The sequence below is a fragment of the Pomacea canaliculata genome, linkage group LG5 (genome assembly GCF_003073045.1).
Source record: "Pomacea canaliculata isolate SZHN2017 linkage group LG5, ASM307304v1, whole genome shotgun sequence".
In the NCBI taxonomy this organism is placed as follows: Eukaryota; Metazoa; Mollusca; class Gastropoda; order Architaenioglossa; family Ampullariidae; genus Pomacea; species Pomacea canaliculata.
In genome coordinates, this window is record NC_037594.1 from 14,076,760 (window position 1) to 14,148,848 (window position 72,089).

General features: G+C 36.4%; 1 protein-coding gene and 5 long non-coding RNA genes across 17 annotated transcripts; 5 read left to right on the forward strand and 1 right to left on the reverse strand.

The window, feature by feature from the left end:
• The first annotated feature begins 909 nt into the window (after window positions 1-909).
• On the forward strand, window positions 910-19,762 carry LOC112564966. 11 transcript variants are annotated; one of them, XR_003099315.1, is made up of 23 exons: window positions 2,481-2,524; window positions 2,626-2,831; window positions 2,969-3,056; window positions 3,643-3,824; window positions 4,367-4,379; window positions 4,816-4,949; window positions 5,417-6,629; window positions 6,760-6,847; window positions 7,144-7,279; window positions 7,672-8,367; window positions 9,086-9,173; window positions 9,446-9,581; window positions 9,968-10,065; window positions 10,658-10,828; window positions 11,892-11,976; window positions 12,549-12,684; window positions 13,169-14,560; window positions 15,004-15,091; window positions 15,593-15,713; window positions 16,076-17,226; window positions 18,334-18,412; window positions 18,696-18,834; window positions 19,683-19,762. It is a non-coding gene; the product is annotated as an uncharacterized LOC112564966 (long non-coding RNA). The 11 variants fall into 11 exon arrangements; XR_003099312.1 differs by having other exon boundaries at window positions 3,689-3,824; XR_003099313.1 differs by lacking the exons at window positions 2,481-2,524; window positions 2,626-2,831 and adding an exon at window positions 910-940 and having other exon boundaries at window positions 3,689-3,824.
• A 9,244-nt stretch (window positions 19,763-29,006) lies between these two features.
• LOC112565403 lies at window positions 29,007-31,315 on the forward strand. Its single transcript, XR_003099399.1, has 4 exons — window positions 29,007-29,088; window positions 29,874-29,952; window positions 30,632-30,770; window positions 31,200-31,315. It is a non-coding gene; the product is annotated as an uncharacterized LOC112565403 (long non-coding RNA).
• Window positions 31,316-35,487: 4,172 nt separating this feature from the next.
• On the forward strand, window positions 35,488-37,066 carry LOC112564618. Its single transcript, XR_003099250.1, has 4 exons — window positions 35,488-35,835; window positions 36,015-36,101; window positions 36,542-36,667; window positions 36,981-37,066. It is a non-coding gene; the product is annotated as an uncharacterized LOC112564618 (long non-coding RNA).
• Window positions 37,067-38,021: 955 nt separating this feature from the next.
• Window positions 38,022-50,768, reverse strand: LOC112565252. 2 transcript variants are annotated; one of them, XM_025240616.1, is made up of 5 exons: window positions 50,713-50,768; window positions 39,583-39,754; window positions 39,171-39,330; window positions 38,738-38,772; window positions 38,022-38,124 (listed from the first exon to the last, which is right to left on the reverse strand). In XM_025240616.1, the coding sequence occupies exons 1-4, from the start codon at window positions 50,713-50,715 to the stop codon at window positions 38,739-38,741; spliced, it is 369 nt and encodes a 122-aa protein (XP_025096401.1). In that variant the 5' UTR covers window positions 50,716-50,768; the 3' UTR covers window positions 38,022-38,124; window position 38,738. The 2 variants fall into 2 exon arrangements, with proteins under 2 accessions (XP_025096401.1, XP_025096400.1); XM_025240615.1 differs by lacking the exon at window positions 50,713-50,768 and adding an exon at window positions 40,131-40,233 and having other exon boundaries at window positions 38,023-38,124.
• On the forward strand, window positions 42,500-44,234 carry LOC112565253. Its single transcript, XR_003099375.1, has 3 exons — window positions 42,500-42,624; window positions 43,417-43,549; window positions 44,077-44,234. It is a non-coding gene; the product is annotated as an uncharacterized LOC112565253 (long non-coding RNA).
• On the forward strand, window positions 46,868-49,825 carry LOC112565254. The gene is made up of 4 exons (XR_003099376.1): window positions 46,868-46,965; window positions 47,818-47,942; window positions 48,802-48,928; window positions 49,655-49,825. It is a non-coding gene; the product is annotated as an uncharacterized LOC112565254 (long non-coding RNA).
• Window positions 50,769-72,089: the final 21,321 nt, after the last annotated feature.

Genomic DNA, 72,089 nt, shown 5'->3' on the forward strand with positions numbered 1-72,089 from the left:
CTCACTCACTCACTCACTCACTCACTCACTCACTCACTCACTCACTCACTCACTCACTCACTCACTCACTCACTCACTCACTCACTCACTCACTCACTCACTCACTCACTCACTCACTCACTGAACTATTATTGTATGATAGCATGTTTGAAGGAGCAGATATGCATGTGATGGTCTTGTTGCTGTGTTATTGTGCATCCATCTAAAGCTGCAGTAATGGTGGGATTTGCTGTTTCTTGTAACCCCTCTCCTTTCTGTCTTCCTTTTAGATGGCTTCTCCTTTGAAATTATTTAAGATGAAAGGTTCGACGTGCTAAGGGAAAGGTCTAAAGATCGCAGGAAGAGTAAGAACTCTTTAGCATGAATGGAAATGATGACATCTTCATGTTGTTCTAGTGCAGGAAAAGCAGGAATCCGAACACTGATTAGAATCGTGATACTTAAATTTGCTCTTTTGTAAATTTTCTTGATGCTCACATCCAGCCTTATGCCACCTTCAATTAGCAGAGAAAAAAACTTCACATGGTCACCTTAGCTCATCATGCGTAAGCGCCCTAATAAATTACACTTAGGCACTCTAAAATTAACTTTATAAATATGTATTAAAATATATTTAAAAATAAATATTCATATTTGAAATATTTCTTCCAAATATTAAAACACAAAAGCTGTGATTTAAAATTTAAAAAAATGAAATTATTTCTATTTCAGCATATACTTCCATCCAAATATAGATAAGGCGCCTTATCATTTTTCCTCAAACTGTTTTTTAAGTCATTCTGTAGCAATGTTTGTTGCGACCACCAACAAAAAATAGACATAAAAAGTGAGTAACACCCAGTAAGGATGTGTCTGACAGTCACGTTTCCCTATAAAAGGCAAGACACTAGTAGTCTGGTCTGCAGGTTTTGCAAGACCCCAGTCCGCTCATAAATCAGAGGTAAGGAGATAGTCTACAGAAACTTTTTCTCTTGTACTGATGTGATTTTGTTTTCTGCTGATTATACATCACCATAGACAAAAAACAAAATAAAAGACGGGCCAAGGGTGTTTACAACTTGGGATCAAACTGCGGAATCTTTGATAAAGGCAGTAGATACATAAAACCATCATTATCGTTTACAATTATTATTTATTCCTCCTTTAACTCTTACTGGTCCAAGTTAGGTTCATTTCGTCCCAGTTAAATGACAGGTCCCTCTTGGAAGAGAAACTTTCATTTCTAAAGCCGGAGAAGCTGCGATAGAGATCCCACTGATGCTCCTGCTGCGAGAGTCAAAGGTCTCCTACACTGTGTTCTTACCTGGTCTAGTCTTCCTGTTAATTTGTTCACATTTACTTATTGGTGGTACCAATGCGATTCTTTATTACTTTCATCATAACCTTGCTGAGTAGACTTAGCGTCCTGCAGTTCTCTCTATTTAGAAAGTACCGCTCTTTAAACCTCTGGACTTGGGAGGACATCATCGTGCACTATTTATGTTATCTTCCATGTCCCTGCCATTGATGCAACCCTACACGTCCAATCATTTCTTGAAGAAACCTTTTATCATGTTGAAGACTGAAAAAGAACTAATGTGCCTACATGATCCAGCTCAGCAACAGCTAATCCGTTTGCTAGTGTTGTCATAGCTACAGTGTCTGCTTGACACCCTCGTTAAAGGTTCTAGAGTACCAGAATAAAATAAGTGTATATATATATAAACTCTAAATTCACATTTTTCAAACATTATTAATAGAACAATCAGAGAGCTCCTCCATAAGTAAAAAAAAATACTCTTTACATCATATAGTCTGAAGATGAAGGTGTATACATCGTGTCCCTGGCGGTCCTCCTGGCTGTGGCAGCTACTTCTGACGTCATTTTGCTTTATAAGGAACCAAGAACTGAGCAAACACTCGCTTGTATCACTCGCCAAGAACCGAGAAGAGCGCAATTCAATGTACAATGTTCTTACCTGTTAAATTCTTAACAGAAAACTTAATAACAATTGACACCATACGTTCACACGGGCCATTACACGGGTGCCAGACACAGGCTACTGTGGTAAGCAGCTCTACAGGATGACATAGTCTTCTTTTTTTGTGCTGAAGAGATTTTTCGTGGTTCGCTTCTTAGCTTCACTTCGCTAATTGTCACACTCTTATTCGCAGGTTTATTCCACGGGTGATGAGATCTTATTTAAGTGGTCTAAGGGAAGCTTTGTCACACACTTTAATAAATGCTTTATTCATATAGTTGTTAAAAGAGGGGGAAAAAGTAAAGATAACAAAGTAAAAGTAAATGGTTACAAAATGTAGAAAATTGTGCTCACGTTGTCGTACACTTTTAAAATTTAGTTTCAGTTTCTTCCCTTCTTATCTATATTTTTCTGTAGACTTAACTAAAAATAGGATATGCCAAAATATAAAAAAAAATTGTCAGTCACGACATTTTCAACGTATCAGATAATAAAATGCAAAGATTGCCAGTGTGTGGACGACTTCCAGTTGACAACATCCGTCATCTTCTACAGAGGGGAAGGTAAAAGAAATTCGAAGAAGTAGGTAGGTCACTATCGTGCACCTTTTGTGCCATGTCCAAGTCACTAATAATAACAATATTTTTATATCTCCTTTCTCCAGCACCATCCCGGTTTAGGGCTATTACATACAGAAAGAAAAGCGAACAAACCATTTCAGGGCGAACATCACATCCACCTTCATGACAAAAGAAACATGCAGGGACATCACTCTAAACGTAAAATCAAGTCTTGAAGATCCCCTTTAGTCTGTTGGAGACTGAAGAACAACTATTGCCGCAGCTCCCTCCATCTCTACAAAAGCATTTGGTAGTGTTACATTGTCTTCTTGATATCACTGTTAAAATGTTCAGAATACGAAATTAATTTCCAACTCCAAATTCTCAAATTAAGACATAATTTACATAAGAGACCACTCCCACTAGTGACAGTTTTTTACATAACAGACTCTGAGGATGAAGGTGTACATCGTGGTCCTGCTGGTCCTCGTGGCTGTGGTCGCTGCAGCTGACGTCGACAAGCGACAGTTACTACGTGAGTGTCAGGTGTTGGTCACTAGAGTTTGTTACGATAGATGTTCACACCTGTCTCTGCCTGTCTCTGTCTTTTGATTCTGCTTTTAATAATATAGAAGCATCTTTTCAAATGTAGCTCAGAAATTTATGACATAAGCCGAGAAGGCACACTTTTATTCCACTCATTTCTTAAAATGGTTGAATATTTATGTCAAGTAAGGTGGACATAGATGTTGGTAAGTTTTGAAAAGTTATAATAAAGAAGAACGCTTAGTAAGTAAATTTATGACTAACTTGCTTAAATGACCCTCACGTGATATATTACTGCTATATCGTGTTGATTGTGCTATAACGATAGGAATAAAGACCAATTGTTAGAAAATGATGCATGAAAAGGTTTGAAAACAATTTCCACCGCTTTTTCTTATGGACTGTCAATAAAGTGTTGAGAGTAACCACATTTATAATATTAGTTATTTTTTATAACTAAAAGGATAATTAAAGGACAAGAATACGACACATGTCTACTGCTTCATTAAGTGAATTATTTATTTCCTGTTATAGTATACCCACTATACCGTATTTCTTTTCTTGAAACTGTAAAGGAAAATCTGTAAACTTAATGGAGGCATTGTTCATTGTGGACGATAGCTGAGATCCATGACCTGGTGAACAGGCTGAACTTGGTGCTTGCATCTCACTCTGCTGTAACCTTCAGTGTCTGTAAGGCTGAGTGTCACAGAATTGCTGGCACTGTGCCCCTCTTGTGTAATGAAGCTTGTGAAATGTGAGTGCATGTCATTAGAGCTCTTGATAACACAAACATCAAGCATGTACATACAATAGATTAAACATGCAGATAGAAATGCATTAGCTTCCAGACGTTTTTTTTTTTGTAAAAACTATTTACAATTTCATATATATATATATTTGATCTTTCTCTTTTCTCTTTTCTCTTTTCTCTTTTCTCTTTTCTCTTTTCTCTTTTCTCTTTTCTCTCTCTCACTCACACACGCACACTTACTCTCTACACACGTGTTGTTTTCATGTATTTGCTAATTTTTTATCTCTAATATCTATAAATAAGTATATTTCAGTATATTGAAACATTTCTTATATATATATATCATCTGTAATTCTAGATATCTTTATATTTAGTATATCATTAAATATAATCAAATGAGTTCTGATGGCTTTATGTACTAAACACCATAAAGCAGTATCTCTGTTTTTAAAGACCTTTTTAAAGTCTTAATGACTAAGATGCACTCTGCGCAAAGCAAGGTTGAAACTTTTATATGTAAGCTATTAAATTTCTATATGTTGCAGAGTCGTCCAAGAAGTGAGTAAATGAGTGATGTCTGTCCTCATCTTAGTCTTGCTGCTATAACAACAGCCGACGATATATATATATAAAATTTAAGAAAACACTATTTGGTGGTTCTGTATTTACAGTTTTGTTTTGTAATGTGTGTAGCTTTTAGAAAAATGTGTTTAGGGTACGTAAACTCCTTTTCAAGATTGTGTTCTCCTTTAAATCTCTAAATCTTGACTGACTGGCTGTCTCATAAGACTCTTAACTTGACTAAAAAAATATTAATAAAACAACGTTTGATTGATATACACCTTGCTTCTTGGTGAGAGTGATTATGAGCCCACCATCACGAAGGAGCATGCAATCAACGATTAAGACAAGTAGGAAGCATGGACAGAAATAGAAATAACTATGCAGACAGTAAAATACAAACATAGAAGACACAAAATGGAATTTTTTGCAGCATGAAGTGAGGAGCTTCACGAACCTGGTGAACACGCTGAAGGCTCACTCTGTCCTAACCATGACTGCCTGTGAGAATACGTGTCACTTCGTCGCTGGCTCTGCATCCTCCATGTGTCCTTCAGCTTGTGAACTGTGAGTGCATGTCATGAGAGCTCTTGATAACATAAAGAACAACCATGTACGTAGATACATGCAGATATTAATACATTAGTTTCCCTACAGTGAGAGCAACAAATCAATCAGAACAACATAAAGATTTTTTAAAAATTATTCACAATTGTTTCTAATCTTCTCTTTCTCACACAGACCCTTCTTCTCTACATAAGTGTTTTTTATGTTTTGGTTGTATTTTGTATCTCTTAAATCTATCAACGTGAATGAGTATATTCGAGTATTTAAATGTAATATTATAAATCATATAGAGTTCTATATACTCTTTTGTAAAGTATATTATTAAATATAAACATGTGAGTTTGATTACTCTTTGCACTAAACATCATAAAGCAGTAAAGGTGTTTTTCTTCAAATACCTGAGTCGTAATGATATATGTACTCTGTGCAAAGCAAGGTAGTCTGTAAGATATTTCTCTACGTTGCAGCGTCATTAGCGAACTGGTTGGATGAGGTCTGCTCTTTTCAGGACTCTGTCTCACCCTTGGCTTGCTGGTACAACAACAGCCGATGATAATAATACACCTTTGAAAGAAAACAATTTGCTTGTTTTGTATTTGACAGGAAGACTTCATCAACATGACTAATGCCGATTTGAAAGTACTGTAGACAACTCCACCACACAGTAAACTGTATTATCAATTAATCACAAGTATCGACGGAGGCAGTATGTTTTAAATAGACATTTCTGCTTAATAATGATAAACATCACAAATCAGCTAGAGTGAGTACTGCGTAGTAATTAAAATATTTCTTTTAAAAAACTGACTGCTTAGAAACATGCCTTTTTTATCCCATTATCTTTGGTATCCCGTAGCTCATCACTGAGCTTAAATTAGGAATGCGGAAATTGTTTTTCTCCAATGACCATTTTGATATTTATAACATCATTTGCGAGACATACAAAATTATCTACTTAAAACTACGGCTACTACTTGGTCAAGCTGTAGTTTTGCAGCTAAGGTGTTTGTCCTCTGCACCACCCCCCTATTCCGCTCTTTGGTAATTAGGTGCACAAAACCTATCAAGCAATTAATACAGCGTTGAGAAACAACTGTTTGGAGTCTGTAAAGTATGTTTATAATAAATATGAAACAGATTATATAGGAACAAAATCCTTTTCTTTAGCAACCTACAAATATTTCAAGCTAGATTTGAATTACAAATCGGTCAGGTGAAGCTCATTCCGCTAATTTTTGTGAGCTGTGGTCACTGGTCAAAACTTTTGCTATCTTTCTAAATGGCATTTCTCTCGTCTTCGCAATCTTCTCTTCAAAGATATATCTATCCTGTACTCATCTACACACACACACACACACACACACACACTATCCAGCACACACCATGTAGAACCATTTATTGTTTGCAAATAAAAGTTTCATCGCTTTACATATCAATATATAATGTAAGCTAATGTCCAATGCTTCACTACTTTCTGCGATAAAAAAACGACAAACAGAAACTCTCAGGATTATTTCGAAGGACATTATCGTTACTAGATTTTAGAGGGTGTGTCACGATACAGATAAGTTCTCGGTCAGGGTCATCAGGAATATGCCAGACAATCACGCATGCAAGTCAATAAAAGCAAGACTGCCTGTGTGTGGACGTCTACATTGGTAGTCTGCTACAGCAGAACAGGTAAAATAATATAACTGGAAGCTATGGCCACATTATATCTTATTATAGCTAATCTGTTTCCCATTTGCTTTTAAATAAGTAAGAACAAGTTTTATTCAATGGATAATTTTTTTTTGATAATTTACCTCAGACTCTGAAAATGAAAATATTCATCGTGTTCCTGCTGGCACTTGTAGTTCTGAGCTGTGCCGCTGAGGTCGACAAGCGATTATTATTGGGTAAGTATTTTGTTGATGTAGTTAAAAAGCACATAAATCACTGAATAAGAATTACCAATACTATATTGCCACTACTAATTAATGATGATTATGAAGAGGAAAAAAAGTTGATTGATATACGATGCCTTTTTGGGTGACTTGGGATAGCTACATCAATAACTCTTCTTGAAGATGGAAACTAAAAAGTTGATCAGACAACTAAAAAAAAATTAAAAGATTTAAAAGTCTGAGACCTAAGATGGTAGATGTTTAAAGCTTCACATAAATGATAGAAACTACCATTTAATAATGAACAGACCTACATGAATGGAAAGCCAAGATAGAAAGTTACCTGCACGCTCACGGTCAAGTGCTGACGTCACACACCTGTGATGCTGGCTGCGCTGCAGTGAGTGAATACCCAGCTGCTCTGTGTGGTGCACTGTGTGCCATGTGAGTAGAATATTATAACTTTCTGTTGACTATTTACATTTAATTTTATTATTTCTATAGTATTCACTCGGATATATTAGTAAAAAAATTACTTTTATTATTTTTGCTGCGTTTGAAGGGGAAAGAATTCTTACCTTAGTGTTTGATCATGTTTTTACCTTATTAGTATGACATCTAAAAGTAAAAAGATTAGAACATATTTTTCGTGTAACTAAAATGAAATAGTAGAAAGCGACTTTTTAAACATAAATATTACTTATTTTCAAGAGTATTAATATTTATAGATAATTATTTAAGGATTCACAAACAAATAACAATCAATACAAAACTAGTGGAAAATTACGTTTTTGAACTTCACAATAAATGTTTAAATTTCATTGTCGACTTTGCAGTCTTGGTTTTGACCGATAAAGAGTTGCGGCATGTTCCTGATGTTCAGTTGGCGATGTGAAATAAATATTTCAAAGCAGTAGTTTGTTTATTATGTGCATTGTAATTTGTACATCTAAATGTGATGCGTTAATATAAAATAATAAAAGTATGATATGTTTCCAAGAAATGGATTTGTGACAATTGTTTAAATGAAGCAACCCTGACGAATGACTAATGGTTCTGAGAAGACTATAAGATTGTCAGCCCTCTGTCTATTTGCACCTTCGCTAAGCTTGTAGATGTCACCATTGTTAAGGTGATGGTCTAAGTTGCAAGCAGGAAGACAGAGAAACAGAGAAGTTTCACTAATAGACACAGTTATGAAGACAGTGCCGAAAAATGATATCCTTGTATTCGGGGATTGGAAAGTCAAGTTCGGCCCCGACGCCAATAGCAACGGGCAGGACCGGTGGGTACATTTTACCTTTGTGAACCCAACAAAAGATTCGCCATGAAGGATTTTTAAAACTTAGCGAAGATTTCTTATGAGCAGTCAACAGCACAAACAAACGTAGTCTTATCATAACATGTCAGTAATGAGGTTCAGTGACGGTTGCAACAGTCAGACATAAAAATGGAATAAAAGGCGTCTTATCTGCACGTCCTGCGACATCCCACGTCCGTTAAAGAAACTGAGATAAGAAGATAAGTCACGGGTAGGAGATTTTATATTCTTATATTCTTTGGCCATGCACATTCATGAATTCCTATTGACAAAATTCAGGCAATTCATTTTGAATTTAACTTTTAATTACATTTTTTTTTACTATTAATCGTCATCTTTATTTCAAGGAATGTCTGCTATCATTGGCGCCGCACATTTTAAGCTAATGTGTCCACTTTTCCTATTGAAACATCCTATTAGCGATTTACTTAAATGTTTGCTGTGATTTGTTATGGAGATGTATGACTATTCTCGAAAATTCAAAACAGAAGTTAAAACAGAATAGTTCAGGTCCCATTAGAGCGAATCTCCTTGTTCATCGCAGTAAACGAAAGAAGTGGATTAGGACAAAGTGGATAAAGCCACTTGACCTTTAAAAAAAGTCAGTGGACAAATAAATCTTCCATAAACTTCGTGTATCATTCGTACTATGTTATCTTTGTTTACTTTCCACTGTAATTTCTATATTAATACAATCAAGCATTAAAGACAGCTTTAAGAATTTCAGGCCCCCCTTACCCCCGTCCAAACCAGTAACTCCTAGTCAGTTTGCTAGTGATGTCAAATACTCTGTTCCCTTGACACCCCCGTCGAAATATGTAGAATTCATAAATACTAAAAGTAACTCTTAATTCGCAGATTAAAACCATTATTTTCAAAACAATTAAGAGGCATCAGGCTATATAAAAAGCAGTTTTTGTATATCCTAGACTCTGAGAATGAAGGTGTACATCGTTGTCTTGCTGGCACTCGTGGCCTTGGCAGCCTCCTCTGATGTCCACAAACGACTCAATCTGCGTGAGTGTCTTCTGTCAACAGCTAATCTTCTTATGATGCAGTCTCATCTCATCTCTCTCAGTCTCTGTCTCTCTCTGTATGTAGCGCTCTGTATCAATTTGCTAAGAAATTATAAGTAATTTATGGCCTTTGCAAAATAAAGAAAATCACGTCTGCTGCTTCGTTAAGTAAACAATAATGCTGTTACAATACATAATGGGGTATTTGTTATATAGGATCTTTTAAGGATGATCTTTAACCTTAATTATGATGTCCTTCTGTACCAACAAAAGCTAACCTCGGTGACCTGCTGGAGAAGTTGAAAGTCGCTCTGTCATCCTTCTCTGATGTCAACGTTACTGTCTGCGAAAATGTATGCGAGGCCATTGCTGGTGATAGATCCTCCTTGTGTGGTGTATCTTGCCCCATGTGAGTACATCTTGTTTGTACTCGTAATAACTCTGACATCCGTACACAAATGATGGATGTAAATATACATTTAAATGTATTAGTGTACAGAAATGTCTTAGAACCCGTTCACAGTGACAGTTGAGACGTCACGCGCTAGGCGTACACGCACACGAACAAACAAACAAACAAACACACAGGCCCACAAACAGAAAGAAAATCCTTGTTAATCTACAAATATCCATCTTAGTATATATATATTATATAAGTTTTGTTAATCTTTTGTAATGAAAGTGATAAAAGGATTTTTTAAAGATCTTTTCGAAATCACAATGATTATCATACACACTGCACATTACAAGGTAACCACTATCACCTGTAAGAGATGACATTTGTAAACGTTGCAGCGTCATCACAGAACTGCAAAGAACGATCGGATGAGTGCTGACTTGCTCAGGGTTTTGTCTCAGCCAGTCGACAGTATCAAATAAAGCTGATATAAACAGTTAAGTGGTCTATGTGTTCATTTTATACCTAAAGACAAATATCTAGAGTTACTGACTCTCTCATTGAAAGTCTTCTTTGATGTTTCCTCCGTCAGATCCGAAGCCCCAACATGAACACAGACATAACAGTCTTACTCTCCTCTGCTGGTCTTAAAGTCCAGAAAGATCCGGTGCACTAAAGTACAAAGAACACGAACAAGAAGATCCCCCCCAAACAAAAACTAGACCTCAGAATTTGTTTATCTCTTAATATTTATAACTAATAATTCATATTTCAGTTTTCAACTAATCATTAAAAATATATATTTTAGTATTTTAATCAAAGTGACATAGTGACAGCAAAGACTGGATTGTAACAAGCAAACTTAAACTCAATGATGATGAAACGAAAGATCTCCTACCCTCGAGAAAAATGAAATCAGTCAACGCAATATGTCAGCATAAATTAATAAAGCAGAATTCTTATGCTTGCACCGTTTCTTTTAAATAATTACAAAAGTCCATGACCCATGTCTTACAATATAATGAACAACCAATCCTATTTAAAACAGACCAGGAAGTATTACCTTTAATAGCAAAGTTTTTTTTCAGGTTATCTCGTCCCAGTTTCTGTTACTAACCCCAACAACAGATTTTGTCCTAAAAGTCAGCCATGCGCTGTATGCATGTCTCTGATAGTCACGTGTTCAACGCGAATAAAAAGCAAGGCTCGTGGTGTCTAAGCATCTCGAGAATTTCAGATCATCGTTAAAAAAGTCAAAGGTAAGAAGACAGTCTAAAGAATTTATAATTATTCTGCTTTATCGCTTATACTTTTCAGTGATGGTCTCCAATCCATTTGCGTTTAACTGTCTGTCAATCGGTTAGTAGGGTTGTGAACTTCTCTAATTGTTTGCATTATTTAGCACAGAGCAACAAGTGCCTTTCTTGCTTCATCATCTCTGTTTGGCCAGCCCAGCTCTGTCATAACCTGGTGACTTTCTTTCTTTAGACATCGTATCGTTTATTCTGCGTAATCCCTTAGAATTGGTAGGACACTATCGGGCTAGTTTTGTGACATATCCATGTCGCTAATATAAAAAACAATAACAGACATTTATATACTGTCTTTCTTTATCATCAGCCGGGTTCAAGGCGTACACACTTTCTTAGGACTGGCATCACATGTACCTTCATGAAGACAAAAACATGCAGACATAATTTGCAGGAAAATAAAACGTTGATTGAGAAAATGTTGTACCCCATTGAAAGGTAGACTTAAAGCACCTAAAAAAAAAACCGCAAAAAACAGACATAATAATTATGGGAACTAGTCTAGAAACAAAGACACCAAAGACTGCCCCTGTAGTGAAGAAGATAAATGCAATCAGCATAAATGTGGTTGCCGTGGAGTCCACTGAACTGGATCTTTAATAACAGTATTGCTTCTAAGGTTCGTGAGAGTTGTTGTAAGGTTCATATGGAAGGTCAAACCACAATCCCGAGTTCCGCGGTATCTATTGCATCGATATTCGATGTGGACGCAGATCAGCAGGAAAACGACGAAGAGCATTCATCCTCCAGCCACTTAGGCAAAGGGACATCACCCTCGGCGTAACTCCATGTCTTGAAGATTCCCAAATGCGCAGCACCCTCAGTTCCCTCCAAATAGTCAAGAGCCAGTCGGTTTGTTAGTGTTGTCAGAGTTACAATGTCTCCTTAAAATCGCCGTCAAAAGATTTAGATACGAAATTTAATTTTTCTTGAACTCCAAATTCACAAATTAAGACACAATCTATATCAGACCGCTCTGCCATTAGTAATCAAGCAAGTTTCTACATAACAGACTCTGAGGATGAAGGCGTACATCGTGGTCCTGCTGGTCTTCATGGCTGTGGCCGCAGCCGCTGACTTCAATCAAGCATTTCTGTGTGAGTTTCTTGTGTCAGTGACTAGAGTTTAGATAAGATGGTCTACTCCCATCTCTCCTCCACCTGTTTCTGTTTTTTTTTATATATGCCTTCCTACCTAGTTTTATATTTATACCTGTAGGTGAGACAATAGATTCGTGAATTATTCAGCGAAAGTTCTGTGAACTTGCAGAAACTATGAAAACATCTGTTTAACATTTTTTTCCCTGTTGAGTACAAACGGGTGAAAATATTAATATTTATTTTAGACATACGACGATCTTAAAAAATGTATTTAGTTTCAATATAAATATCTCAGTGATGGAATCCACATAACTAGGCAAAGTTGAAGGTCACATGCTTGCATGATTATCAGAAACAGTTGATCGTTTAGAAAATCCTGAAAGAGCTACTTAGCATTACGTTGACAGTAATAACATACGCATAATATTAGTTACTTTTTATTAATAAAAATATTCAAATATTACATCATAAAGTCAGTTATCTTTTGCAGTAATAATACACATTAATGTTACTTCTGTTTATGAAAATGTCTGAAAGCTTAATCAAAAAATTGTTCTTGTGGACGGTAGCTGGCTTCAATGATCTGGTCAGCCAGCTGAAGGCCGCACTGGCATCTCACCATTCCGCGACCTATGAAATCTGTCAATCTCTCTGCGTTGCTGTTGCTGGCGATGAGTCCCAATTGTGTAGTCCAGCTTGTCACATGTCAGTGCATTTCATTTGTGCTCAAACAGCAGCCACAAACAAACAATAGATTAAATCTGCAGATATAAATTACACAACTTACAATGATAGCATAAAACAACAATATTCTTTTGAAACCGTTCAAAATTATTATTGACTTTTCCCTTTTCACTCACTTCCTCTCTCTCTCTTTTACGCAGACACATTGACACAGACACTGATACACACGTATGCACCTCCATACGTGCTGTTTTCGTGTCTTGGTTATTTTTTATCTCTCAAATTTATCAATGTAAATTAGTTTGAGTATATATAATATATATATCCGTACGTGTTACTGCATATAAAATATGAGTTTTAGTGGCTTTATGTACTAAATATGATAAAGCAGTATACCTGCTTTTCTTTAAATACCTATTGAAAGTCGTTAGGATGAAGATACACACTGCTAAAAAAAAAAGTTGAAACTTTTCCATGTAAGACATTACATTTCTATACGTTGCAGAGTGATTCAAGAACTGGGTCTATGAGTGCTGATCTCTTCGGGACTCTGTCCACCTTACCCTACATACAGATATTTAAACGCATAAAAAAACCGACGATTTAAAATAAACCTATAAAAACAATTTTGTTGCTGGTTTTGCATTTCCATGGCTATGTACGGCCATCGATCCTGCATGATACTTCAGTAAAACTCTGTACACAAAGACCTTTTAATTACTTTGACGATTTCTGGCTGGGACACGGCCTCAGTAGACCTTCAAGTTACTACATATACCAGATTATAATAAATGCTATCATTATCTCTTTCATTGAGAGTCTTCTTTGATGTCTCCTCCGTCAGATCCGAAGCTTCATAATGAACAAAGACACAACAGTCTTTCTCCTGGCTTCTTCTCTTTTCAAAGTAAGAAGAACACTAACAGGAACCACATCCCCAACCCCCAAAACAAAACAACAAAAATTGGACGAGGGCGACAATCAATGCTGCTTAAAACAAAGAAGGGCAATAACCCACGTTTCTAGCAGGCTGTAAGGTTCACAGTAAGTCTACTTCTAGCTTATCTCCCATCTTGCTGGTACTTTAGTTAGAGGTCTTCATAAGATATTCGTGTAGCTGCTGTTGAGGATTAGTTTAACTGACTGTTGGCACTACTCAGAAGGTCAGCACAAACAATTTCGTATTCAATAGAAAATCTCAGTGCCATGAACAGATCATGACAATTGCTAGACAGACTCTAAGTCTGTGCTCACCAGATGTACACCAGTCTGATTCTCCATCAAGCAAATAGTTTGAAAGGTATTATAATATAATGTAATGTAGGAGTCACAGTCCCCTCCTCGAATAATCAGATGCCTTCTTTTTTAGTGTTTTCTTTATTTCAAAAGCTGTTCTATAGACTGTGGCTGGATTTGCTAAACTTTTTGTTTACTTGAAATTCTTTTATAGGCCTTAGCTTTTTTCACTTATTTTTCCAAATCTTCATGAAAGCCATCTCTAGAAGCAATATCAAACCCTATAAAACCATGAAACTTAAGTAAAACATTTTGACACATCACTTACAAATTACTTTGAAGTTATTTATGATGAACTTTTTACTTTTAAAAAATATCGAAGTCCACAAATTGACCATATACTGGGAGCCAGTAAAAAATGTTTTAATAAAAATATGTCAGGGTGCGTAGCCTGTAAGCTACCGTTTATCATGAACATTTTATCCATTATCAAGACCAAGTCCTATTTATTCACACTAGCAAAAGTAGAATTTTCATTTTAAAAAATCTTACTGATCAGTGACCACGTGATCGTCACGCAGCGAATATAAATAAAGAGCAACACCTGTAGAATCTCGGCGTCAACATCTGTTGTAAGACTACGTCTGCTCTAGAACCAAAGGTATGGAAGTGCAGCTCGAAGAATTCTTTTAGCTAATAGCTTCCTTGCTGCATCTTAGCAATTTGCTTTATTTAATACACGTGGATCAGCTATGAGTTGTATGAAATGTAGTACCTGTCAATCAATTAAGACAGTGGACAAAGGACTTCTGTATACTTCCTATACTTCTGACATGGCGGTGCTCCGTTGTGTGTAAAAAATCACTATAGACCACAATCGAGCACAAACCACGTGAAATCTTCGCTTGGTGTCGGCCATGATCTTTTGTTAATGCTAAAATGAAAGTGGTAGCTGCAGTAGTTAGAATAAATTGTCAACTTGAATTTAGTGAGAGTATTGTCTGACTGCATCGTAGGAGTTTAGTTTTTGTTTCCTTAAATTCATTGGAATAAGAAATGCAGATCATATTTCCACGATTACTTAAACTGTTTGTCGGCCCCCAGTGTCAGAGGATGAAGGTGTACATCGTGGTCCTGCTGGTCCTCGTGGCTGTGGTCGCTGCCGCTGACGTCGACAAGCGACTGTTACTACGTGAGCTGCAAAGATAATTTAAAAAGTTAGTAGTTGCATGACACTACTTTGTTACTGAACTGGATATATCTTTTTCTGTTCTGTGCATTTGTACAAAAATGTGTAAATGATACACAGTAGATATTTCTACTAAAAATTCTACGATCCTGATAGCTCTATCATCAGAATCAAGACTTACGTAAAGATAGAGAAAAACATGATCTTGAATAAGATCAGATGTGTTCACAATATTCTGAAAAGTCAGTTTGACAATATTTCAATCAAAATGATCACGCAAAAAATGATTTTCTTCTTCGAACGCTTTACTATTGGTAGGTCAATATGTCGGTATATCGACCAGTTATTGTTCTCGTTTCCAAGCTCCAACCTATTTGAAATACATTTAAAGTGCCTTCGAAGTTAAGTAAATACTGTTTCCTGTTTGAAGTGTCTTTTTCTGTCAATTGTATAAAGAGTCTAAGCATATGTAAATGAAATCATGACACTTTGCGTGGAGGACAGCTAGCGTCAGCGATCTGGTGGCCAAGGTAGAGGCTGCACTGCAATCATCCTCCAGCTGTGAAACTGTCTGTGAAACCATCGCAGGTGCCTTGAAGTTGTTGTGCCCAGAAGTTTGTGGATTGTGAGTAAACAGGTCTACATCGTCACAAAAACGGATACATGCGGCTACTCCTCCCCATCCATCCCCCACACACTCTTTCTCTCTCTCTCTCTCATACACATGGACTTTCCCAACGCAAACGCTGGATCAACACTGTTCACCATCATTTCAGCAACTTTTTTCTTAGCTGAGAAAAAAATTGGCAAATTTGAGTAAAAAGCATTCCTAGTTATTACACAAACAACATAAATAAAATGCCGAGTACATAAGAAAGTCCACAGATTAAAACAGGTCTGCTGCTTGTTTGAGCGTTGATGGAAATATTTTTTGTTCGAAAAGTAGCATTGTCCCAAGGTTGAAACGAAATTTTATATTTTGTGCAGGGTAAATGGAGGACCAGGCCCAGTAATCGTGAGCTGATCTCTGAAAGGTGGTGTACTCTTTGAGACTTACAAAAAATTCATGTAAAAGAAGTGAATGCACAGAAATTAAATCTTGGAGGAAAAAAACTGTTTCTGTTTGTTGATCGTTAACTCATCTTTAATTTACATGTTGCCCGTCTTTCTGAAACATATCATTTATCCTGCCCCTGTTGTATATTTTAATACGGTCAGCTAGAGATCACTGACTGTTGTCTCTAGGAGTTTGAGTGACTCACCATGCTTACATGTTCCGTTTTAAGGATTTCAGAAGCAATCACCTAAGAAAAAAAATAGAAGATCAAGCATAACACTAGATATCTAAGTGACTTGTTCGACAAGAAAATTGTAGTTCGAGTAAGTTCTTGCTTTCCTAAGGTTATCTCCCTTGTGAAGTCGAGTGTGTTTCGTACAGTTTATGTGATGAACACCAGTTGTACTGTTGTGCATCGTGACCGTTTGCTTACCCACACACTACCTGAGGGGTCTGTAGTTTATATCTTGTTCCTTTAAAACCTAAAATACATTTCAGGTCTGACCAGCATATACTCATTGCCACCTGTTAATCACAAAATGAATGATCCAAGTTATCAGCTAATAGTTGAGAGAAAATTCTTCGAAGAATCTTCTATTTAAAAAATATGGCTGGATGGTTTTAAAAACTAACAAGGCATCAAAGCAGTCTTGTTTGAACATGTAGCATATTAAGGTCTTTTAAGGGGTGTGAAAACTAAAAGCTAAGCAACATCAGCTCCGAGAAGTTAAATGTGCAAACTGCAGAGGGTCAAACTTTCATTCTCTAAAATTGTCAAGGCCTACAAAGTTTTGGCCACTGGCATATACAGTCACTAAGATATGATACACTGTCACTGCTAAAGCAGAACAAGACGTGTATACTTACCTTATCGCTGACGGTGGCCCTTATAAATTCCAACCACTCCCATTTCCTACCTTTTCATGACTGTTCGCTTCTTTCAGTAGATACCTTACTTGATTATTTAGAGGTTCAAAATACGAAAATAAGTTCTCTGAAAAATAACTTTTCGTTGCAAACTGGATCATCAACCACACACGTTAGGCAAGATTTGTGGACACCTACAGGTATAACGGTCAAGGTAAGAGAATGTGACTCTAGTCATGGTTGAGAAGTAAGTGCATTACAATGGACCTTTACCGTTTAAAAAGTTCTTAAAGAATTCAAAGACTACATATAAACAGTATACAAAGTCAAAGATTTTATAACAATGTCACACTCACATTGCTAATAACCTCTTAGAACAGGGGTGGGCAACCCTTTTTAACTCCAACGGCCCATTTGATAGTCATGACATCATTCGCGGGCCGTACAAACTTGTTTACTTAAAAGTTATCCTGTCTTATCTGGTCAAATCTTATATTCCTCAAAGTGTGGTGACACATATGCCACGTAAGCAATCGCAGTCTACCTGGCACTGATGTGCTGCTAGTCACCACAATCGTCGTTTTTGTAATTATTTGCACCTGAACTATTCTCTGGTATTATGAAAAGCACAGCGAAACAACTGTTTAGAGTCTATAAAATATATGTTTATAATTAGAAAGGTCCTAAAAAAGTTCTTCTAGTAATAAAACTTTTTCCCCCCAGTTCACAAGTTTCTGTTTGTGGCTGTTAAAGTATATTAAAAAGATCATTATTCAGTACACATTGTTCCTGAAGAAGGCGTTCATGGCGTGTACAAATGTTTACACACATGCTACACATTTATTGAATAAGCCGACATGGTCTAAGACTGTTACAGCCAACATTAAACAGGGAGTTGACTATTAAATTACAAACACACACAGATGAAAGAAAAAAGCATGGACAGAAAAATACATACTTCGGAAAAATCTAACAATCGTTCTGCTTTAAAACTGATCTACTAATCAAATTTTGCGAAGTTGATAATAATTTACAGAAACGTTGTGATTGAAAGGATTTAAACAATAACTAAACTTAACTCAGATTCATCTCAACAGGTTTTCAAGTGAACAGACTATGCTCTTCTAAATGTCTGGACAATGTTTGTTTACAAGTCTGATCTGGCCATGAGACGCTCGTATCCACGAACTACCGCGTAAATTCGCCCACCTCATCCACAGTTTTTTGCTCCTTTATTAATTAAAAAATCTGAATCTTTTCAAGATTTGGTTATTGCAAAAGATGAATTATTGTAAGTAAAACTAGTACTATTTTGCCATAGTCTGCAAAGATGAAGAGGATCCTGATATTCCCGGTGGTCCTGTTGGCTGTTGCGGCTGTTGCTCCTCAAGTGGACAAGCGTGAGTCTTTATACTCCATAACCCAATGTTTTTGATATCATTTATCACACACACGAACACAAAGCTGGCGCATAAATTAATCCAATGACAAACATGGTTTGACCTCAACTTGTCAAGTTCGATTTCAACAACGCCAGTGTCTTACCTTCTGGGCTCGAACCAATTTACTTTGATAAGAGAAGATATTTTTTATTACTTTATAAGGAGACATTTTTTCCTTTTGCAAGTCAAGAAAATTAATGTCTGTACACCATTTTGTGGCATCGTTTTATTTGGATCATAGGCAACGTCATCACTGAGCTACTGGACTGGATGAAGTTGAACCTGGTCTTCCACCAGCCAGTGTCGGAGACGGTCTGTGAGACGACCTGCCGCGCCGGAGCTGGTGAACTCATCTTCCTGTGCCCATCGGTGTGCTCGGTGTAAGCATGGACGTAGATAGGCAAAATTATCTTAGTACATTAATAGAATGTGTGCTAAAAATTGAATGCTTACTTTATGTAATCTTTCAGTCCTGTCTTCAAACTAAATGAATTAGTATCGATTACGTCCTTTTCGCTCCAATACAATATCATTTAGACAGCTGGGAAATAAACCAAGCGAACCCGGATAAATAAGTATTTTGTACTATCTGGCGATCGCACTGTTTTCCTCCCTTAAAATACGCCTAGTGTCCATTGACATGTTCGTCACATTTTAAGCTTTCTCTCTTGCCATGAGGTAAGGAAGAACAACCAGGAATTAATGGAGGGTCATTCCCTTCAGAAGCCTACAAAGAGGGTTAACGCCGATTTCTTAAAAGGTCTTGCTTTTTGTAATAACATTTCATTTAAACAAAACTCTGTTGTCATTATCGTTCCTTTCCGACAGATTCTTATAACTGAAGTACGATTTTTAGGGCACTTATTTGTAGCTAACTTTTCAAAGGCCAAAATGGTTTTGCTTGATCTGCGTCTTCTTAAAAATGCTAGAAGTCGTTTTTATCTATAATGATGCGTTTCATCAGGAAATAAAACAGGCTTGACATTATCAAAAATAAAAGGTTTGGATAATATCCCCATGCAGACAAATCGGAATTACTGTATGATTCCAGAAATACAAGAAATATACAGTTTTACCCAGCTATTGATTACTGTCTTGTTGAAGACTTTAACGAATTATCAATTTTTTCATATATTTAGTTTATAGTTAGAAACAAACTGAACTTCAATTTAATATAAACTCTCGCATTTCGTTGAATTATCTATCCTCCCGTTCTTATATTTTACAGATTGCTTGGACACGAAAAGTGAACACTGTATTTTTTGCAAGCAACTAAATAATGACTTCAAATAAATACTTTTAAAAGTCTGTGGAGTTTTGTCCAAGAAATTCATATTAAAATGTTCTTTCAGGGGGAATGTTTTCTGCTTGTATGTGTGATTGTGTTCTGTGACAAAGATTGGTTTGAACGGCACTGGTTGTGACACGTATGAGAATTACGATTTCTTGTTCTTTGCCATACAAGTTTAACATTATAAGCCAGTAACATCATTATAAATGCAAACAGAGCATAACAAAACATTCAACCAAATCTTTGGAATGCAATTTTGTCATTTTTTGTGCGAATTTATCAATAGGTATGACAAGCTCTAAAAGAAAATGTTTTGAGGGATTCATAGTGCCCAGTGATTTAAGGAGTTTTTTTCTCGTTTTTTGGTTGGTTTACCTTTCTTACATTTGTTTTGCATTTCTTTCTTCTTCTTCTTTTCTCCTTTATATTCTATTTTCCATTCATATTTGATTTTTCCTAACATGTTGATATACCATAAAACACACACACACGCACACACGACTGACTATTTTAGTGTAGCACTTGATTGTTTCCACGTGTCGCGATAGTTTCATTAGTAAATCACGAATATGCCTCCCTCTGTCCATTCGTCTCAATTTAGACTTTTTCAAATACCACAATTCCCTTAAAATGCATTTATATACAATCATATCTTTGGAATGGGTCAAAATACGAAATAATAAATCACTGAATCTTGCGAAATCATTGAAGGCTTACCATCTTAACCCTTTTGTTATTAGCGTCTTAAGGCTTCCAACGACAGAAACTGAATAAACAGCAGGTAAATGTAACTACGATGCTGAGTACCTTGAAGTGTACGAGTAAATAGTACCTTAAACCATTGCAGCCTTATTGTGCGTTGGATTACTCTGGAGGCTGCAAATGATTGCCTTCTACTTCTCTATCATGTCGTCATGATGTCATGATTGACTTCATTATCAGGTACACTGCTGTTGTGACCTAGATGTAGTAACCCGTCCTTATCAGTGTCCATACACTGCCAAACATCTGCTGAAATGTCTGATTAGAAATCCTGAGCTATTTTATGGCGAAGGTTTCTCGGTTTCATTGCTCTACTTTGTCTTGTCGGAAAACAAGAGGTCAGCAGATAACCTTTGGGTTCACGTCTTGCGCGACGTCTTGCTGACCCTGGTCCTCAAGTAACAAGGACTAAACTCCACTCACACAACGGAGTCAGACCACTCACTGAGGTCGTAGTGATGGATGGAATTTTTGTATCTCTGCTTCATAATTATATGTCCTGAGGTGTGATACAGTCTTCTAACAACGCCGTTCATTTCTAGGCAAGCAGATTGCAGTAATGTTCATAGTGCAGAAGGTGCGCGTTTCAGAAATTGTATTCCCGCCATTCCAACACTTCATAAAATTTCTTTCTCCGTTTAACGAACAATTTATGCTACAAGAAATTGATATTTGTGAATTAATCATTTACTTCCACGCGAGCGTTTGTCCTTCTGGGTAGTAAGATACGAAGAAGAAAGAACAAATACATGCAGATTATTTGAAGAACTTTGTTCTCTGTGCTCAATCACCGTGTCAGCCTCAGAAGTTGTAAGACCTTACCACATCTCGGTAAAGTACTTTGTCAGAACAAGCACCACTGCTGCTGCCAACCACTTTCTTCCTTTGACTTGGTCTTCGAAAAAGGACACAGACTCACTGTTCTTCGTAAATTTGATATGAGTTAATTTTTATGAAGTTAAGTTTAACTTTCCTTGAAAAAAAGAAGTCTGATATAATTTGTTACATAACAGACATGATCTGCAATGGCTTTTGTTTTGTCGATAAAAAGCAGAATCAACACTGTTAAAAATGATTCTGTTTTGTATATTAGTTTTTTTTTTACTCATCTTCAGGTGTGAGCGTTTTACGTCTCTCTGTCCGTTTCAGTTAGTGGCTTATATATATATAGTATCCTTGTTCTTAGTGGATGATTACACAATAGTTGTGTTATCTGTCTGACGTAGGAGAGGGTTACTGTGTCAGATTTTTTTCGGGTCAAGGGGTATTTTGAAGGTACGACATTATCAAATCACCAGATATTGGAACCATCGTATGCTAATCTTTTTTTTTTTTTTTTTGACATCTTGAAACCTCATCCTTCCCCTACCCCTATACCTAAACTGAATCAGAATTAGTAAAAGAACTTCTGAATGCTCTATCAGCCCCATTATTAGTCATTTCTAATTTTTGGAATACCAATTAGTTCTAATTTGCCACAAGAATTGGTTATACTCCCCTATAAGCTTTTGAAATATTTTCTTTAATGAAACAATTATATGTTGATTATATGTTAATGTTCATCCCATCACCCTTCAACTGAAGGCTAAGAATGATGAGAGTGTTTCCTACTAATGCTGCTACTTCAGTAGATGCTCACAAAAATTGGAAGCAATATGTGACAGCATCACTAAATGTTAGATAGCAAACGACCAAAGATGGCAAAAACCATGAAGCTAGTGAACACTAAACTTTTATATAACTAATTAAACCTATAATTGTGTTGCTCAATGTTTCAAACACCATTGTTTTTATTACTGTGTACTTCTCTGAAGCCTAGTCAGCATTTGGGTACACAACACAACCATGTTGACTTTTCTAAAAGTGAACAAAATAATTACTTTTATTAGTAATGTTAAAGTTATATGTAGTAACACATTGAAAGATGGTTATAGTTTTCATTCAACAGGTAAATTACATAAAAGGCTTAGATAAAACAAAATTACTAAGCTTGAACTTTCTGTTCTCGCTTTTTCCGTTCATAGTTTTTGTTACAGTTTGTTTACTTAAAATCCCTTTAACTAATAATATTAATTTAATATTATAATTTAATATTGCCATGTGATACTGGACTAAAATTTGAATGAAGTTTTCTTTATACATATCTAAACATTTCAATGAGAGCTTTTAAAAAATATTTAGTGGTTTAGTAGTTACTAATCTTTGGTTCCCAGTCACTTAATCCCCAGACACTTCATCCCCGACACTTCATCCCCGACACTTCATCCCCTAGACTTTTAATCCCCAGACACTTCATCCCCAGACACTTCATCCCTAAACTAAATCCTTAACTATAAAAATTATGAAGTCAGCGAAAAATTTAATTGAAATTCAAATTCAAATCATGCTATTAACTTCAACGTCATTTGAACATCTACAACATTAGTTAAAGTTCACATAAGCTAGTAAATTTAATGTTCTTCAACAATATGATATGAAAATTGTTCTTGAGTGTTGGGGATGAAGTGTCGGGGATGAAGTGTCTGGGGATGAAGTGTCTGGGGATTAAAAGTCTAGGGGATGAAGTGTCGGGGATGAAGTGTCGGGGATGAAGTGTCGGGGATGAAGTGTCGGGGATGAAGTGTCTGGGGATTAAGTGACTGGACACCCTAATCTTTCACTTTGTTTTCCCTCGTCTTTTCAGCTTCTTGTTTTAGCAAGCTTGTTTACTTCAAAAGCTTATAACTTTTTATTGACAAGAAATATATACCTGCAATTTGTTTGAGCTTTTCTTCATACAAATTTAAACATTTGTAGGACAGATTTTAATGAAGTATTTAGTAGTTTGGTAGTTATACCGTTTTAAATCAAAATTTCTTAAAATTTAACACAGTGTTTTACAAAAAAAATTCATTTAAAAAAACAACTAAGCCGATTTTGCAAAATCCCTCTCTAGATCTTACTGTTAGGTAACTATTTCAAAAAGAATTTTGAGTCTACGCACAAAATTGACGAAGTTATACGCTTTTTAAAATGTTTGTTTTGGCGCCATTTTGGATTGTTTCCATGGCAACCGATAGCGTGACGAGTGCAGTGAAACTTCATACACGGGCTAAATAGCTGATACAAAAACATCCGCGCTATCCCATGAAACAAAAAACTTTTTTTTCAACCGGTGCCTGGCCTTAATTGATTACAAATAGTCGTTCACATATATTTTAATACAAGGGAGTACCAAAGATTAAATACTATAATTAAAAACTAAACTAGGGAAGGGTGACTCAATTGTAAAGCCCTACTTTACTTTTTTAAGTTCGTGTAAACCGTTTTTTTTGGACAAAAAAGATAATGATAAAAAAAGCCAAGTACGGTCCCGCCACGTCAGACAGTCACGCTCTGGAATGAAATAAAAAGCCTTCCTTCCACCCTCGGGACATCTACAGGTTTTGTACGATCTCACAGCAACTCCAGGTAAGTGCGAGTATAGTCTTGAAGAAGCGATAGAAAATATGCAAAGACTCTGAAGATTTCACAGAAAGAAAATTTCTTCACTGAGTTGGTTTAATTTACGGTGAAATAATTTGCCTTCCAATTTTATATGATACAAAGTGTTTTCGACTAAAACCAACATAAGACGACAAATATGGAGTGAAGTGGACACACTCAGTGGTTCTAGCCTCTCGGATCTGTAGGGCTGTTGACAGGTTCTCTTACTTTCCTCTTCATGAATAGTGGTCACGTGATCGGGACCTGTGCCTGAAAACTGATTGTTTCTAAAATTATTTATGTACGCATTGGAGTACCCTTCTCCCTTCTCACCACACTTTCTTATTATACAGAATGACTATGATTATCCTTTTGTATTGATGTTTTCTGTATTTTCTAATGCCAAACCCCATTTTAATCCTAGTTTGTCAGAATATATACCACTACTACCATTAACTGCTACTTTGAAGTTTATGCCAAGATTCGTGATCTTTTCATCAAACTAAAAAAAAACAAAAAAACAAAGCAAACCAAAAGACAGACAAATCGTTAAGTATGTCGAGTATCTAATATATATGTGTTACAAACAGAAGGAAAACGCCTAAACGATTCGCTGATTTTTAATATTTTTTAATTAAAAAATCTTGCAAGACTTGCAAAAACTGTCGAGCTTAGGTACAGAAGGAAATTGGAAGTCAACCCACTGAAGTAAAAATGATTACTAAAGACCGCGGATTTAAAAAAAAGTATTTCTTTTCTCAGTCAACGAAGATGAAGGCTTTCATCGTAGTTCTGATCGTCATGGTGGCTGTTGCCGCTGCTGCTCCCTCCGTGGACAAGCGTGAGTCTCTTTTCCCCCGATAGTGTGTGTGGATGAGTGTATGTGTATATTCTTTCTTTGGCACTTTTTGTATTGCTGATATTGTATGTGATAGTCTGAAAGTGTAGAAACATCTTACATTTATTGGAAAATTTGTCAGACCTTACATTGAAGAGCGGAAATTTAAAGCACTTTCAAATTTAAAAGAAAAAAAATTAACAAAACTAAAACTGACTGGAAAATATAAATTTAAAAAAAAATAGAATTTAAAGTTAGCAAAAATAAACGGTTCCTACCTCACTCTATCAGCAAAAAAGAACATTTTTGTAAATTCAACATAAATTAATAATATTAAATAGCATTTCCAAAATTGTGTCATAATGGTGATAAAAGTATTAATTGAAGAATGAAGATTGTCTAAAATAAATTAATCATAATAAATCAATCAAGACCAGCATCTTATAGAATAAAGACCAAGAACTGAAATTTGGGGAATCCACTTTGCTTTCGACCCAGGCTACTAAGCCTGATCTTCTTTGGAAATGCATATCCGTAATCTTAGAAGCAAACAAACGTTTGTCACTGTTTTTGATAAGAAAAAAAATTATTTGCTAAAAGACATATTAGTTGTCCTGTAAAATACGACCACAATCACCATGTGAAAACAGTTTAACAGCATTCTTTGATGTGGATGATAGGTAATGCTATCACCGACCTGCTGAACAAGCTGAGGACCACGCTCGCCTCCCATTCTCAGGTGACTGAGGGCGTATGTGAGACCGCGTGCCACGCCATCGCCGGCCTCTTCAGCTTCCTGTGCGGTGAAGCGTGCACCCTGTGAGTAGTTCATGTCTGGGTACATCACTCAATGTGTGCTGCACAACTCTGAAACTTTACTTTCCTATATTTTTCCCTCTTACGTGTATCAAGCTGGCTAATCCAAGATATATTTTTTCTGATAAAAATCAGATAATCAAACTGATTTAAGATACTTAAAACAAAATTTGATCACAGGTTTGAGTCGCTCCAGTATTGAATAATATTGTCAAAATATGGATGTATTTTAACTAAATTTCTAAGTCTTTGACAATATAGAATTGAAATCAAATAAGGCAAAAATTCCTAGATTAGCATTTAGGAAAAGGTTGACAGGTTGCGATAAATCTTCAGTCTTTAGCAGGCCTTTAAAACTTTTTAAAAAACTGTAAACCGAAAATTCCATTCCGTTTAAATACGAAACTTTAAACTTTAATAAATAACTGACTTTTTTAATTAAGAGGTTCTCATATTAAATTCGCAGGTTGATCCATGAGCTCAGCGGTTGAAGAAGAACTCGTCTCTACAAGACAATTTCTTGTTCAACGCTCTGTTGGTAACACAAAAATCAATGGAGTAAAATAAATATTTTGAAAAATACGCTAGTATTGTTTATTATTTAAAGCTGCTCTAAATTTGTTTAAATTGACGTGCAGTGCCTGAAAGTGTGTATCGTACATAAAAGTGAACATACGAAACGGAATGTGGTTCATGTGTTACAGACATGAACTTATGAACTCAAGTGTAAACAAACACAAAACATAAAACATGGTGTCCAGTCACTTCATCCCCAGACACTTCATCCCCGACACTTCATCCCCGACACTTCATCCCCTAGACTTTTAATCCCCAGACACTTCATCCCCAGACACTTAATCCCCGACACTTCATCTCCAACACTCAAGAACAATTTTCATATCATATTGTTGAAGAACATTAAATTTACTAGCTTATTTGAACTTTAACTAATGTTGTTGATGTTCAAATGACGTTGAAGTTAAAAGCATGATTTCAATTTGAATTTCAATTAAATTTTTCGTTGACTTCATAATTTTTATAGTTAAGGATTTAGTTTAGGGATTAAGTGTCTGGGGATGAAGTGTCTGGGGATTAAAAGTCTAGGGGATGAAGTGTCGGGGATGAAGTGTCGGGGATGAAGTGTCTGGGGATTAAATGACTGGGAACCATAAAACATAATACACACATATTTTTATTGATGAACCCATTGTTTATAAGGAACACAGCTGCGATACATTTAAGACACCAACAAATCCTATTTATGAAGCTCTGCACGACTTCTGGAAAACCCGAAGCGTGTCTTGTTGTGGAAGTGATGAAGCGGGGTAAACATGTAAACATTTGTATTTAGTTGCCAGTAGGATACAGGAAGGGTAACAAAGCTCGACAGTCCCTACTTTTTCTAGAAGAGGAGGTTAGCTTTAGGTGAGACCTGGAGACCGTGTATGGGGGAAGAGGTGGTGGACTGCGTACTTGAAAAAAGGTCTGTGGGGTCACAATTAAGATGATGATAGTGGCACTGGGATGCGGATATTTATGATGGTACGAAGGCAGCAAGATATTTTTAAATAAAGATGACAACTGAAGGGTTTCGACATATCAGTATCTCCGCATAACACAACAACCATCAGGTTACTCCTTCGAGAAAAAACTCTAAAGTACAACATTTTGGCTTTGATGTCTTCGCTGATGTGTTGGACGAGGTTTCATTGTTCTAGTTTATTTGTCTTGTCAGAAAACAATTATGAGGTCAGCAGATAACCTTTGGGTTCACGTCTTGCACGAGAGTTTGCGGCCCTATGGTCTTCAAGTAACAAGGACTAAACGCAACTTGCACAACATCGTCAGACCACTCGCTGAGGTCGTGGTGATGAATAGGACTTTTTTTAAATCTCGGCATCATAATTATGGCTCCAGGGGTGTGATGCAGTCTTCTAACAACGCCGTTTATTTCTAGGCAAGCAGATTGCAATAATGTTCATAGTGCAGAAGGTTTGCAACTCAGGAATTGTATTCGCTCCATTTCAACATTTCATGAAATGTCCTTCTCCGTTTAACGAACACCTTATTTTACAAGAAATGAATGTTTTTGAATTATTAATCATTTAATTCCTCGCGAGCGTTTGTCCTGGGTAGTACGACACGAAGAAGAACGAGTAAATACATGCAGATCATTTGAAGAACTTTGATCTCTGTGCTCTCCGTGTCAGCCTCAGAAGGTCTAAGACCTTACCACATCTCGGTAAAGAACTTTTTTAGAATTAGCACCACTGCTGCTGCTAATAACTTTGTTCATTTGAATTGGTCTTCGAAAAAGGACACACAGTCACTGTTCTGTGTAAATATGATACGAGTTAATTTTTGCTAATTCATTATTCGATAGAGTTTAACTTTTCTTGATAAAGAGAAGTCTGATATAATTTGTTACATAGCAGACATGATCTGCAATGGCTGTTGTCATGTCGATAAAAACCAGAATCAACACTATTAAAAATGAGTTTATTTTGTATATTAGTTTTTTACTCATCTTCAGGTGTAAGTGTTTAACATCTCTCTGTCGGTTTCAATTAGGGGCCTATATATATATAATATCCTTGTCCTTAGTGCGTGGTTACACAATAGCTGTGTTATCTATCTGACTACGAGAGGGTTACTGTATCAGAGTTGTTTTTCGGGTCAAGGGGTATTTTGAATGCACGACATTGTCACATCAGCGGATATTGGGACCATGGTATGCTAATCTTTTTTCTTTCTTGACATCTTGAAACCTAATCCCTCCCCTACCCCTATCCCTAAACTGATTCAGAATTAGTAAAAGTAATTTTAATTGCTCTATCAGCCCCCTTATTAGTCATTCCTAATTTTTGGAATACCAATTAGTTCTAATTTGGAAAGAATCAACGTCTTTAGCATAAAGTTAAGGTGACCAACTGATCGTTATACTCTAGTTACGACTCATCAAATAAAACAATATATAATGTCTTAAAGTGCCTTTACAAACAACAGAATGCAAAAAACAATCATAAAGTAATAAAACGATTTTACTACTTTTTTAACTGTTTAAGCCATTTTTAAGAAGAAATAGACCAAGTGAAGCCACACACATATATATATATAACCGAGACACGATGAACTACTTACAGCGCAATGAGGCTAAGGTACCTCTTTTGTTGAAAATTTTTTAATTGATTACAAAATAGTATTTCATACATATTTAAAATACAAGGGAGTACTAAAGATTAAATACTATCCTTAAAAACTAAACTAGGGTAGTGTGGGTCAATCGTGAAAACCTCATTTACTTTTTTAAGTCCGTCTAAACAATTTCTTTTGGACGAAAAGATAATGATAACATGCCAAGTACACTCTAGCCGGGTCAGTCACGCGCTGGAATGAAATAAAAAGCCTTTCTCCCAACCTCAGGACATCTACAGGTCTTGTACGATCTCACAGCAACTCAAGGTAAGTGCGAGTATAGTCTGGAGGAAGCGATAGAAAATATGCAAAGAATGTAAAGATTTCACAGAGAGAAAATGTCTTCATTAACAGAGTTGGTTTAATAATTTGCCTTTAAATTTTATATGATACAAAGTGTGTTCGACTGAAACCAACACTAAGACGGCAAATATGGAGTGAAGTGGACACACTAAATAGTTCTAGCCTCTCGGATCTGTAGGGTTGTTGACAGGTTCTCTTACTTTCCTCTTCATGAATAGTGGTCATGTGATCGGGACCTTTGCCTGAAAACTGATTTTTTCTTAGACCTATTTATGTACACTAACTTGAAATACCTCTATCCCTTCCCCTCAACCCTTCCCCCCCTACAAGAACTTTCTTATTATACAGAATGGCTAATTATCCTTTTGTATTGATGTTTCTTGTATTTCTAATGCCAAATCCCATTTTAATCCTAGTTTGTCAGAATACATAACACTACTACCATTAACTGTTATTTTGAAATTTATTCCAGGAATCGTGATCTTTTCATAAATTTGAAAAAAAAACAAACAAAAGAAAAGATAGAAAAATAGCTAATTTTGTCGAGTATCTAATATATATGTATTACAACCAGAAGGAAAAAGCCTAAACGATTCACTGATATTGAATATTTTTTATTAAAAAGTCTTGCAAGACTTGCAAAACCTGTCGAGCTTAGGTACTGAAGGAAACTGTAAGTCAACCCATTGAAGTAAAAACGATTAATAAAGACTCCAAGGATTTAAAAAAAATAGTATTTCTTTTCTCAGTCAACGAAGATGAAGGCTTTCATCGTAGTTCTGATCGTCATGGTGGCTGTCGCCGCTGCTGCTCCCTCCGTGGACAAGCGTGAGTCTCTTTTCCTCCGATAGTGTGTGTGTGCACGTGTATGTGTATATTCTTTCTTTCACATTTTCTGTATTGTTCATATTGTATGTGATACTCTAAAAGTGTAGAAACATCTTAAATTTATTAGAAAAAATTTTAGACCTTCACGGATAAGCGGAAATTTAAAGCACTTTCAAATTAAAAAAAAACCTTAACAAAACTAAAACTGACTGGAAAATATAAATTTAAAAAATAGAGCTTAAAGTAAGCAGAAATAAACGGTTCCTACCTCACTCTATCAGCCAAAATAACCTTTTTCGTAAATTCAACAAAAATTAATAATATCAAATAGTAGTTCCAAAACTGTGTCATAATGGTGATAAAAGTATGAATTGAAGAATGAAGATTTTTAAAATAAATTAATCATAATAAATGAATCATGACCAAGATCTTATAGAATAAGGACCAATAATTGAAGTTTGCGGAGTCCGCTTACTTTCAACCCAGGCTACTAGGCCTGATCTTCTTTGGAAATGCATACCCGTAACCTTACTCTGGTGAGAAGCAAACGAACGTTTGACAATGTTTTTGATAAGTCAAAAAATGTTATCTACAAAAAGGCATATTTGATATCTTTTAAAATATGAGTTTAATCAATATTTGTGACTAGTATAACAACAACGTTTGATGTGGATGATAGGTAATGCTCTCACCGACCTTCTGAACAAGCTGAGGACCACGCTGGCCTCTCATCCTGATGTGACTGAGGGCGTCTGTGAGGCTACGTGCCACACCATCGCCGGCCTCTTCAGTTTACTGTGCGGTGAAGCCTGCGCCCTGTGAGTAGTTCATGTCTGGGTACATCACTCAATGTGTGCTGCACAACTCTCAAACTTTACTTTCCTATCTTTTTCTCACCGTATCAAGCTGGCTAATCAAAGAGGTATTTTAGCTGATAAAACCTGATAATCAAACTTCGTATAGCGTCTTATTTAAGATTCTTAAAATCAAATTTGATCACAGATTTGAGTCGCTCTAATATTGAATAATACTGTCAACATATGAATGTATTTTAATTAAATTTCTAAGTCTTTGACAATATAGAATTGAAATCAAATAAGGAAAAAAATTCTAGATTAGGAATAGATTGACATGTTGTGATAAATCTTGAGACTTTAGCAGGCCTTTACAACATTTTTTTTAAAAATTGCATTTTGTTTAAATACGAAACTTTAAATTTAATAAATAACTGACTTTATATTTAAGAGGTTGGTCCGTGAGATCGGAGGTTGAAGAAGAACTCGTCTCTACAAGACTATTTCTTGCTCAACGCTCGGTTGGTAACACAAAAATCAATGGAGTAAAATAAATATTTTGAAAAATACGCCAGTATTGTTTATTATTTAAAGCTGCTCTAAATTTTTCAAATCGATTTTACTGTTCACGTGCAGTGCCTGAAAGTGTTTATCGTACATAAAAGTGAACATACGAAACGGAATGTGGTTCATGTGTTACAGACATGAACATATGAACTCACGTGTAACACACAAAACATAAACCATAATACACACATATTTTTATTGATGAACCCATTGTTTATAAGGAACACAGCTGCGATACATTTAAGACACCAACAAATCGTACTTATGAAGCTCTGCACGATTACTGGAAAACCCGAAGCGTGTCTTGTTGTGGAAGTGATCAAGCGGGGTAAAAATGTAAACATTGGTATTTAGTTGCCAGTAGGATACAGGAAGGGTAACAAAGCTCGACAGTCACTACTTTTTTTAGAAGAGGAGGTTAGCTTTAGGTAAGACCTGGAGACCGTGTATGGGGGAAGAGGTGATGGACTGCGTACTTGAAAAGGTCAGTGGGGTCACAATTAAGATGATGATAGTGACACTGGGAAGCGGATATTTATGATGGTCCGAAGGAAGCAGGGCATTTTTTAAAATAAAGATGACAACTGAAGAATTGTGACCATTAGTATCGCCGCCTAATAACACAGAAACCAGCAGGTCCTTCCCTTGAGAAAAACTATAAAGTACACAATTTTGGCTTCGCTGTTTCGCTGAGGAGTGGGAGCTCGACAAGGTGGAGGTCTAAATCCTGCGGACACAGGGATTCTTCTCAAAAGCAGCACTGCGTAGGAGGAGCAAGGTTGATATGAAGTCCTTGAAGAAGGAAGACCGAAGTCAGCACCAAATTAAATCAAACTTTATTGTCTGTACAAAGCAGTCCAAGACATTTTTTCTCTTGCTCACAATCACTACACACATACAATCATAATATAAGTATATATACATATATAAACATAGTGAGCAGACATGTATGCCCATACACGACATTCAGCACACACACACACACCTTGTTACTGTACTGTGACTCACAATGGTGACACTGTAAATGAATGTCTAATACAAACATTAGTATTTTAAAATGTCTTCAGTAATGTTTGTCACACAAAGATTTGAGCTAGCCCGTGTTGCAAAAAGAAAATTATTTCTTCTCATGGTGATTTCATAGTAGGAATATTTGTAAAGTGTGAGGTCACGAAATATTTCTATGAGATGTACATAGAAGTAAGCTAACAGAATTCTGCTGCAGAAGAAATTTGCACCCACACATTTGGGACTAGATTTTACTGAACCTCCACAGCGCAAGACATACAACGTGTGAAGACGAAATAGTCTGTTCGCCAAAATATGTCTCTAGTTTCGATTACTTCAATGTAGTCTCACATTTTGTAAAAAGTTTTGTTATTAAAAGTCGAAAGATAAACTGAAGTCAGCAAACTATAAAAATTTCTATAAACATACTAAAATAGAACAAAGCGGGGAATGTGCCCTGCACCTTATCTCTGTCACTTCTGCTAAAGTCCAACTTGTTCTGATTTCTCACTCTTTGTGGAGGTACATTTAGCTAATAGATATTTCCATACCTTTAAAAAGAAAGAACGGTTAAAAATAAGTTTCCAGAAATAAGTTCAGTTATTACTGTGAGAAGGGTCACGTGGTAACATATAGAAGCAGAATAAAAGCCAGGACTCGATGTCTTGACTCCTGCAGGTTTCAACATCCTTTGTCCACTGTAACAGGCAAGGTGAGGGACGACAGACGCGAAGACGATTTATCTTATTTGGTTATTTAATGCTTTGTACTTTACATGTGGACTTTGTCACAATAACCATTGTCTCAAAGAATTATCATGGTTGACAGTCTTCATAAAGCACTATTTTGTTAAAGAAGAAATAACTGTATTAAGGCAAGTGTTTTAATAATCAAGAAATAAGAAAAGACTAGAATCGGACTTTGTGGGTTGTCAGGATTAACTTCACTCTACATTCATTACATTTCTTCCTTAACTCTAGTGACTGCTTAAACAAAATGAAGATTATGACTCATCCACCATGTTTTTAAATGTAGAAAAATGAAAAGAGGTTTGAAGATTGTCCACAGTTAATGAAATGATGTTCTCTGTAGCTTCAGACTTGTAAGATGAAGGTGTACATCGTGGTGCTGCTGGCCCTTGTGGCTGTGGCGTCTGCTGCTCCTCGGGTGGACAAGCGATTCCTCGTTGGTTAGTCTGGACCACTAGAGTCTTGCTGACAATCTATCCTTAACAATATTCACATACACTTTGTGACCACTCTTATTTCTCACTGTCTCTGTTACCCGTGTGTCCATCCCTCCACACACACACACACAATAAGTTCCCTCACGTACAGTAACAAACGTTTTTGATGCTGCAGATAGAGTTGTTTATGTTGTACACGTTATCAAACAAATCATCTCTACCTTTTTCTGAAAAAAGCTATTCATAACATATTTGAAGTAATAATGCTTTATTTGGCAAACTGTTTCATTATTCGATGTAGGGACATTTCTTTCATTTCATGATCAACGCAAAAGCATTGTTTGTAATCATGTATCCAAGTACCCTTATCTGTGAATGACATATCGTAGGTGATCTACTGAACACGTTGAGGTCGGCGCTGGTGTCGGTGGGGGCCTTGTCTGAGAGTGTCTGTGAGAGCACCTGTCACACCGTGGTTAGCACCTTGACCTCCGTGTGCAGTGGACTGTGTCACATGTGAGTATGCAATGACAATGTATTTTTTGCTGTAGCAAAGCATTGATGCATGTAATTCAAAGCTTGATTTCATTTTTTTTTGCTTAAAACGATAATGGTTCTTTAACGTTTTGTACCAAGAAGTGAACCTCAGATAGTACATAGCAAGGTTTGCTGTTTGCTGTTTGTTAGTGTTATATTTCATGGAAATGTCTATCATCACTATATGAGGGCGAAAGGTTTTATTTAAAATATAATTAAATTGTGTCTCCTAAAGGTGCTAAATGATAATGTTATTCACCTAAAGCATAAATAATATGTAAGATTTACAGCCCCGGTGTGTTTGGGTAAATTTAACTATGTAACAGTTTTGAGGAATCTCCAGACTAAAATTTATGTCATATTCTCTGTATTTATTGTAATAATTACATCCATCATACACATTACTAGATGTAGTCTCATAATGCACTCGATCATCTTGCTAAATGTTCTCACGTTTGTCTGTCTTTCGTAGACTGATGTCTGAGACGAGATGAAAGAAGAACTGATGACTTGAAGACTATTCTCTTTCAACGCTATCATCTGAACATCAAAATGGAAATACGATAAAAAATAAATATTTTATAAAAAGCAGTGTGGATATTGTATTTCTAATAATAATAATAGTTTATTTATATAGCGCTTTACTCCTCCACCAAATGGTAGCTCAAAGCATTTGACAAAAAAAAAAAATAAAAATAAATAAAAAAGAAAATAAACATGAAGAGAGAATAATAATAATGGAACAGAACAGAGAGAGTTCATTGTGTCCAAGATTAGTGAAGTTACTCGTGTTGAGAGAAGGTGAATGCCTTTAGGAGAAATGAAGTTTAGCTCAGTACCACTACCTCAATATCCTTCCTTAGCCTTCTCTTCTTCTCTAATAGTATTTTGATTTTTAGTTGTGATTTGTAGTTGTAGTAGTTATATCAGTAATGGTAAATAGTAGTGCTGGGGACATCGGTGGCAGCAACAACTACTACAGAATATACTCAGTCGGTTTCTAGTTTTGGTTCACCTAAGTCTATTGCGTTCTGTGTACATTTTCCTTGATGTGAACTTGTGACCTGTGATGTCGATTATTAGCACATTTTCAAGCTCATTTGATTTTAAAGTTTCATATTCAGTACATTGTTTTATGTAACATTTTTCTTTTCTGTCTTGGTTATTTTTTGTGAATTGACATAAATACATGAGGATTTTGTATCAAACAGAAACTTTTGACGTGAAACATATTCTTTGATTCTCATCTTATATTTTGGGGGCAATATTCGACTACACTTTATAGTTTGGGAATACTAATTAGTGAAAGCGATGAAGTAGAAAGTCTTCGGTTCGAGACCTGCTTGGGCTCTGAGTCTAGAACTTCCCTCCCCTTCCCGCTGAGTGCATTAGTTCATGTGTCTCAGTTTCACAATAGTAATCCAGTCATTTACGTACACAAATTAGTGACTGCTGCTGGAAAAAAATTATGGTGTTTATGTTTATATTATTACTTTTGTTAATTATCCTAGCAATCTTTTTTATTGTAAACAATAAAAAATTAAAATAAAAATTCCTCAAGATAACGTGAACCAAACTGGGGCAGCGAGTGGTTATCTAGGAGGCAACAGCTTTAGATTTTCCCAGTTCACTATCTGTTTTAGTAATGTTTAACTTTACGGACTGAAATGTTTCTTACAAAAAGTCAGTGAGACTCATAATCTCTGCCCCACAGTCCCACAGAAATCCACAGATAAGGTAGGTATCCCCGTGTTGTCTACAGGTTTGACTACATCCTGCTTCTACAGTAAGGTAATGGGCAACAATAACTACTTGTGATGTCTTTTATCTTGATAAAGGTCACCAAATGATGAAGTGCTTTTTCTGTATAGGATTGTTTCTTTTAAAATATTGTGCCCACAGCTAAAGCACCATCCGTTGCAAAATGCATTCTCTTGTATTTTACATTGTGAGTTGTTCTCCTATTGTAGACTTTACAATGAGGTTGTGCATCCTACTTCTCCTGGTCCTGGTAGCTACGGCTGGTGCAAATGAACTCATCAAAAGGGTTTTCTTTGGTGAGATATTCATGCTGGCAAAACACAACTTTGTTAAAAACTTGAACACTCTCATTCCCATTCTGTCTTCCCGCTAATCTATTCAACAAGGGTAGGAGGATAAATGCTATCTATGGTTTGCTAATATGCTAATTATTGTTTGTCTTTTCTTTTCTTTTGTTTAGACACATGTAGAAGACATAGAGAGATAACACTTTACAGTCTGAATAAGCCCTGAATCCGAAGTTTCTCTGTTTCGAGAGGCAGTTAGAAGGGTTTGTGTAATAATGAAGTAATGTAAATCGTGTAAAATTACAACTTGTTTAAAAGGTGGGGTACATAAATAAATCGAACTCTAACTCTTGACAGGGTATTGATGTGAGTGTAATGAAGAAATGTTTGTATAAATGAAATATAGAAATGCGCTCTGCTTGTTTATTTGTTGTTATTTTTTATAATAGATAACTTGTTGAGAGAAATAAGTGCCCTCCTTCTTGACAACCCGAACCTGAGTCTGGGTGCCTGCGAGTCTGCCTGTCTCTCCTTCCCTGGGGGCTCCACCAACGTGTGTAGCAACGCCTGCGCTAGTAGGTCCTCTATACATCTATACATCTAGCTCTGTGTGTGTTTCAAACGCTCTTTTAGTTCTCAAGCTTTGTGTTCTTTTATTCCTTTAATTGTAAGTTACTTAAAAAGAAGCTACTCCCAGATAATGCGGGGTTTACAGCAGGGTGTCTACAAAATCTTGCAAGAAGTAAGCTCTGTGTCTCACAATCTGCTCTTCTCTAGATCATTATTGCACATCTTTCTTTACACCCACCCTTACACAATGTCTATGTTAATTTTGTGTCAGCTAATCGGTACTTTGCTCATCAATGTTATATTTTATATACTTTATAGCATGCTTGGATGAACAGTGATCTCCGCCAGTCTTCTCCAAGTTATCTTGAAAATGTCACATCTAGGATAAAGTGAAATAAATGTTTGAAAATGCAGTAAATACGACTTCTTTTTATTGATATTGTCTTTAAATATTGTAAATATTTTAATGATTTCCGTATTCCTGTCTTTCGCCAGTTTGAACTGTAAAGTCATTATGAGATGATGTTTTATGTGTGTGGTAGTGGTGTACTCAAATTACTGGACATCCTTTATACTCAAAGACTATGAGAGAAGAGAAATTTTGCATCCTGTCCACCTTCACCTTCACCACCTTTTGACGCGTTTCTCAATTTCAAATTAAGGGAAAAGTCTTTAATCTCATGTTGTATACACACAATCAAGGAGGACTCTCAGGGTTTATGAGCAACACTTTCTCTTCAAAAGCTGTGTAAAAATTCCTGTGATTTATACTGGAAATTATGCTTATGATAGAGTGCGTATGTTAGAGAAGTAAGAGCTAAAGCTTTTTCTACTTAGAGTTCATATGGAGTTGCTGGAAATATCATTTTTCACCTTATACTGTCAGACAATATCGCCACTTTAATAACAAATGTAATTACAGTTTGTCTTTTTGATTCTCCATAAACTAAAATGATCGAGGAGTTTGCTCAAATATGCTTTTACACTCAGTACTTGAAGTACTCGCAAACCATTCTTTCAATGATAACCGCATCCGCATCAGGATCGCAACAGCGACAGCAGCAAAGGTCAGACAGGACAGGATGTGGTACAGCAGTACTAGAGGTTGACCACCAAGTACATCCCATATAATGCCTCGGTCTCCGGAACACGTATGTTGTAAGCAAGTCTAACCGAGCTAAAGATTTTTTTGTTATTTCTTAAAGATTAATGTCTGAGAATCGTGATTTTTTTCAGGTTTATATGATGAAAATTTGAAAACTTTGTACTCAAGGATTTCACCTAAGAATTAGTAATTCTCTTGTCGATTCCACAAAAGTAACATGTTTTGAATTTTTACAGATTCCGAGAACTGTGTATTCATATTTGTCCGACGTCTGCTGTCAGTCAACCTGACTGGACATAAAGTGATTCTTGAGACTGTCAGCATCTTGTGACTTGTATCTTGTAAACCTGTATGTACCTGTTAAATGCATTAAATATGTATAAAAACAAATTTACAATTAATGTTTATTACTTTTATGTTTACTAGTAATCCTGTACAGCTTTTTGTTTGGTCAAAGATGCTATTTATCACTAAACAAAACACAGTCATCTCCCTTTTTATAGACACATCTTTACCAAATTTTAAGACGGTGGTCAATGAGTTTGTACCCAGGATAAAGATTGACTGTCAGGTTAATGTTTCCACGTGCAATCTATATATGTGTGTGTGTGTGTGTTTTATTTCTGTTAGACAACATTTTAGCTTGTAGTAAGTTGCAACAATATTTCGAAATAATAAGAATGCTTAAGAATACATATCAATACTTTTACATTAACGACAATATTTTTTCTTAATTATAATCTTTCAATTTTCTATTTCTTTCTCTTTTATTCATTTCTTTTTTTCCTTCGATCAGTGAATATCACACCTTGCTTAACACTATAACCAAATCTTTTTTCAAAATTCAAGCGACTTTACACACCTTTAAGCTTTCCACATTTGTAAATTGACAATTAAAACATTTTTCCGATGAAATGTATTTATGTGTTTGTAATCATTCACTTGTTCTGCTCATAAATTTATACCTCACCTTAACTTTCAACCTTATCTTGCTTAGACAGGGCCCTGTAAATGACAAGTGTAAAATGTAAGATATTTCCCTTCAATTTGCGTGTAAAAAGAGCTCACACATTGTTATCATTTGAGAATATAGTCCAGCTATAGAAACGTACACCTAAGTAATCTGCTTTAACTTTAAGGTAAATGCCTCATTAAGCGAGGCTACTCGTCGTCAAAAATGTGTCAGAACACAATGTTGACAGTTGATAATAAAAAAAAATAAGAAAGGGCTGTTATCAAAACTTTATATGTTTTTTTAAACATTAACCGAACAATATGTTATTCCATTTAAGCTGGCTGTAAGCAAGTCTGTTAGCAAACCCATCTAAACATGTTCCTATGTTGTTTGACACAAAGGTGAGGCCATGAGTGAGGTCTCTGTAGCTCTGTGATGATGTACTCACGCTCTACACAGCGAGTCGCACGCAGCATCCTTGTCAGGGACAGACTGCTCCAGCAGGGAACCCAACTTTTCAATGCACAATGTCTTACAGTCGCTCTCTGTTAAATCTGAGTTGATGAAGGGGGCAAGTTTGTCCACCGTGTCTTTAAAACTGACTTTGCCTGCAACATCATCATCATCATGGGTGCAATAAGGTGCACCACCACCACCATCCTCATCCTCATCATCATCATCATCATCATCATCCTCATCATCATGAGCAAAATGTGTCGTGCCAAGTTCTTCCACCTCCATCAGAAGAATAATTAATTTCTCCCAGACTTTGTAAATTCTAGAGCTCGACATGTGGCGCATTGTTATGCTCTCCTGATGAATGTCAAGCTTTTTTTCGCGACTTACGTGGTCGTACTCACCTCCGGTGGGTTTGATGGCGGATTTGAACTCCTTTCTGGCATCTTTCCAGATTTCGTGGGATTCTTTTCCTCTGTTGGATTCATTTTCATCGTCAGTGCGCGGGAAGCGGGCAGTTGCCGAGATCAACGACACCATCAACACTATCATCGTGACAGTCAGCTCCATCTTCATCTTGCGATGAAGCATACCATTGCAGCACGGTCGACAGAGAACAAAGAACAAAAAGCTCACACAGATACAGTGGTCTGGAACAATAGAATCTTCTTACAGCTCCGGCTTGAAATTCTTTCTCGGACAATCGAAAAAGCTTGATTTTATTCCATATGCAGACATTATTTTGCTTCATGAAAAAGACACTTAACTTCCCTTAAATAATATCTCAACAAAAAGTGTTCCTTTTAAACCGACGTCTATATAAAAAAACTAATGCAAAACCCTAACAAAAAGTAATTCTCTAAAGTATTACAAAACAGGCACAAGATTATAAAAACATTTTAATGAAATCGCTAAATCAAAGTGCTTTAGTTCGCAATTACTAGTCACCTACCATTCTTTAGTACGCCGCTCTCTGTGGACTTGATACAAGGACCGCGGACTTCCGAGTCTGACTGCTGGGATATGAATGCTCTTCCCTCCTTGTCCAACAATTTATAATGTTACGAAGGGGGATCACATTACTGCTCTTTGTTTATCTGAAGGTGAGCGTGGCTTAGGATTCTGCCAATGTATGTTATTAGTCGGCGTTTAGAGCTTAACGGGAAGCTTAGTTACATCCATTGTATACATGTCACAGCTTGATGAGAGAGAGAGAGAGTGCAAGCGCGCTTAAATATGTGTGTTGGTGCACGTGTGTGTGTATCTAGACTGTTTGAAACTGTGTTTATGTGTAGCTCTTGGGCATCATTATCATAAACAATATTCATATACGATTTATAGGAAATAAAATCAACACTAAAGTCCAATTACTTTTTATCTTAAATAGTATAAACTTCTCATCCATTTCATCCTACTCTTCTTCTCTATCATTAATCACGATGGTCATCAGTAACATCATCGAGATGTCAGATTGAATCCATTCTGTTTTGAGTATTAGCGTTAAGCCACTGATAAAGGAGAGAAGGGCAACATTTTTTCTTATTTCTGCCCCCGGCGACTTTTTTCCTTTGTAAGTTTGCTGGCAAGTGTTTCGAGAACAGAAAGACATATTTTGATTTGAGGAAACACATTTTGCACTGAGCTCTATAAACTCATTAGAACAACATTTTGCAATACACTTGTTATTTAAGCAATAAAAGTGACAAATAGCAGAATGTTTTACTATCAGAAATGATAAATGACAAATAATGACAGTATAGCTTACTCAAGTATTTGTAAGCAGAGAAAGTTCCTGTTAACCTGCCCACCTATTCTCCTATGAAATCCAAAGATAATATAGGAGGTATTTGACGAGCACCGTGTTTCACTGTTTTTATTTAAGTCTTGTTTATGTTGTATCCACCCAAACTAGCAGAGCCACGCACCCTGTGGTTCCCGTCAGCACGACAGCAGTGCTCGTGGGATGCTGGGTGTGTCAACTATGATGATGCCGGATACACGAAACAAAGACTGCGAAAGCAGAGTGGAATACCATCAACATAAATTCAAACAATTCAAATGACTCCACCTAAGCCCGGTATTTCCAATGTTTTGGGGAGGATAAATGTTATACAATACGACTTTATTTATCCACGAGGGCAATTCCGGGCAGTGCTCATATTAGCAATAATACACGCATGTTGTTACTATTATGCATGGCATTAGTTCTCTGTCAAACATCTGATGTTTCTAATACTAAGCCTGTGTAAGCCCCGTAAAAACCGACTGTAAAAGCAGATCGCGAAAAGAATTCACGTGGAAGTTGGACTCGTTGACTATAAAAGTCTGGAGACATCATTCGAGAGGACAACAGCCACGTCATCACTTGCATCCTGCCAGCAGACAGCGGCGCACAACAAAGGTAAGGAATGACCTCCAGGGGTCGTAGCTATGGAGCGAGGCTATGTCGTTGTCCTGGGAGACCATGGGAAACTCAGAATCTTGTTTCCTTAAGTTATTAAGCTGTGTCCATACCTCCCATGTTTTGTGTTCTCCGCTCGCCTATAAATATTACTATAGGCATAAATACTAATATATGATAAATCAAACAGGATATAGAGAGCAGATTATTACATCTTATATTCCACATCTTTATTATAACAACTTATATCGCTGATATAATAAGTCATTAGAAGAGTTCATGCTTTTTGAGAAGTCTTGAAACATATTAAGAAGTAAAAGACTAGTTTATAACATGTGTGCCAAATATAATAAAAATTTTGAATAAATGTGAATTAAGCACCACAGGCAAGATATTTTTAAAGGAAACTTGTGATCATACGCGTTGAGCTGTGCGAAATCGTTAGAACAACATTGTGTCCCCACGTGTCACTTAAAAAAAGAGATCAAAATGCTTACAAGTAACAATGGGTTTGGCTGTAAAAATGATAAATGTTTTAATTGTATAGACTTGTTGGATAATGGTGTACTGTGTTCGTTGAATTGTTAATCAGATATCGGTACACTTTTCCATTATTACGATTTCCACGAGTCTTTTTCCTTGTTTTTTCTGTGGTCTTAGCTGGTTTCCTCAATTTTTCCCTGCCTATTATTATTTTATCATTAATGTCTTTTGTAAAGCGTCATGGACTTGTTCATGGGTTATTACGCGATATCTTTATTATTATTATTATCATTATTATTATTAGTAGTAGTAGTTACATTCACCGTCTAGAATATTTAAAGAGATGGAGATCATTGTGAGTGACCGAGGAATATATCCTGTATTCCGAGACTTAAATGTCTGTTTGGGGGCTCTCGTAATAATCAGCAACATTTTTTTCCAGGATTCACACCATTTCATCTGTTAGCTACCTCGGAAATGAAGGTCTGCTTTGTGCTTCTGCTGGTCCTTGTGGCTACAGCTTCAGCTGCTCCCACTGAAGCTGACAAAAGATTTTTAATTAGTAAGTCTATTTTATCTCATTAACGTAAATTAATTGTTAAGACGATAATCACATTTTAATTCTTTCCTTCCATACTCTCGATCATCACATATATCTCTCTTTTTCCGCCTGTGTTTCTATTGGTTTCCTTTCTTTATTAAAGTGGTATTATTGTAGGTAAGTATAGATATATAAAGTAATCATGACAAGCAGAGGAAGGCTGGGTGGCCAATGGAAGGGAATGGACCGGGTGTCCACTGGAGGACGTTCTCAGGTTGGCCCAAGACCGCCCTAGTGGCCATGAGCTTAAGAATGAGTCTCTCCATCAGCTCTCCTCTACGTCTGGTACTTGCCCTCAGTTAGGACATGACATAAAGATATTTTCTCCAGAAGGACTGGCTGTGGAGGAAGGAGGATGGTAGAGACATTTAATACATTTGTGATTGAGATCAAGATCATTTTCTGACTGTAGACAGTTTTACCGCTTGTATAAAAGCCTTAATAAGAACAATAATGATAAAAATCTTTATAAAGACCATTAAACTGTTCAGAAGGCAGGTTGAACATTACTAACTCATTTCCTTTGATGAAGTAAGTACTAAATGGAAAATAAACGTGTGTGTGGTATTACACACGAATTTAGATCGCCACTGTATTTTTATTTTGACAAGCATGGTAGGAAGAGGATGTCTATATTGATTCAAATGAGAGTGTCTGCAGGCTTATATTTTCAAGTTTTTCATCTATCAAGTAAATCTACAAATACTGTAAATGCTATGTCACAAATTATGAAACTTTCCACACATCTGACAGACTTCGACAAAATTGTTCAACAACTAAGAGACTACGTGAAGAGTCATCCTGGAGATGCCAAGGCTGTTTGCAAGACAGGTTGTCTGGCGATTGCTGGTTCTTTCAGCTTCCTGTGTAACGATGGATGCAACATGTAAGTACAAAGTAACTCAGTACACAAGAGTGTGTGTGTGTGTTTTAAAAAAAATCATTGCTCCCCGACACACTAACATTGTTTTTACCATATTGTCTCAACCGAATGCACAACTGTGTGTTTTTCTTGTGGTATAGCATGCAAACGATTCCATCCCCTTTTGTTTATTTTCTCTCATGAAATGAAAAGAATTTCATAGCTTAAGGGAGAGTATTTGTAAAGGGTTAACGTGTCTAGAGAACGCAATATTAAAGGAAGACCAGTCTTATCTAGACTTGTTTTGCTTTTTCTGACATGTTATGTATCTTATTTTCGTGGGTGGGTATTGAGAGTTTTCTTACAGAGTTAGCTACTTTCTTGTCAAACAATGAACGACTGAGGTTACCGGTTATCAAAGCTTTGTATGCATAGAGTGTCAATACTTCCTGTGAACTGTTTGTACAAATTTGAATAGCACTTTTCTCTTTATTTATAAACTTTCTACAACCTTTGGTCAAGATGTCAATGTTCTGAAATTATCTTTGTAGCATCGTGAATGAAATAAACGGATGAGCGGATGCAAGGCCTGACCTTTCTCAAGTCTGTATTGCCGATATTTCAAATAAGATCGAAGAGTTGAAAACAAGTTAAGCACTTCATTTTTTGTTTGAAAATGGTGAAAATGAAATAAATCTTTTAAAAGCAGGTTGGTGATTTGGCGTTATTTGTGAAATGCGATTACGGATTATTTCTTGTGTTGTTGGAGAACATACATTTATCTGCTCGTCTAAGTATCATTGCCTGTGATGTCCGTGTGTCTGCTACGACCGAAAAATATAGTCTCACGACTGCACATGACTTATGAGGACATAATGTATTTGTAACGCCATTAAAATACAAACTTAAACTCTCTCATGGCAACCTCTTGATGTTACTTGCTATCAAAGTGAAAGGATCACATGCGAAGGGTAATCTATAAATAGAATTGATGGAATAATGTGACGGAAGTTAAAAACCAAACAATTTCAGATTAGTACAAACAACGCAGTACAGTCAAAGCAGAGGTAATAACTAATTAAGCCAATGGTTTTTACACACAAATATATACATATATAGTTAATACATATATACATAAAGACGCAAGTAATAAATTAATTTTACATCAATGGGTCATAAAACGCGCTGTCCCACTCAAGGGGAATAATTCAACAGAATTATAAGTAAAAGGAAAGCATTGTGATCTCCCTTACTATTAAAAAAACAACAACAACAAACCCCCAAAAAACAAACAAACAAACGAACAAAAGCGATGGTATCCACCAAAAGCTAAAAATTAATCGAAATTTAAAAAAAAAAAGTTTAGGAGATGGCTCTCCCATTTTGTGAAAAAAATGAGTAAAGTTAAGTCTCTGTACCCTGTACATCCCAAAATAACGACCAAGGCTATTAGTTAAAAGAGCAATATATTTTGTTTCTTTTTCTTGGCCACGTACGACTGTGTGCTTGTCTGAGTGGAAAATGTTTTGGAATCCGTGTGGCTTTAACGGCGTAAACAATCATTACGACTGTGATTGTTCTCCGACATATATCGTCTCTTATTAATGTCATTCAAGTCAACTTTAAATAGACAAACATACACACAAACGTACACAAAGAGAAAGCGCACACACCTATTTCTCTATCTCCATCATTCCAAAGACTCACGCACATACAGAACAAGTACAAGACTTTTGAGTAGCTGATAAGTGTATCAATAATGTCAAGAGTTTATTTGTAGAACTTGTTTGTGTAAACTTTACAGCGATCTCAGCCTGATGGCATCTCGTTGGAGTGGAGTGGAGTGGAGTGGATTAACGATTTGAATGTTTGACGAGTTTTAAAGGAATAAACTTTACGTGATTCTAACTTAAATATGATAGCTAACACAGATTATTCCTTTACACAACACAACATAACACCAGTTATTTCTGTTAAACAGCAAGTTAGTTTGCATAAAGTTGTAACAATATATATGTCCAAAATAACACGAACGAATACGAAGGTAGTATCAATGCTTTTAAATCAAGGAAATAGTATTATAATCATAATCTTTCACTTTTCTGTTTCTTTCTTCAGTCATTAGTTTTCTTCTTCGTGTCTTTCAATCATATCTTTCTCCTTCGATTAGTGAAAATCACACCTTGGTAAACACAACACCCGCACTTGGTTAACACTATAATCCTTTTCCAAATTCAAGCGTATTAACACAACCACTCAGCTATCCACATATATACATCAACAATGAAAACATATTTCCGATGAATCTGTGAGAGTGTTTGTTTGTTTTTTATTCCGTTGTCTTTATCTTACATTCACATCTTCATCTACTTCTCACCTTAATTTGTCTCCCTTTAATATTGAAAATAGTGTATGGTTGTTGCGTATTACTCTTCTACACACGACTATTCACACGATTTTCTACTTTGAGTGCTTTTCTAACTTCTTTCTGTTTTATCTGATGCTGGCTACAATGTTTAGCATGAGAAATGTTATCCTTGATTAATACAATGTGCCAGCTTCAGTAAGCTGTTTACTGTTTCTGCTAACAAGGTCGTCCCTGTGGCAAACCCTCTACAGACATGACGGACGGTTACATTGAACTTCGCTGCCATGTTCCGTCCAAATCATTGCCTTCACTTTACATCCTTTAAAATATGTGATGTCTGCGCCCTAACTGACAATTTGACACCTACCATTCTCTAGCACGCCGCTCTCTGTGGACTTGATACAAGGACCGCGGACTTCCAAGTGTGACTGCTGGGATATGAATGCTCTTCCCTCCTCATCCACATTTTATATTCTTACGAAGTGAGACCACATTACTGCTCTTTGTTTATCAGTGAGTGAGCGTGTCCTAGGATTCTGCCATTGTTTGTTATTAGTCGTCATTTAGAGCATTACGGGAGCTTTGTTACATCTGTCCACATCCTCTTCTCTTCCCTGTTATCGCCAACTGTTGACATCCTGTTCATTAGTACAGACAATGATACGGCGGTAGGTGGCACTGCGACATTCGGTGTTTGCGCCGCTAAGTAAATATTACATTCTCTACCTTGTAAACATGTCACAGATTGGTGTGTGTGTGTACGTGTGTGTGTGTGTGTCGCGATGTGTATCACAGACATGGAAGGTTAGTCAATACTACGTTTGTTTTTAATTCCATATAAACTGATATCTGATCCTCCTAAACATTTTTACATCTATATCTCTACAATTTGTTTACCTCAGCCTGTGTAAGCCCTGTAAAAACTGATTGTAAAAGCAGATCACGAAAAGAGTTGACGTGGAAGTAGGAGAGCGTGGGCTCGTTGACTATAAAAGTCTGGAGAAAGCTTCGAGAGGACAACAGCCACGTCATCACTTGCATCCTGCCAGCAGACAGCGGCGCACAACAAAGGGTAAGGATGACCTGCAGAGGTCGTAGCTATGGAGCGAGGCTATGTCGTTGCCCTGGGAGACGTTAGGATTAGGGGAACTCAAAGACATAATTTTTTTCCTAAGTTATTTATCGTTGTCTAGACCTCCCATGTTTTGTTTAATTTCCTCCCCCATAGTTACTACTGTACTGTACTAATATATTTTAAATCAAACAGGATGTTGCGCAAAAACATTACATCTCTATTCCACATCTAGGTACACAACAACTGATTTATCTCAGATAATAAGCTACCGCACAATCAGTCACTAAAAGATTCATGCTTTTCGAAAAAGTCTCAAAACCTTTTTAAGGTAAAAGTATAGTTTTATTGTGTGGCAATTGTGATAAGAATTTTAAATAATTGTGAATAAAACGCACAAGATTTGTTTACGGAAAATGCCTGAGCTGTTTGAAATCGTTGTAACAACATTGTGCACTCACATGTCACTTATGACTAGCACATACAAAGAGTTTGACTGTAAAAAGATTAATAATAAATATTTTAATTTCATAGACTTGATGGATATCGTTAACTATATTTCTTTAGATGATAATCAGATACCAATACACTTTATTATTATTAATGTCGTTTCTACGAGTTATGCTTTTTTTCCCCTGTGATTTTTCATCCGTTATCTCTAATTTCTCCCCATCATTATTGTTATTTCTATTATTATAATTAATTTCATATGTAAAGCGCTATTAAATAATTTGTATTGTTGTTGTATTTTGTTGTTGTTGTTGTGAGCGACCATTTAACATATCTTGCATTTTCCTACTTAAATTTCTATTTTGTCGGCTCTGGTAATAAACCAGCAACAATTGTTTCCAGAAATCATACTGTTTCTTCCTTGTCTGACTATACTTCCAAAATGAAGATCTGCTTTGTTCTTCTCCTGGTCCTTGTGGCTACAGCTGCAGCTGCTGCCAGTGAGGTTCAGAAGAGACTTACCCTTAGTAAGTCAATTTTATTTTATTAACGTAAATTCATTGTTAAGACGTTCAGTACATTATCTTTCTTTTCCTCCAGACTCCCTATCATCACATCTCCTTCTCTTTTTCTCTGCCTGTGGTTTTGATTGTTTTCTTTTATTAAAGTGGAATTATTGTAGGAAAAGGGTAGATATATACAAGCAATCTTGACTCAGAAACATAGGAAAACTGGGTATTAAATATTAAGGAGAGGACCTGGTGTCCCTTAGTCGGGTCAAGACCGTCCCAGTGTCCATGAGCTTAAGAATGAGTCTCTCCATCAGCTCTCCTCTACGACTGCTACTTGCCCTCAGTTACGACCTGACATGACAAAGATATTTTCTCTGGAATAATTGGTTGTGCAGGAAAGAGGATAGTTCAGACATTTAATATAATTTCTGTCTTTATGTCACCATCATTTTCTGACTTTATACGGCTTTTAGGTTTCTATAAACTAGCATCAATAAGAACAATCAAATAAAAAATGTTCTGATAATAACAACCTTTATACGCTTCAGAAGACAGGTTTAACATTACTGACGACAAAATGTGAACATTACAGCTCCTTCTTAAAACACCAAACTGTAAATGTATTTGACTATTTGTTTTACATTCCTTAACGGGGGGCTGCAAAGAACTGGAAGATTAACGTGTGTGTGTGGTATTAACTAATCCTTAAGATCGCCTCTACATTTCTTGTGTTTTGACAAGCATGGTAGTCAAAGGTTGTTTAATGTGATTGGAATGATAATATATTTTCATCTCTTCAATCTAATGACAAGTAAATGTACAAATACTTTAAATGCTGTCACAAAAATTATGAAACTTTCTATATAAATGGCAGATGGACTCGTTAAAATGTTGGAATACTACATGAAGAATGCTCCTGGAGATGCCATGACTGTTTGCATGATTGAATGCAAGTCTGTTGCTCCTTCTTATAGCTTCTTGTGTGAAGAAGCATGCAACTTGTGAGTACACAATAACTCGGTGCACAAAAAACAATGTTCTGGCGTGTGTGCGTGTGTGTGTGTGTGTGTTTTACAAAGAATCATACTCCTCCCACACACTGAAATCGTTTTTTATCCTATTATCTCTACCGAATACTTAGCTGTATTCTTTTCTTGTTGTATAACGTGCAAACTTTTTCATCCCATTTTTCTTAATTTCTCTTATGAAATGAAAAGGCTCTCATAGGTTAAGGCAGAGTATTTGTAAATGGTTAACCGTGTCTAGAGCACGCAATGTTGAAGCGAGCCCACTCTTGTCAAGACTTGTTTTGCTTTTTCTGTCATATTATGTATCTTATTTTCGTGGGCGGGTATTGATAGCCTTTCGACCGAGTTATCAGCTTTCTTGGCAATGAACGACTGAGGTTACCGGTTTCCAAAGCTTTGTGTGTAAATACTTGTCTGTGAACTGTTTATATATATATATACAGTATGTTTTCTCTGTATAATAGATAATACATGTCGATTTTCAAATCACCTTTTCCCAACATCAAAGTGGTTTACTGAAGAAACAAATACACAAACATAATAATAACGGAAAACAGTTGTAGAATCACTGTAGATGTGTTTTGGTGCTCTCTGAGACGATAACACCGGCTCCGTTTCTGTATTAAATTATATACATAAACTGTCAAGAAAATTTGGTCATGATGTCTAAGGTTCTCAAATAATCTTTATATGTGGTAGAGTCGTCTATGGAATAAACATATGAACGAATGAAGACTGTCTTCTGCAAGGCCTGACCTTTCTCAAGTCTTTATTATCGACATATCAAAAAAGATCAAAGAGTTGGACACGAGTTCAGCACTTCATTATTAATTTAAAAATGTTGGAACTGGAATAAATCTTTTAAAAGCAGGTTGGTGATTTGGCGTTTTATATGAGTTGTTTCTCTTCAGGAAATGCTCTTATGGATTGTTTGTTGTGTTGTTGGAGCACCTACAATTATCTGCTCGTCTAAGTATTATTGCCTGTGATGTCCGTGTGTCTGCAACGGCCTGAAAATATAGTCTCACGACTGCACAGGACTTATGACAGACATCGTCTTCTTCTAACGCCTTTAAAATAGAAAATTAAACTCTCTCTGAATCTCTTACTTACAGTACTCACACTATAATAAGAAGAAAGTACACGTACCTTGCATACTCACGACGTATTACACACACACAACGCTCGACGAGCCCCACAGATGGCGACGAGGATGAAGAGATTTGCAGGTAAATCAAACTGAAGAGGCACGAGTTCAGAGGAATGTCACTGAGAGAGTTATAAAGAAGATGGAGGAGAAGACCTTTGTTTTCCCCGCTCACTCGGCCATTTTGAGAGCAACTGCTTTTTTTATGTGACGTCATTTTGTGCTTCAAGTGACGTGGAACAAATGACGCACACAAGACGTCAGACACAAGACATCATTTGTACACAAACAATACACGACTACCACAACTCATTAAACACACATAAAAATAATGATGATGATGATGATGAGGAGGAGGATAATCATCATCATCATCATCATCATCATCATCATCATCATCATCATCATCATCATCATCATCATCATCATCATCATCATCATCATCATGTGTACTTGTAACGACCAGGATAAAGCCTACCTGCGCAGACCACCAATAAGGAATGAGCAGACATATTCCTGTTTGGTGTCAGCAGCTACAACAATAAACCCACACGCACTGATTCAGTTCAGGAAAACAGTATTTTCGGTCTCAAACACTACAGTCACCTAACATTCTCTTGGATGCCGCTCTCTGTGGACTTGATACAAGGACCGCGGACTTCCGAGTCTGACTGCTGTGATAGGAATGCTCTTCCCTCCTTGTCAACAATTTATAATGTTATGAAGTGAGATCACGTCACTGCACTTTGTTTATCAGAGGGTGAGCGTGGGTTAGGATTCAGCAAATGTATGTTATTAGTCGGCGTTTAGAGCTTAATGGGAACTTAGTTACATCCGCCTCCATCATCTTATTTTCCCTGGTATCGCCAACTGCTGACATCCTGCTCATTAGTACAATGATACGGCGGTAGGTGGCACTGCGACATTCGGTGTCTGACCAGCTAAGTAAATATTACATTCTCTACCTTGTATGCGATTCACAGATTGGTGTGTGTGTACGTGTGTGTCTGTGTCGCGATAGGTGCGTTGCTGCATGTGTTTGCATTTATAATGTGTGTATACTGTTTTAAACTGTGTTTCTGTGGAGCTCATGAGTATAAATATTATAAATACTATACATACACAATTTACAGCCAGTAAGACCGACACAAAGTCTAAGTTCCCTATAACTTAAACAGTAGAAAGTAACACTTCACCCTACCCTTCCTCCTCCTCATCAACATCATCAACATCATCAAGGTGTCAGAGGTATACCAGCCTGTCTCGCGACTTTACGTTAAGTCTGTGACAAGAGAGGGGAGGGCTTCTCTCTGTGCATGGAATTTGTTTTTCGCATGTGCGTCTGGAGAACAGAAAGTGTATATTTATGGAGATTTGGGGAAACATATTTTGCACTGAAATGTATAAAACTGTTATAACATCATTCTACACTCCCCGATTCACATAAGCAATAAAAATGAAAAAAATGTTTTGCAAAGAACAAAACGTTTGACTATAAAATAATATTTGACAGACGAGGAAAGTGTCGCTTGCTTTAAATATAGGTAACCGATACATTGTAACTTAGAAAGTTCCTGTTATGGGCCCACTAACCTCCTAGTAAATACTAAACATAATATAGGAGATATTTGACTAGCAACGTGTTTACCTGTTTTTAGTAAAGTGTTGTTTGTGTTGTATCCGCCCACGCACCTGTGTTTTTCCGTCACGACGTCAGCAGTGCTCGCTGGGATGTTGTTTTTTACTGACTGTGATGACTGTGAAATCAGAGTGGGAAAACGATAAATAATGAAAGGACATTACTTCAGCCTGGTATTTGCAATGTTTGGGGTAGGATAAATTCTGAGCTGACATTTACAGCCGTGGATGGTTAGTTAATACTGTGCTTGGCTTTAATTCTATATGAACGGACATCTGATCCTCCTAAAGACGCCTACATCTATAGTTCTACAATTTGTTTACCTCAGCCTGTGTAAGCCCCGTAAAAACTGATTGTAAAAGCAGATTACGAAAAGAGTTGACATGGAAGTTGAAGAGCGTGGGCTCGTTGACTATAAAAGTCTGGAGACAGCTTCGAGAGGACAACAGCCACTTCATCACTTGCAGCCTGCCAGCAGACAGCGGCGCACAGAAAAGGGTAAGGATGACCTCCAGGGGTCGTAGCTATGGAGCGAGCCCATGTCGTTGTACTGGGAGACGTTAGGATTAGGGGAACTCAAAGGCATGGTCTTGTTTCTTAAGTTATTTATCGGTGTCTAGACATCCCATGTTTTCTTTAATTTGCTCCCCCATAAAGACTGTTATATTATACTGTAATGTACTAATAATCTATCAATCTAACAGGATGTGACGCTAAAACATTACATCTCTATTCCACATCTAGGTACACAACTGATATATCTCAGATAATAAGCTATCGCACAATCCGTCTTCAAACCTTTTTTTAAAGTAAAAGTGTAATTTATATTGTGTGGCAAATGTGAGAAGAGTTTTGAATAATTGTGAATAAAACATCACGCACAAGATTTTTATTACTGAAAATGCGTGATTTTGCACTGAGCTGTGCTAAATCGTGATAACAACATTTTGCCCCCACGTGTCACTTATGATTAGCACATACAAAGAGTTTGACTGTAAAAGGATTAATAATAAATATTTTAATTTCGTAGACTTGATGGATATGGTTAACTATTTCTTTAGATGATATTCAGATAGCAGTACACTTTATTTTTATTAATGTCGCTTCTACGCGTTATTTCTTTTTCTTTCCTGTAATGTTTCTTGCTTTATCTCTAACTTCTCCCTATCATGATTGTTGTTCCTATTGCTATAATTAATATTATATGTAAAGCGCTATTAAATTGTTTGTATTGTTGTTGTGAGCGACCATTTGGTTGATCTTGCATTTTTCGACATAAATTTCTCTTTTGGCGGCTCTGGTAATAAACCAGCAACAATTGTTTCCAGGAATCATACTGTTTCTTTATTGTCTGACTATACTTCCAAAATGAAGATCTGCTTTCTTCTTCTCCTGGTCCTTGTGGCTACAGCTGCAGCTGCTCCCAGTGAGATTGACAAGAGACGTTTCTATGGTAAGTCTATTTTATCTTATTAACGTAAATTCATTGTAAAGACGATTAGTACATTATCTTTCTTTTCCTCCAGACTCGCTATCATCGCATCTCCTTCTCTCTTTTTCTTCATATGGTTCTATTTCCTTTCTTTTATTAAAGTGGTATTATTGTAGGTAAGGGTAGATATATAAAGTTATCATGACAAACAGAGGAAGGCTGGGTGGCAAATATTAAGGAGTGCACCTGGTGTCCGTGGAGGACCTTCTTACGTGGGTCCAAGACGTCCTAATGGTCATGAGCTTAGGAATGATTCGCTCCATCATCTTTCTCTACGACTGGTACAGTTATGACATGAAATGACAAAGATATTTTCCCTGGAAAGATTGGTTGTGAGGAAAGAGGATATTTCAGACATTTAATATAATTTCTGTATTTATATCACCATCATTTTCTGGCTGTAGACAACTTTTAGGTTTCTATAAACTAGCATGAATAAGAATATTCACATGAAAAATGTTCTGATAATAACAACCATTATACGCTTCAGAAGACAGGTTAAACATTACTGACGACAAAATGTCAACATCACATCTCATTCTTAAAACACAAAGCTGTAAATGTATTTGACTATTTGTTTGACATTCCTTAACGGGTGGCTGCAAAGAATTGGAAGATTAACGTGTGTGTGGTATTACTTAATGCTTAAGATCGCCTCTATATTTCTTCTGTTGTTTAATGTGATTTGAATGATAATATATTTTCATCTCTTTAATCTAACAAGTAAATGTACAAATACTTTAAATGGTATGTCACAAAAATGATGTAACCTTCTATATAAATGGCAGACGCAATAGTTCAAAATCTTAAAGCAGGATTATATTTTCAAGTTTTTATCTAACAACAAGTAAATGTACAAATACTGTAAATGCTATGCCACAAATTATCAAACTTTCTACATAACTGACAGACTTAAGCATAATTCATCAAGATCTAATTGAGTACGTGAAGAATAATCCTGGAGATGCCATGACTGTTTGCATGACTGGATGCCGGTCTATCACTGATATTCTAACCTTCTTGTGTGGCCAGGAGTGCAGAAGGTGAGTACAAAACAACTCGGTGCACAAAAACGATGTTGCGATGTGTGTTTGTTTAAAAAAGAATCATTCTTGCCCCACACACTGACATTTGCTTTTTCCCTATTGTCTCAACCAAATGCATAACTGTACGTTTTTTTGTGTTGTACAACATGCCAACCTTTCCATCCCCTTTTGTTTATTTTCTCTCATGAAATGAAAAGGCTCCCATAGTTTAAGTCAGAGTATTTGTAAATGGTTAACAGTGTCTAGAGCATGCAATGTTAAAGGGATCCCATCTTGTCAAGGCTTGTTTTGTCTTGTCTGACATGTTATGTATCTTTTTTGTGGGTGGGTATTGATAGTTTTCCGTCCGATTTATCAGCTTTCTCGGCAATGAACGACGGAGGTTACCGGCCACCAATGCTTGAGTGTGAACTGTTTATAAATATATATCATATTTTTTCTCTATAGAAAAGATAATATAATATATGTCGATTTTCATATCAATTTTTTTCCACTATTAAAGGCGAGGTCCAAATACTTTACTAAAGAAACAAACACACAAACGTAATAAAAACGGAAAAAATAGTTGTAGAATCACTGTAGATGTGTTTCGGTCCTCTCTTGGACGTTGGCTCCGTTACTATACACATATACATGAAAACTGACAACAAAACTTGTTCATGATGTCCAAGATTCTCTAATAATCTCCATATGTTGTAGCGTCGTCAGTGAAATAAACGAATGAGCGAATGAAGACCGTCTTCTGCAAGGCCTGACCTTTCTCAAGTCTTTATTGTCGACATTTCAAAAAAAGATCAAAGAGATGGATACAAGTTCAGCACTTCATTATTAATTTGAAAATGTTGAAACTGAAATAAATATTTGAAAGGCAGCGTGGTGATTTGGCGTTATATTTGAATTTCTTCTCTTCAGGAAATGCGCTTATGGATTATTTGTTGTGTTATCGGAGCGCCTACAATTATCTGCTCGTCTACGTATTATTGCCTGTGATGTCCGTGTGTCTGCTATGACCTGAAGATATAGTCTCACGACTGCACAGGACTTATGACAGACATCGTGTTATTCTAACGAATTAAAATAAAAATAAACTCTCTCTCTCTCTTTCTTTTACTCACACATACACTGTAATAAGAAGAACGTACACTTACCTTGCATACGCACAACGTATTACACACACATAACACAAGACAACGCTCGACGAGCCCCCGCAGATGACGATGATGATGAAGAGATTTGTAGGTGAATCGAAGAGGCACGAGTTCAGAGGAATGTCACTGAGAGAGTTATAAAGAAGATGGAGGAGAAGACTTTTGTTTCCCCGCTCACTCGGCCATTTTGAGAGCAACTGCTTCTCTTATATATGACGTCTTTTTGTGCTTCAAGTGACGTGGAACAAATGACGCACACAAGACGTCAGACACAAGACACAATTTGTAGACAATACAGGACTACCAGAACTCATTACAAACACTACGACTACTAAAAAGATCTGTATAGCGGGCGGTAGGTGTGTAAATGTGTGTGTGTGTGTGAATAAAAATGAATTAATGCCGTCAATGAATCAATAAGAGTGTTTGTGATTTACTCCTCTCTAATTGGTGTCGTGCCACTAATTAAAGTAGTAGAACCGTTTCCTCGCTCAAGCCCAAGTTTTTCTTGTTCCTTCTTCTATTGCTAATCTTTCTGATTCTTTGTCTAATTTTTCTGGGGGTTTTCTAACCCCTCGGCTTCTTTCTCTTTCGCTTTCACTAACCTGTCTCTACGCCTGTCAAACATATCTACACACAAAGTGTATTTAGTAAGTGCTTAACACTGTAAATATCTCCCTTTACCTTGTTTTTCAAATGAAGCTTCATTCATGGCAACCTCTTTATGTTACATTCTATCAAAGTGCAAGGCTCATGCGAGAAAGCTAATCTATAAATAGAATGGACGAAGTAATGTGACGATTCGAAGTTAAAAGCCAAACACAATTTGAGATCAGTACAAACAACGCAGCACAGTCAAGGCAGAGGTAATAACTAATTAAGCCAATGGCTTTTGCACCCAAACTTATATAAATATATCGAAAGAGAAAAAATACAGCTTCGAGTCAACGTGTAACAACACGTTAGTGACCGCTCATGGGGAATAACCCAACAAAATTATAAATATAAGGAAAGCAATGTTATCTCCCTTTCCGTGAAAAATCAAATAAAAAGCCAAAGTATTCACCAAAAGTTAAAAATCATCAAAATTTGAAAAAATCTCATTATTAAAATATTTATTAAGCAGTATTTTAAAACCAAATTCTAACATACAAAATTATACTAATAAGTAAAACTAACTCAGTCAGCCAAAGGATAACTTTAAAAAACAATGTCAGGCGTCCTACACAGACCATTCACACACCTTAACTCACCAACAACCAAACCACAAGAGCGGAGCGCTGAGTGACAGCTGAGAAAAGAAAGACAAAGCTGCTTAGTCTTTACTACAGGAGGAACAGTACATTCTCTCAGACACTTAAAGCTCGAGACGGCGATCAGCTCATTACAACAACGAATGATAAGACACGACGAGGAATAATGACGAGACGCAGCAGAAGACAACACCTTCAACCCATAATCTTTCACATAACAACAACCACCTCACAGTCACTTGAGGATCACCTAAATCTCACGTTCTCTTCACACATTGTCCTGACAGTTGTGCATTATTTCCACAAATCACAAAGATTTGATTACAGATCTTCATATACTGATTGTGAATTTGTTTTCTTTTTTTAAGCCAAAGACTTTAGTGAAGCAACGAATTTTCCATCCCTCTAGCTGTATTCACCACTCGACTATGTTTAAAATCGCATTAAGAAACAAAAACCAATCTGCAAGTGTGGACTGACAACGAACACCAACAGGGGGAATACAACAAACAACACAACATAAATAAGATGATACTGAGGCGAACACAAAATCTGAGGTGAGCACAAAACACCACTAATTAAACTTTAACTCTTCAGGAGTATACAACATGAAGCTTGAAGTGTACAACATGGAAACTGCTATTAACTCATAATACTTCTCTTCCATTAACACGTTAACTGCTAAAAACTTATATTACTTCTCTATCAGTCGTGAATCAAAATTTTTTTTAAATAGTTTTTTACGTTATTACATTGCATTATGACATGTACAACATTTTTTGGAACAGCAACTTGTCTAATTTCTTTAATAAGGAACACCCGTACACTGATTTTGACAATTTGTGCAGGTAACAGATCATCTGAACATAGCAGTCAGACGAAGATGTCTTACCTGCTGACTCACTTAGACCATACAATGGATATTTTATAGATATCTGTGCCACAGGAATATTTGAAAAATAGTTAGAGGATGAAATAATCTCATTTTATTTGGTGTTGGCCAGTTGCAACAATGAACCCACACTCATCCATTTAATTCTAACTGAACCACCCACCAGCCCAGACCTACACACCCATCCAGACCTCTTTATGCCCACGAAAAGAGTGAGTGTTGCAAAGAGAAAGAGAAGCATCCCTGTTTGTTCGAAACTAGAGATTACGAAAGTAGATTAAGAAAGCTTATCTCAGAAAACGCTGGGGATTACTTTTAATACCTGGTATTTTTTCAATGCTTTAGACAACTGTGTGATAAATAGTGTAAGCTTTGTTTTAATATGTATTTACATTGGCAGGGAGGCAAACGTACTCAGTGTTTTACTGCGTGTTTAACTACATTCCTTTCTGCATGTGCATTGTCTCTTGTATACGATGGCTAAGGAATGCATGTGGATGGACAGACAGGAATGTGGCAGCCTGTTGTGTCCTTCTCAGTAAAGTTCATTCCTTATGATCCACCCAGCTCGCACCTGTACCTCCAAAAGCCTATTTGCACACACAAACAACTCATATAGTTATATTTCATATTTCGCGAAAAACGTTAGAGAATTGTAATCGAAGCTCCATCCAACTAAAAGTAATAAAAACGAAACTGTAGGATTTTTCTTCTTGATTTTTACTTGTCAGGGGTGAAGACGGTCGGGTACATTCGATGTCAGTTTTACCGTCTGCTTCTCAGATTTTCAATAAATATTTTATACGAAGTACTTACAACTAACATAGTCTCCAGCATATTAGACACACTTTATATACAAGCTTGGAACTTTGACGACGACATGAGAAGTCTACAGCACGTGTTGAAGGAGAGATCATTGTCAGCAACCAGGTCATGTCTCTGGCTTTTTAACTTTAGTTTATATTTGTGTGGCTCTCATAATAATGAGAAAGATTGTTTAAGGGTTACATCTTCTTTGATTTTCTTCTCCTTAATCCGGGAACCAAGGTCTGCTTCGTGCTTCTGCTGGCGTTGTGTTGTAGATGCTGCCGCCCCCAGTGAGGATAGACGCAAAATTGTCAGTTGGTAGAACTCTTGCATGTAACTTGCGTAAAGACAATAAATTACGATGAAAACTTCTATTTGATGTTTATTATTTTATTTTCTTTATGTGACAACTGGCAAAATTACAAATAATATATATGATATTTAACAATTAATACTTTTTTCATAAATGACAGACGTTAGACATACTGTTCAAAAACTGAAGGAGCCTGTGAAGATAGTTTCTAGAAGGGCCAAGCCTTTCAACAAGCAAAGATATCTTCAGTATGCCTCATTTTTTTAATTATTATTTTTTATAAGTTTTTCATCTAGCATCAAGTAAATCTACAAATACTGTAAATGCTATGTCACAAATTATGAAACTTTCCACACATCTGACAGACTTCAACGCAATCGTTCAACAACTAAGAGACTACGTGAAGAGTCATCCTGGAGATGCCAAGGCTGTTTGCAAGACAGGTTGTCTGGCGATTGCTGGTGCTTTCAGCTTCCTGTGTAACGATGGATGCAACATGTAAGTACAAAATGACTCAGTACACAAGAGAGAGAGAGAGTGTGTGTGTGTTTAAAAAAAAAATCATTGCTCCCCGACACACTAACATTGTTTTTACCATATTGTCTCAACCGAATGCACAACTGTGTGTTTTTCTTGTTGTATAGCATGCAAACGCTTCCATCCCCTTGTGTTTATTTTTTCTTATGAAATGAAAATAATTTTATAGCTTAAGGGAGAGTATTTGTAAATGGTTAACAGTGTCTAGAGAACGCAATATTGAAGGAAGCCCAGTCTTGTCTAGACTTGTTTTGCTTTGTCTGAATGTCATTTATCTTATTTTCCTGGGTGGGTATTGAGAGTTTTCTTACTGAGTTAGCTACTTTCTTGTCAAACAATGAACGACTGAGGTTACCGGTTATCAAAGCTTTGTATGCATAGAGTGTCAATACTTCCTGTGAACTGTTTGTACAAATTTTAATAGCATTTTCTCTTTATTTATAAACTTTATACAACATTTGGTCAAGATGTTAAGGTTCTGAAATTATCTGTTGTAGCATCGTCAATGAAATAAACGGATGAGCGGATCCAAGGCCTGACCTTTCTCAAATCTGTATTGCCGATATTTCAAATAAGATCGAAGAGTTGAAAACAAATTAAGCCCTTCATTTTTTGTTTTAAAATGTTGAACATGAAATAAATCTTTTAAAAGCAGGTTGGTGATTTGGCGTTATTTGTGAAATGCGCTTACGGATTATTTCTTGTGTTGTTGGAGAACATACAATTACCTGCTCGTCTAAGTATTATTGCCTGTGATGTCCGTGTGTCTGCTACGACCTGAAAATATAGGCTCACGACTGCACATGACTTATGAGGACATAATGTTTTTCTAACGACATTAAAATAGAAACTTAAACTCTCTCTCTCTCTCTTATATACACACACTCACGCACAGAAATATTCATAATAATAATTAATGCAAGATTTGTATGGCGCGTACTTACACTGGTAAGCAGCATGCGTTTATCACTCAAGAGCATGTCCAGCAAATATAGTGGGAAGTGTATCTGTGTGTGTGTACGTGTTTGTGAATAAAAGTGAATTAATATCGCTAACGAATCAACACGGATGTTTGTGAATCAGTCCTCTGTAAGTTTGGTCGTGCTACTTTTTGAAGTATGAGAGTCATTACTGTCTCTCAAGCCCAGGTTTTTCTTATTCAACGCTCTTTCTACTCCTCTCTGTCATCTGTCTACTTCTTTATTCAATTTTTCTTCTTCTTATATCCTTCTCTAACTTCTCGGCTACTTTCTCTTTCTATTTCTTCCACCTGACTGTATACGTGTCAAACATATCTACACGCATAGTGCATTTAGTAAATGCTTAACACTGTAAATCTCTCGTTTCACTTGTTTCTCAATTGAAGCATTATTTATGGCAACCTCTTGATGTAACTTGCTATCAAAGTGAAAGGATCATGTGCAAAGGGTAATCTATAAATAGAATTGATGGAATAATGTGACAATTCGAAGTTAAAAACCAAACATAATTTCAGATTAGTACAAACAACGCAGTACAGTCAAAGCAGAGGTGATAACTAATTAATCCAATGGCTTTTACACACAAGTATACATGTATACATATATAGTTAAAGACACAAATAATAAATGGGTCATAAAGCACGCTGTCTAACTCAAGGGGAATAATTCAACAGAATTATCAGTAAAAGGAAAGCTTTGTGATCTCCCTTACTATTAAAAAAAATTAAAAGCGATTGTATCCACCAAAAGCTATAAATATCATCAAAATTAAAAAAAAATAATAATAATGAGTTTAGGAGATGGTTTTCCCCTTTTGTGAAAAAAAAGACGAGTAAAGTTAGTTTCAGTACCCTGTACATCCCAAAATAACGACCAAGGCTATTAGTTCAAAGAGCAATATATTTTTCCTTTTCTTGGCCACGTACGACTGTGTGCTTGTTTGAGTGCAAATGTTTTGGAAGTCCGTGTGGCTTTAACGGCGTAAACAATCATTACGACTGTGATTCTTCTCCGACAGATATCGTCTCTTATTAATGTCATTCAAGTCAACTTTAAATAGACAAACACACACACACACACAAAGAGAAAGCGCACACAACTATTTCTCTATCTCCATCATTCCAAAGACTCACGCACATACAGAACAAGTACAAGACTTTTGAGTAGCTGATAAGTGCATCAATAATGTCAATAGTTTATTAATAGAACTTGTTTGTGTAAACTTTACAGCGATCTCAGCCTGATGGCATCTCGTTGACTGACTGTCTGCTGGCGGACCGCTTATGTCCGACGTCTGCTGTCGTTCAACCTGACTGGACATAAAGTGATTCTTGAGACTATAACCAGGGCCGCCGAGAGCCAGCCCGGGCCCCGGGACAGACGACCTCTCCGGGCCCCTTGTACTTGTAATCGTAAATTATTTTCCCAGTATATAATGTATGTTTACAATTCGAATCTCAATATCTACACTCAAACTCAACTTCTGCATGTGTAATGCTTGGACGTTCTGTCCTTAGACCTTTCTTTAAAAGAAATAGAAAAGGAGAAGAAGAAAAAAATCCATTGACCAAGGCCGGGCCCCCTTGACAACCGCGGGCCCGGGTACACCAGACCCTGCCCCCCCCCCCTCTCGTCAGGCCTGACTATGAGCCCCTTGTGACTTGTGACTCTTGTAAACCTGTATGTACCTGTTTGTTAACACTATACTCACTACTTTTCCAACTTCAAAGGTATTAACACAACCACTCAGCTATCCACAAATGTAAATCAACAATGAAAACATATTTCCGATGAATCTGTGAAAGTGTTTGTTGTTTTTTTATTCCGCTGTCCTTATCTTACATTCACATCTTCATCTACATCTACGTCTATATCTCCCTCTCACCTTAATTTGTATGCCTTTAATATTGACAATAGTGTATGGTTGTTGCGTATTACTCTTCTACACACGACTATTCACACGATTTTCTACTTCGCGGAATTTGAATGCTTTTCTAGCTTCTTTCTGTTTTATCTGACACTGGCTACAATGTTTAGCGTGAGAAATGCTATCCTTGATTAATACAATGTGCCAGCTTCAGTAAGCTGTTTACTTCTTCTGCTAACAACAAGGTCGTCCCTGTGGCAAACCCTCTACAGACATGACGGACGGTTACATTGAACTTCGTTGCCATGTTCCGTCCAGTTCATCGCCTTCCCCTTACATCCTTTAAAATATCACGTGATGTCTGCGCCCTAACTGACAATTTGACGTCGGACCACGTGTAGTCTACATTGAACACTACTCTTACTTTACAGGAAAACAGTGTTTTGGGTCTCAAACACTACAGTCACTTACCATTCTCTTGGACACCGCTCTCTGTAGACTTGATACAAGGACCGCGGATATGAATGCTCCTCCCTCCTTATCCACATTTTATATTCTTACGAAGTGAGATCACATCACTGCTCTTTGTTTATCAGTGGGTGAGCGTGGGTTAGGATTCTGCTAATGTATGTTATTAGTCGGCGTTTAGAGCTTAACGGGAGCTTAGTTACATCCGACCACATCCTCTCATCTTCCCTGGTATCGCCAACTGCTGACATCTTGTTTATTAGTACAGACAATGATACGGCGGTAGGTGGCACTGCGATGTTCGGTGTTTGCGCCGCTAGGTAAATATTACATTCGCTACCTTGTAAACATGTCACAGCTTGGTGTGTGTGTGTGTACGTGTGTGTGTGTGTGTGTATCGCGATGTGTATCACAGACATGGAAGGTTAGTTAATACTATGTTTGTTTTTAATTCCATATGAACTGACATCTGATCCTCCTAAACATTTCTACATCTATATATCTACAATTTGTTTACCTCAGCCTGTGTAAGCCCCGTAAAAACTGATTGTAAAAGCAGATCTCAAACAGAGTTGACGTGGAAGTTGAAGAGCGTGGGCTCGTTGACTATAAAAGTCTGGAGACAGCTTCGACAGGACAACAGCCACGTCATCACTTGCATCCTGCCAGCAGACAGCGGCGCACAACAAAGGGTAAGATTGACCTCCAGAGGTCGTAGCTATGGAGCGAGGCAATGTCGTTGCCCTGGGAGACGTTAGGGTTAGGGGAACTCAAAGACAGAATCTTGTTTCTTAAGTTATTTAGCGGTGTCCAGACCTCCCATGTTTTGTTTAATTTGCTCCCTCATAAATACTACTGTACTGTACTAATATACTATGAATAAAACAGGATATGGCGCAAAAATTAAAAGATTCATGCTTTTCGAAAAAGTCTCCAAACCTTTTTAAAGTAAAAGTATAGTTTTATTGTGTTGCAATTGTGATAAGAGTTTTAAATAATTGTGAATAAAACATCGCGCACAAGATTTGTTTACGGAAAATGCCTGAGCTGTATGAAATCGTTATAACAACATTGTGCACTCACATGTCACTTATGATTAGCACATACAAAGAGTTTGACTGTAAAAAAATTAATAATAAATATTTTAATTTCATAGACTTGATGGATATCGTTAACTATATTTCTTTAGATGATAATCAGATAGGAGTACACTTTATTGTTATTAATGTCGTTTCTACGCGTTATCCTTTTTTTCCCTGTGATTTTTCTTCCGTTATCTCTAATTTCTCCACATCATTATTGTTATTTCTATTATTATAATTAATATTATATGTAAAGCGCTATTAAATAATTTGTATTGTTGTTGTATTTTGTTGTTGTTGTTGTTTTGAGCGACCATTTAACATATCTTGCATTTTCCTACTTAAATTTCTATTTTGTCGGCTCTGGTAATAAACCAGCAATACCTGTTTCCAGGAACCATACTGTTTCTTCCTTGTCTGACTATACTTCCAAAATGAAGATCTGCGTTGTTATTCTGCTGGTCCTTGTGGCTACAGCTTCAGCTGCTCCCAGGGAAATTCAGAAGAGACTTACCCTTAGTAAGTCTATTTTAATTTTTTAACATAAATTCATTGTTAAGACGTTCAGTACATTATCTTTCTTTTCCTCCAGACTCCCTATCATCACATCTCCTTTTCTTTTTCTCTGCCTGTGGGTTTGATTGTTTTCTTTTATGAAAGTAGTATTATTGTAGGAAAAGGGTAGATATATACAAGCAATATTGACGCAGAAACATAGGAAAGCTGGGTATTAAATATTAAGGAGTGGACCTGGTGTCCCTTAGTCAGGTCAAGACCATCCTAGTGGCCATGAGCTTAAGAATGAGTCTCTCCATCAGCTCTCCTCTACGTCTGCTGCATGCCCTCAGCTATGACCTGACAAAGATATTTCCTCTGGAATGATTGGTTGTGCAGGAAAGAGGATAGTTCAGACATTTAATATAATTTATGTCTTTATGTCACCATCATTTTCTGACTGTAGACGGCTTTTAGGTTTCTATAAACTAGCATCAATCACAACAATCACATAAAAATGTTCTGATAATAAAAACCTTTCTACGCTTCAGAAGACATGTTCAACATTACTGACGACAAAATGTGAACATTACAGCTCCTTCTTAAAACGCCAAACTGTAAATGTATTTAACAATTTGTTTTACATTCCTTAACGGGTGGCTGCAAAGAATTGGAAGATTAACTTGTGTGTGGTATTATTTAATTCTTAAGATCGCCTCTATATTTCTTGTGTTTCGACAAGCGTGGTAGTCAAAGGTTGTTTAATGTGATTTGAATGATAATATATTTTCATCTCTTCAATCTAACAACAATTAAATGTACAAATACTGTAAACACTATGTCACAAAAATTATGAAACTTTCTATATAAATGGCAGATGAACTCGTTAAATTCCTGAAAGACTACATGAAGATTCATCCTGGAGAGGCCATGACTGCTTGCTTGATTCAATGCGAGTCTCTTGCTGGTTCTCTTAGCTTCTGGTGTGATGCAGCATGCGAGTTGTGAGTACAAAATAACTCGGTGCACAAAAAACAATGTTTAGGTGCGTGTGTGTGTGTGTGTGTTTTAAAAGGAATCATAATCCTCCCACACACTGACATTGTTTTTGTTTCCTATTATCTCTACCGAATACATAGCTGTATGCTTTTCTTATTGTATAACATGCAAACTTTTCCATCTCATTTTTCTTAATTTCTCTTAAGAAATGAAAAGGCTCTAATAGGTAAAGGCAGAGTATTTGTAAATGGTTTCTAGAGCACGCAATGTTGAAGCGAGCCCACTCTTGTCAAGACTTGTTTTGCTTTTTCTAACATGTTATGTATCGTATTTTCGTGGGTGGGTATTGATAGCCTTTCGACCGAGTTATCAGCTTTTTTGGCAGCTAACGACTGAGGTTACATACAGATTTGTGTGTAAATACTGATCTGTGAACTGTTTATATATATATAAACATTAGGTTTTCTCTGTATAATAGATAATGCATGACGATTTTCAAATCACCTTTTCCCAACATCAAAGTGCTTTATTAAAGAAACAAGTACACAAACATAATAAAAACGGAAAAAACAGTTGTAGAATCACTGTCTTTGAGAAGATAGCGTTTGTTTCGTTACTATATTAAATTATAAATAAAAACTGTCAAGAAACTTTTGTAAATGGTTAACCGTGTCTAGAGCACGCAATGTTGAAGGGAGCCCACTCTTGTCAAGACTTGTTTTGCTTTTTCTGACCTGTTATGTATCGTATTTTCGTGGGTGGGTATTGATAGTCTTGCGACCGAGTTATCAGCTTTTTTGACAATTAACGACTGAGGTTACCGGTTCCTATAGCTTTGTGTGTAAATACTTTTCTGTGAACTGTTTATATGTACATAGTATGTCTCATCTATATAACAGATAATACATGTCGATTTTCATGTCAACTTGTTCCACCATCAAAGTGCTTTACAAAAGAAACAAATACAAAAACATAATTAAAACGGAAAAACAGTTGTAGAATCACTGTCTTTGAGAAGATAGCGTTTGTTTCGTTACTATATTAAATTATAAATAAAAACTGTCAAGAAACTTTGGTCATGATGTCCAATGTTCTCAAATAATCTTTATATGTTGTAGCGTCGTCAACGAAGTAAACGGATGAGCCAATGAAGACTGTCTTCTGCAAGGCCTGATCTTTCTCAAGTCTTTATTGTCGACATTTCAAAAAAGCTCAGAGTTGGATACGAGTTCAACACTTCATTATTAATTTGAAAATGTCGAAACTGGAATAAATCTGTTAAAAAGCAGCTTGATGATTTTGGCGTTTTATATGAATTATTTCTCTTCAGGAAATGCTTTTATGGATTGTTTCTTGTGTTGTCGACGCACATACAATTATCTGCTCGTCTAAGTATTATTGCCTGTGATATCCGTGTGTCTGCAACGGCCTGAAAATATAGTCTCACGACTGCACAGGACTTATGAAGACATCGTGTTCTTCTAACGCCTTTAAAATAGAAAATTAAACTCTCTCTGAATCTCTTACTTACAACACACTGTAATAAGAAGAAAGTACAATTATCTCACATACTCACGACGTATTACACACACAACGCTCGACGAGTCCCCACAGATGAGGATGAGGATGAAGAGATTTGCAGGTAAATCAAACTGAAGAGGCACGAGTTCAGAGGAATGTCACTGAGAGAGTTATAAAGAAAATGGAGGAGAAGACCTTTGTTTTCCCGTTTAGTCGGCCATTTTTATGTGACGTCTTTTTGTGCTTCAAGTGACGTGGAACAAATGACGCACACAAGACGTCAGACAGAAGGCAAAATTTGTACACAAACAATAAACGACTACCACAACTCACTACACACACACACACATAATAATAATAATGATGATGATGATGAGGAGGAGGAGGAGGAGGAGGAGGAGGATGATGATGATCATCATCATCATCATCATCATCATCATCATCATCATCATAATGATGTGTACTTGTAACGACCAGGATAAATCCTACTCTGCGCAGACCACCAATAAGGAATGAGGAGACATATTCCTGTTTGGTGTCAGCAGCTACAACAATAAACCCACACGCACTGATTCAGTTCCAACTAAACCACCCACCACCCCACACACCCACACACCGACCCAGACCCTTTTACACAACCAACAAAAGTGAGAGTTGCAAAGAGAAAGAGACAGAACTATCTCTCTTTATTTAAAATTTCAAAATGATTTATACAGTTGAACATATCTGTACTATGTGGTACTCGTGCTTCCACATGCGCAAAACGAATTTTAACTCCAAACCTCAATAAGCGACAGACAGACGAGAAGGAAATGATAGATAGTCAGTCAACATAGATCTCAGTATGGGTACAAACAGGACTCTAGTCAAAAGTCTCTGGATTTGTCAGATAGGACATGACCTAGCACTATTCACCTCACTGTGTGATGTGAAGAACGAGATAACATAATTATTGTGATGACGGTATAATGTGCAAAGCTATTGGATGATATAAACAAACAACTGTTGACATATTGATGCTGTTGAACTGTTTATGTAGATGTCATTGAAGATTCTGTAAGCCGTCATAATCACAGAAAATAACATTCCACGGCTAACAGAAAAATTAGCGTTTATATGTAATGGCTTTGTATTTCATACAATGTGTATCATATTTTTAAACCGCTGTATTTTACCTTCAGAAAAAAACTTTCCTCCAGAACTAAGAAAAATTGTTTGTACGTGTGTCTGGTTCTATCTGTGTGTGTGTGCGTGTGCGCCCGCACTCATCATTGCCATTGAGGTTGGTGAGTGTGCAATGTAACGACTTGCAATGACTTTAGTTATGTTGTTTCATTATCATCGTTAGAAGACGCAGCATTTTGGAAATGATTTAAACATTTTTATGTCCTTTTATTATTTTTTCCTTCATTATTAAAACTAACAAAATGATTTTTCTTTAAGAACGAATGACGACGACAAACACTTAAAACCATGTTTGATTGTAAGTGACAAAAGTTTTAGTTAGATGTACATTATCTTAAGGATCAACGAAGAAACTACACAAGGTCGTCTATAATGACTTTTATTCACTCTTCTAATATCTGCTTGATGTACCCAAATGATAACGAAGAACTTTAAGTTTATTTTTACAGTACAAAAGACGTTATTGAATGAAATTAGCTTCTGCTGGACAAAGCAAAGTTCCCTGACTGAAAACTAGAGAGTACGAAAGTAGGTTAAGAAAGCTAATATTAGAAAACTCTCGAGATTGTCTTTAACACCTGATATTTTTAAATGCTTTCGAAAACTTTGCCTTCCATTTCACTGGAATAGAATGATAGTGTAAGCTTTGTTTATGCATTAATCTAAGTATTAACATTAAGGAACGTGTGCTCAATGTTAAACTATATTCCTCTCTGCATGTGCATTGTCTCTCGAATACAATGGCGAAGCAAAGTATGGAGGTGGACAGTTATGTATGTGGCAGTCTGTTGTGTTCTTGTCATTAAAGTTCTCTGATCCTTATCTGCCATCCACTTTACACCTGTACCTTTAAAAGCCTATATGTCTCTTTCTCTTTGCAACTCCCAATTTTGTTGGTTGTGTAAAACGGTCTGGGTCAGTGTGTGTGTGTGTGGGGTGGTGGGTGGTGGGTGGTTTAGTTGAAGTTGAATCAGTGCGTGTGGGTTATTGTTGTAGCTGCTGACAGCAAACAGGAATATGTCTGCTGTCTAAAGTTTATTCCTTATTGGTTTATCTGCGCCGAGTATTGCTGTTGTTGTTATTATTATTTGTGTGTAGTGAGTTGTGGTAGTCGTGTATTGTTTGTGTACAAATTGTGTCTTGTGTCTGACGTCTTGTGTGCGTCATTTGTTCCACGTCACTTGAAGCACAAAATGACGTCATGTATAAGAAAAGCAGTTGCTCTCAAAATGGCCGAGTGAGCGGGAAAACAAAGGTCTTCGCCATTTTCTTTATAACTCTCTCAGTGACATTCCTGTGAACTTGTGCCTCTTCAGTTTGATTTACCTTCAAATCTCTTCATCCTCTCCTTCATCTGTGGGGACTCGTCGAGCGTTGTGTGTGTGTAATACGTCGTGAGTATGCAAGATAAATGTACTTTCTTCTTATTACAGTGTGTGCATTGTAAGTAAGAGATTCAGAGAGAGTTTTATTTTCGATTTTAAAGGCGTTAGAAGAACACGATGTCTGTCATAAGTCCTGTGCAGTCGTGAGACTGTATTTTCAGGCCGTTGCAGACACACGGACACCACAGGCAATAATACTTAGACCAGCAGCTAATTGTAGGTGAGTCAAAAACACAAGAAACAATCCATAAGCACATTTCCTGAAGAGAAATAATTCAAATAAAACGCCAAGTCACCAAGCTGCCTTTGAAAGATTTATTCAAGTTTCAACAATTTCAAATTAATAATGAAGTGCTGAACTCGTGTCCAACTCTTTGATCTTTTTTGAAATGTCGACAATGAAGACTTGAGAAAGGTCAGGCCTTGCAGAAGACAGTCTTCATTGACTCATGAGTTTATTTCATTGACGACGCTACAACATATAAAGATTATCTGAGAACCTTGGACATCATTTTCAAATTTTCTTTACAGTTTTTATATATGATATAATGCAATTTTATCGTCTCAGAGAGCACCAAAACTCATCTACAGTGATTCTACAACTGTTTTTCGGTTTTTATTATGTTTGTGTATTTGTTTCTTTAGTAAAGCACTTTGATGGTAGGAAAAGTTGACATGAAAATCGACATTCATTATATATATTACAGAGAAAACCTAATGTTTATATATATATATATAAACAGTTCACAGACAAGTATTTACACACAAAGCTTTAGGAACCGGTAACCTCAGTCGTTAATTGCCAAGAAAGCTGATAACTCGGTCGCAAGACTATCAATACCCACTTAAGAAGTAAGGTATATAACAGGTCAGAAAAAGCAAAACAAATCTTGACAAGAGTGGGCTCCCTCCAACATTGCATGCTCTAGACACGGTTAACCCTTTACAAATACTCTGCCTTTACCTATGAGAGCCTTTTCATTTCATAAGATAAATTAAGAAAAATGAGATGGAAAGATTTGCATGTTATACAATAAGAAAAGCATACAGCTATGTATTCGGTAAAGATAATAGTGTGTGGCAGAAGAATGAATCATGTCAAAACACACACCAAAACATTATTTTTTGTGCACCGAGTTATTTCGTACTCACATATTGCATCCCGTGTCACACAAGGAGCTAAAAGAACCAGCAATAGACTCGCAACCAATCTTGCAAACAGTCTTGGCATCTCCAGGATGACTCTTCACGTAGTCTATCAGTTTTCCAATAATTTCATCTGCCATTTATATAGAAAGTTTCATAATTTTTATGACAAAGCATTTAAAGTATTTGTACATTTACTTGTTGTTAGATTGAACAGATGAAAATATATTATCATTCAAATCACATTAAACAACCTTTGACTAATATGCTTATCGAAGCAGAAAAAATACAGAGGCGATCTTAATGATTATGGTAATACCACACACTTTAATCTTTCAATTCTGTGCAGCCACCCGTTAAGGAATGTAAAACAAATTGTTAAATACATTTACAGTTTGGTGTATTAAGAAGGAGCTGTAATGCTGACATTTTGTCGTCAGTAATGATTAACCAGTCTTCTGAAGCGTATAATAGTTTTTATTATCAGAACATTTTTTTCATGTGATTATTCTTATTGATGCTAGTTTAAAGAAACCTAAAAGCAGTCTACAGTCAGAAAAGGATTTTGATATAAATAGAGAAATCCTATTAAATGTCTGAACTATTCTCTTTCCTGCACAACCAATCATTCCAGATAAATATCTTTGCCAAGTCATGTCATAACTGAGGGCAAGTAGCAGACGTAGAGGAGAGCTGATGGAGAGACTCATTCTTAAGCTCTTGGACACTGGCACGGTCTTGGGTCCACCTACGAAGGTCCTCCACGGACACCAGGTCCACTCCTTAATATTTGCCACCCAGCCTTCCTCTATTTTTGTGTCATGATTGCTTGTATATATCTACATTTTCTTACAATAATACCAATTTAATAAAGAAAAGGAAACAGAACCACATGCAGGAAAAGAGAAAAGGAGATGTGATGATAGGGAGTCTGGTGGAAAAGAAAGATAATGGACTGAGCGTCTTAACAATGAATTTACGTTCATAAAATAAAATAGACTTACCAAGCAAAAGTCTCTTCTGAAGCTCATTGGGAGCAGCTGAAGCTGTAGCCACAAGGACCAGCAGAAGAACAAAGCAGATCTTCATTTTGGAAGTATAGTCAGACAATGAAGAAACAGTTTGATTCCTGGAAACAGGTGTTGCTGGTTTATTATCAGAGCTAACAAAACAGAAATTTAAGTAGGAAAATACAAGATATCTTAAATGGTCGCTCACAACAACAGAAATACAACAACAACACGAATTATTTAATAAGCTTTACAGATAATATTAATTATAATAATAGAAATAACAATCATGATAGGGAGAAATTAGCGATAAAGCAAGAAAAATCACAGGAAAGAAAAATGGATAATGCGTAGAAACGACATTAATAACACGAAAGTGTACTGCTATTTGATTATCGTCTAAAGAAATACAGTTAACCATATACATCAATTCTATGAAATTAAAATATTTATTATTAATTTTGTATAGTCCAACTCTTTGTATGTGCTAATCATAAGTGACACGTGGGTGCACAATGTTGTTACAACGATTTCGTACAGCTCAGTGCAAAATAACACATTTTCCGTAAACAAATCTTATTATTCACAATTATTTAAATCTCTTATCACATTTGCCACAGAATAAAACGATGCTTTCACTTTAAAAAAAAGTTTGGAGATTTTTTCCAACAGCATTAATCTTTTAGTGACTGATTGTGCGGTAGCTTATTATCTGAGATATA

Bases quoted from the DNA above. Each gene is read 5' to 3' on its own strand.
- LOC112565252 (XM_025240616.1), bottom strand. The intron at 39,331-39,582 runs GTGAGTACGACC...ATGATGTTGCAG, and splicing joins CGCCATCAAACCCACCGGAG to GCAAAGTCAGTTTTAAAGAC. The intron at 38,773-39,170 runs GTGAGTACATCA...TGTCATTTACAG, and splicing joins TGCGACTCGCTGTGTAGAGC to GGCCCTGTCTAAGCAAGATA.